At 35.9% G+C, this 72,089-nt stretch overlaps 2 long non-coding RNA genes across 2 annotated transcripts; both read left to right on the top strand.

The window, feature by feature from the left end:
* Positions 1-31,019: 31,019 nt before the first annotated feature.
* On the top strand, positions 31,020-31,884 carry LOC139851920 (uncharacterized). Its single transcript, XR_011760781.1, has 3 exons — positions 31,020-31,174; positions 31,465-31,532; positions 31,636-31,884. It is a non-coding gene; the product is annotated as an uncharacterized lncRNA (long non-coding RNA).
* A 240-nt stretch (positions 31,885-32,124) lies between these two features.
* Positions 32,125-34,204, top strand: LOC139851424 (uncharacterized). Its single transcript, XR_011760625.1, has 4 exons — positions 32,125-32,382; positions 32,525-32,560; positions 33,112-33,202; positions 34,028-34,204. It is a non-coding gene; the product is annotated as an uncharacterized lncRNA (long non-coding RNA).
* The last annotated feature ends 37,885 nt before the right edge of the window (positions 34,205-72,089 follow it).

Raw genomic sequence — 72,089 nt, 5'->3', positions numbered from 1 at the left:
ACTGAATTTTAGAACTCGATCTCTAGGTTCCATACACCCGATATCACCCACCTCTCCACAATAATGACCCGAGGTCATACCTACCAGACAAACCCTACGGCCTATTGTCTTATCAAAAGTCCCAAGCGATCACATGCTACCCGAAATTTTCACAAGGCCAAAACGATATAGCCTAACGAAACCCTTTATCTAACACTAAGGAGATGCTTGAGAACACCAAGTCTTACACCCTACCTCACATCGGCACAAACACCACAACAGGGGTATTCCGTTAGGAATGTTACCCTATAATTCCCGTCACACTAACACACTATCGTAAGCATCGTCATATGGGTCCCACTCTCATGAGTTTATTGACCCGAAGACTCCTCGATTCGCCAATTTCCAAGGCGACTTACAATTTGAATCCTAACACTATTCTCTAACCACACACACACACTCTCCCGAGTGTAACCCAATCTACAATCATTAGACTCGTCGCATTCCTTTATGGAATTCAAGCCCTCGACACACACACACACACACATAACTCGGTCATCCAAGTTACGATGAGTAACTACAACAAATAACAGATCTCAAATAATGCACCCACTAGTTAGGGTGACTACGTGCGCGCCAAACTCGTGAGTTGGCTTACTCACTTAACTAACCGAATCCACCGTAACACTTCTCGACTCGCAACGAACCCGATGTGACTACAAGCACATCACCCGAGACACTATCAACTAGGAACCAATAAAGATTCCTCATTTATCCCGAATCTACCCCAACCATGCCACGTTTCCTCCGTTCGGTACTCGTCATGTCATGCTTGACGTCAAGATACACTTTCGTAATAATGGTGATCGGTCATTATTACAAATGCGTACCTTACCATTTTCACATGTCCACGCAAAGTACTTTACCCGGACTGACGCAACATTCACACAAAAACAACACGCGATAACTCCTAGTACCCGAATGATCAAAGTCCTTACCGTGAACTCGATCATTCAAAAACCGCCAAACCTTTGAATCTCTCCAATAGATTCATCCCTAGGACACCACACCAAATAGGTACCTGTATATATATACACGTATATACAATATAATAATAAATGTACACAAGTATATCGCAACAACAAGTCAACCTACAACCTAGGTGACTATCACTAAACAACGTTCAAGTCTGCCTACTTACATTAGGCACTAGCTATCTAAGGCACTAATTTACACACGCAATAAGGCCCCACATAATCACACTTTGGACCAACACAAGTCCTAGTTAGTCACATACTCTAAGGCACTAACAAACCTTAATCCGACAAGTATCCCTACAAGTCCCGCAAATAACGCACAACGAACAATAAGTCTAAGACTAGGCACCTACTCGAAGGTCACCTAATTCCCTTAGACTATGCTCTGATACCACTTGTAACGACCCAAACCAACCCGCGAACAAACCACGTGAAAATACAAAATAAAAAAAAAATTACTGCACAGTGAACTGGCGCGGCGCGCCATGATGGCCGCGCGGCGCGCCATTCGGGTCTGTCCGGAAAGTCTCAAAATGCGAAAAAGATTGGCTAGTTCCCGACACTTTTAGACGAAACGCTTTTTACCATACATCCAAATATGTAAAACTAACCTGTTTCAAATATAAAATCAAGTTTTACATAATGGGGCCCACATTGGCCGTTTTACGACTTTCGTACAAAATACAAGTTTCAATCACAATTTACATTTAGACGAGTTAGGACTCTATAACCCAACCCGATACCAAGAGCATAATCCCGGGGACTACCAAATCCCCAATCCGCGTCCGCATATCCAAAAGCTACCCCATCGAGCCCAAGCGCTCCTACGCAACTAGTCTAACAACTAGCTAGTTTCATAACGCAATACCTGTAAAAAGGTAAACAACGAGAGGGGTAAGCTAAAAGCTTAGTGAATGCAATAATTATACGAATACATATATAATTATACCTACTTGCAAACACTTACACAAACCGCAAACACGCTAGCGAACATAATTAGCTTATCGTCACAATAACAAGCTATAAATCTCCAATACCACAAGCCAGCATAACAACCGCATATAAATATAACTCGAATAATATAATATGCTTACAACACAAATAACCATGGTCGACCAATAGTACAAGGGAACGGCGCTCGCGAAAATGCCATCGGTGTTCATAACATCCGTTAGGGCACTTAACACCTCGCACCACTAACCCCTAGGGTGGCACCTTAACACCTCGGCACTTCACCCCGAGTGGCATCTTAACACCTCGATGCTTCACTCATTATTTTACGGAGTGGTGTCTTAACACCTTGACACTACACTCCTAGGTGGCATCTTAACACCTCGATGCTACACCCGAGTGGCATCTTAACACCTCGATGCTACACTCTTCACGTGAAACGTGGTGTCTTAACACCTCGACACTACACCTTTCACGCTACAACAAATAGATACATTATATACATACGCATATAATTATTCCACTCACCTTGGAATGCCCGCATAAGTCATGTACAACATGATCTTCGTCCTCAAATCCGAGCAAGTAATCACCTATAATACACATAGGCACAATATACACATAAATTACACATTCTCTAAAAGAGAACTCGACACAAACATCCCTTAACCGAGGGATTACACCTTGCTCGCCAAAACCCGCCCATTTAAAACCTAATGGACACTAACACATCACCACTTCGGGTGGTAATTCAAACCAACACAACAAAGTACGATTTAACCCTAAATCATACTTTACACCCATTAGAACAAACCTTGGTCTTAAAACTAAATTACTACTTAGGTAGTAGTCATTTCAAACGCCAATTACACAAAAAACCCCAACACGTGCAATATTGACCCATAACAAGGTTGACCACGTTTGACTAAATCTTAAAATATCATTTTAACTCAAAATTACTTCTTGCGAGTAATTCATTCCAAAAACATCATTTAACACTTAACAAAATCGTGTAACATCCATTTAATCCAAATTAGTGTCATCCTTAATTTTGACCCAATTCAAATTACCCATTTTGACCAAAGTCATAAAACGCCCCAAAATCACTAACGACTAGTGATTATATTTCCAAGACAACCACTAACACTTAAATCAAGTATTTACCTACTTGACTTACCAAAACTTGACTTGAAACTTAATTTAACACCGAATCAAGCTTACTTGTCCCAAAATACCCATTCGACCCGTTTTGACCTAAATTAGGGTTTACACCCAAAAACCAAGTCAACACAAGTGTTCTAAGGTTTAACCAACACACGCAAGATCCAAACTTACAATTTAATCAATCGAAACCCTAAGTCACCCATTTAGGCTTACTTACATGAATTTTACCCAAAACCCCCAAATTTCACAATAAAATGGGTTTATAACTCTAACTAACACAAACCCTAACTCAAACAAGAAATCAAACACTACAATTCGGATTAGGGTTTACCTCAAGCACCAAAACGAGCTCTAGTAGCTAGAAACACCAAGGAGAACCAAAACCCGCTTCCAATTTGGGCAAAAATCACCATCTTCATCATTAACTCAAGCTTCCTCTCTCTAGAAACTCATCTCTCTCTCTCTAAGATTGGGAGTGTTTGAATGGATGTCAAAATGATCCAAAAGTGGATCTAAAACTGATATTAAAGCCACAAATCCGTCCATAAGTGAAAGGACCAAAGTACCCCTCATTTGACCCTTTAAAATGCAGAAAAAACGCATCAGGCACTTTCGGTTCGCCGCGCCATATGGTGGGGCGCCGCTCCACCCTATAGGTCAAATTTCTGAAACTTGTTTTGACCATAACTTTTTGACCGTAGCTCCGTTTTCGATGAATCAAATATCGTTGGAAACGTGATAAGATTTCCTTTCTAATGGTGAGGTTTTGAAACATCAACTCAAACTTTATTTGGGGTCGAAAAGGTACGTACACACCTTGTAACTCCAAACAACGTCCAGTTTTCTTTGACGTTCGAGCAAGCAACACGTACATGCTTCGTACACTTCATACACACATCATACACCATAAATACATTATGTGCAATAAATATTTGGGTCTTACACGTATAAAGCGCATACACAATAAAGTCTAAGTCTAGGCACCTATCTCAAGTCGCCTAAATCCCTTAGACCATGTTCTGATACCATTTGTAACTAGCCGACTTCGATATACCAAAAACATGCTTAAAAAAATTTCCGAAGCAATACATCTGGACGGCGTCCAGTTATCTGGATGGCGTCCAGAGGATCTGGACAGCGTCCGATTGAACTGCCAGGTTCTGATCTGGATGTCCAACTTACATGAGCGAAAAACCCGCTTCCCAACACTTTTAAACGAAACCCTTTTCACAACATGTCAATATAAGTTAAACTAAGAGATTTCCACAATAAAATCAAGTTTTACAACATCGGGCCCACATCGGTCGTTTTACGAGTTTCGTTCAAAAATACAAGTTTTGACCCTACTAGTTTAATTTCCAAACGACACTAGAGCATGGTGTTTGGGGTTAAACTACCCAAATCTTGGCCGAACTTCCAAAAAGCTAAACCCCCCGAGAGCCACTACTATTCCAAATGAATACCTTTGCCCTTGTCAATGCCGGAGCCTAAAAAGATAAACAACAAGAGGGTAAGCTAAAGCTTAGTGAATGCAATAATTATACATATACATATAAAACCTACTTACTTGCAATCACTTACACAATACCGCATACAAGCTAGCAATTCGACAACTATGCAAACATTATGCATAAACCAATATCCGCAATTCATAATAAGCTAGCGACACCAAAAGCATATAGTTAACAATTAAATATGCTAATACAAAATTCATACAACCATGGTTAACCAATCGTACAAGGGAACAGTACTCGCTAGAGACCATCAGAGTTCATAACATCCATTAGTGTACATACGACGCGTAATCACTAATCCTTCGAGTTATGTCTTGAACACCGTGACAATTTCACCCCCATGACAATGTGGTGTCTTGAACACCAAATTCCACATGTCAATCAAACCAATGAGTGGTGTCTTGAACACCGCAACAATTCCACTCCCATGACAATGTATTGTCTTAAACACCGAGACTATTCCACATGTCAATCAAGCCAATGAGTGGTGTCTTAAACACCGCAACAATTCCACTTATTACGTAGAATGTGGTGTCTTAAACATCGCGACAATTCCACTCGTTACGTAGAATGTGGTGTCTTGAACACCGCGACAATTCTACATTCCACGCTATACAAATAAATACATTATATACGTACACGCATATTTATTCCACTCGCCTTACACATCGGTGATGATTAAACACTTTTGTACACTTCAAAGCAAAGTACCTAATACATTAAGTACATATATCAATTATTCATTCAAGTTGGTCAACTAACTTATTCGCCATACAAGTGCCATTTGGCCCATAGTGCAAACGTGACCCATTTGCACCATTTATTCTAACAGTAGGTCGGGATTATGTCAAACCCTTACCTACAATTCGATTATGGTCTTAATACACCTTTTAACACAAAGTTATCTCATTTTCGTACCCATTAACCCACTTACGTCATCAAAGATTCATTTGACCCATTTCAAGGTTAACACACTCATTTGGGTCACTATCATACCCATATAACCCATTCACTTTAACCACTAAGTGTGCTAGAGATTTACTAACATTTAAGACCCATATACACAATTTAACATTTCAAAACCCTATGTTAGTCATCTTTGAGTCCTCATGATCCAAACTTACCCAAAAACCCCCAAAAGACTAACAGTTGGGTTTTATGTACATTACTAACCCAAACCCTAACCCTTAAACAATTAAAATAAGGAAATCAAGGTTAAGACTTACCACTACAATCATAGTGTAGCTAGGGACTAGATGAACAACTTTAGAACTCACACTAAGCCCCGATTCGACATTCTTCTTCCTTGATTTGAGCTCTCTCACTCTAGGGGGCTGTTTACTTTATTTCTGATTAAGTCATATATGGATAGAGATGACAATATAGATATGTAGTGACTATATCCAGTAATCATTAAATAAGTAGTGTTAGTTTACTTTTTGTGCTGAATAGAATGTTTGAATAATGAAAATGACTATTTTACCTCCAAATTATATAATCAAAATATTCAAATTTTACAACTAGTCGATCCATATGTCAATTCAAAGGTTCACTATATATCTAATTAGATCACTATGTCCGTAGTAACATTAAATGGAAACAAACAACATCCGTAGTAAAAAATCAAAGGAACCATCGACCAAATCAAAACCAATGAGTTTGATATATTGCACTCACAGTACTGACATGATAAAATCAATTCTTCATCCCAATTCAAATCTTAAAAGGTAAAATCAAATTTTAATATGTTCTTCATATCTTCATACTTATTTTCTAATATAATCTTTATCCCAATTCTTCTTTCTTAGGAAGCAAGGACCCATTTATTTTCATTGTTCACTCTGTTTAACAATAAACACTAAACCAAGAAATGAAAAACAAACAAAAACCAAAATCATTCATTATTAATTGTTACGGAGTAATAATTTCATATAAGGGATTGACAACCCTCCTTTTCTTATACAGATTATTCTTTTCACAATATATATCCAGTTATCTTTACATACTCTTCCAATTCTTATCCTTCCAATTTTTTTAAACAAGCTAATAACTACAAACAATACAAAGAAGATTCAGTTCGAAACACAAATCTAAAACAAAAGGCTATAGGAGATCCGATTCATGCAAATACGAAGAAGATTCGGTTAAACAAATTAGCGAATTCTGGGTTTTGAAACCCTAGGTTGTGTGATTTGAAACCCTGTTTTGTGATGCGAGACCTTAGTGAATTCAGGTTTCACAAAATGATATTTTGGAGAGCAGTGAATTTAGTTTTACAGATTATTTGGTTGTGTTGGTGGGGTTTCACAAGAAAAAGGTTGAGGGTATTGTGGAGATTAAGATGGCAAGATGGGGAAGACATAGGTTTGGCAGGTGAATCATACTGCTCTTGGCTCAGTTAAGTAAAATGAAAAAGTCCTAAGTAAACAGGTCAAATTGATGACCGAATAAGTCATCTAGACTATTAATCCCATTAATCCAAATGTAAACAGGCCCTAGATCTTTCTCTATCTCTAGAATTCAAGTGGAAAGGGATAAGGTTAGTGAAAGTGGTGTAAATGAGGCTCCCCCAACTGATCTAGTGCCTTAAATTCGTCCACAAAGTGAAAATACCCCTTTGTAATATCTAAAAACAAAACAGCTGGCTCGCCAGTTCATCTGGATGGCATCCAGTTATCTGGACGGCGTCCAGCCCTTCAAATTTGGACGGCGTCCCAACATTTGGACAGCGTCCCAGCCTTTTGAGAAAACAGGATCTTACATATATGAGGAATAGAGCCTCTAATAAAACTAATACGGAGTAAAACAAAAGAGAACACACAAAGAGGTGATTCCTTGTTAACGTTTGTTGTTGACTAGCTTCCTTTTTAGCTGTTGTATGTTGGTCTGCACTTTGTTGTTGATGAGCTGTTGCTTAAAACTTTCACCATTAGTCCCTTTCTATATTTGGATATGATGGAGAACACTTTCTTCTGATCCAAACTTTAACTACCTTAAAAGGAAGGATTTCATTTGTTTTATTTGTTTATGTTCTATCTACTATAGTATACATTATTCTTTTATTTTCTTAAATACAGAATTCAATTCAGTGCTGGAAATTCTATTCAAAGTAAATGGGAAAAGGGGTAGTATTCAATTCGCATCATTAGATCATTAACTAACATCATTAAATACATCATTAAATATGGGTGAGTTACTTTTCTGTATTGTTTGGGTGAGTTACTTTGCAATGTAAACTGAATGTACAATGAATACGCGCATTGAAAAAATCGCAAACCTTTCTTAGTTCATCTTGTTGTAACCAATTTATGCACTAATTGTCAACAGTGAAACACATAATTTGAAGCCAAAAGACATAAGTACAAGAACAGTCACATACATTCATCTAACTATCAAAATAGCAACTACTATGTAGTGACCCGAACTTTTCCATGTTTATATATATTAAATGAAATTGTTATTTACATGATTAAGTGTTTCCAATATGTTAAGCAATCAAACTTGTTAAGACTTGATTAATTTAAATAGGTTTCATATAGACAATTGACCACCCAAGTTGACCGGTGAGTCACGAACGTTAAAACTTGTAAAAACTGTATGATGACATATATATGATTATATATATAGTTAACATGATATTATGATAAGTAAGTATCTCATTAGGTATTTTAACAATGAGTTATATACATAAAATTGAGTTTATTGAATTAAGAAACTCGAAACGATATATACAACGATTATCATTATAACGACATCTTACTAAATACATATGAATCATATTTAGATATTGATACACTATGTTTAATCATGATAAATGATAAGTAAACATGTCATTAACTGTATTAACAATGAACTACATATGTAAAAACAAGACTACTAACTTAATGATTTCGAAACGAGACATATATGTAACGATTATCGTTGTAACAACATTTAACTGTATATATATCATACTAATATATATTAATATATCATAATATCATGATAATGTAATAATTTTACATCTCTTTAGATATAATAAATAATGGGTTAACAAAATTTAACAAGATCGTTAACCTAATGGTTTCAAAACAACATTTACATGTAACGACTAACGATGACTTAACGACTCAGTTAAAATGTATATATATGTAGTGTTTTAATATGTATTCGTAAACTTTTGAAAGACTTCAAGATACTTATCAAAATACTTCTACTTAACAAAAATGCTTACAATTACATCCTCGTTCAATTTCATCAACAATTCTACTCGTATGCAGCCGTATTCGTACTCATACAATACACAGCTTTTAGATGTATGTACTATTGGTATATACACTCCAATGATCAGCTCTTAGCAGCCCATGTGAGTCACCTAACACATGTGGGAACCATTATTTGGTAACTAGCATGAAATATCTCATAAAATTACAAAAATATTAGTAATCATTCATGACTTATTTACATGTAAACAAAATTACACATCCTTTATATCTAATCCATATACCAATGACCAAAAACACCAAAAAAACATGTTCATTCATCAATTTTCTTCATCTAATTGATCTCTCTTAAGTTCTATCTTCAAGTTCTAAGTGTTCTTCATAAATTCTATAAGTTCTAGTTTCATAAAATCAAGAATACTTCCAAGTTTGCTAGCTTACTTCCAATCTTGTAAAGTGATCATCCAACCTCAAGAAATCTTTCTTATTTACAGTAAGATATCTTTCTAATATAATGTAATACTCATATTCAAACTTTGATTCAATTTCTATAACTATAACAATCTTATTTCGAGTGGAAATCTTACTTGAACTTGTTTTCATGTCATGATTCTGCTTCAAGAACTTTCAATCCATCCAAGGATCCTTTGAAGCTAAATCTATTTTTCTCATTTCCAGTAGGTTTATCCACAAAACCTGAGGTAGTAATGATGTTCATAACATCATTCGATTCATATATATAAAACTTCCTTATTCGAAGGTTTAAACTTGAAATCACTAGAACATAGTTTAGTTAATTCTAAACTTGTTCGCAAACAAAAGTTAATCCTTCTAACTTGACTTTTAAAATCAACTAAACACATGTTCTATATCTATATGATATTCTAACTTAATGATTTAAAACCGGAAAACACGAAAAACACCGTAAAACCGGACATACGCCGTCGTAGTAATACCGCGGGCTGTTTTGGGTTTGATAATTAAAAACTATGATAAACTTTGATTTAAAAGTTGTTCTTCTGGAAAAATGATTTTTCTTATGAACATGAAACTATATCCAAAAATCATGGTTAAACTCAAAGTGGAAGTATGTTTTTCAAAATGGTCATCAAGACGTCGTTCTTTCGACTGAAATGACTACCTCTTACAAAAACGACTTGTAACTTATATTTTTGACTATAAACCTATACTTTTTCTGTATAGATTCATAAAATAGAGTTCAATATGAAACCATAGAAATTTGATTCACTCAAAACAGATTTAAAACGAAGAAGTTATGGGTAAAACAAGATTAGATATTTTTTGATTGTTGTAGCTACGGGAAATATTGTAACAATTCTATACAAATCATATCCTAGCTAACTTATATTGTATTATACATGTATTCTAATATATTATGTAATCTTGGCATACCATAGACACGTATGCAAATGTTTTTACATATCATAACGACCCATGTATATATATTATTTGGAACAACCATAGACACTCTATATGCAGTAATGTTGCAGTTAGCTATACAGGGTTGAGGTTGATTCCAAAAATATATATGCTTTGAGTTGTGATCTAGCCTGAGACGTGTACACACTGGGTCGTGGATTTATCCAAGATAATATATATCGATTTATTTCTGTACATCTAACTATGGACAACTAGTTGTAGGTTATTAACGAGGACAGCTGACTTAATAAGCTTAAAACATTAAAACGTATTAAAAAATGTTGTAAATATATTTTGAACATACTTTGATATATATGTACATATTTGTTATAGGTTCGTGAATCGACCAGTGGCCAAGTCTTACTTTCCGATGAAGTAAAAATCTGTGAAAGTGAGTTATAGTCCCACTTTTAAAATCTAATTTTTTGGGATGAGAATAAATGCAACTTTATAAATGTTTTATGAAATAGACAGAAGTAAATGAAACTACATTATATGGGTGAATGATCGAAGCCGAATATGCCCCTTTTAGCTTGGTAGCCTAAGAATTTGGGAACAGACCCCCAAATTGACGCGAATCCTAAAGATAGATCTATCGGGCCCAACAAGCCCCATTCTGGAATTTGGAATGCTTTAGTACTTCGAAATTATCATGTCCGATGGGTGTCCCGGAATGACGGGGATATTCTATATGCATCTTGTTAATGTCGGTTACCAGGTGTTCACCATATGAATGATTTTTATCTCTATGTATGGGATGTATTGAAATATGAAATCTTGTGGTCTATTATTATGATTTGATAATATATAGGTTAAACCTATAACTCACCAACATTTTTGTTGACGTTTTAAGCATGTTTATTCTCAGGTGATTATTAAGAGCTTCCGCTGTTGCATACTAAAATAAGGACAAGATTTGGAGTCCATGCTTGTATGATATTGTGTAAAAATTGCATTCAAGAAACTTATTTTTGATGTAATATATTCTTATTGTAAACCATTATGTAATGGTCGTGTGTAAACAGTATATTTTAGATTATCATTATTTGATAATCTACGTAATGCTTTTTAAACCTTTATCGATAAAATAAAGGTTATGCTTGTTTTAAAAAATAAATGCAGTCTTTGAAAAACGTCTCATATAGAGGTCAAAACCTCGCGACGAAATCAATTAATATGGAACGTTTATAATCAATATGAACGGGACATTTCAGTTGGTATCAGAGCATTGGTCTTAGAGAACCAAAAAATTACATTAGTGTGTCTTACCGAGTTTGTTAGGATGCATTAGTGAGTCTGGACTTCGACCGTGTTTTCTTTAAAAACGATTGCTTAACACTTTTTGTTGAAAACTATATATTATTAACATGTAAATATTATGTGATATATTAATCTCTTACCGTGTTTGATATTGTGTTATAGATGTCTACCACTAGTACAAATCCCATCGACTCACCTAATAATAATGAAGAGTTGAATATACTTTGGGAAGATTCACAAATTCCCGAAGAGGAACCGGAAGAGGAGGAACCAGAAGAAGAGGAACCGGAAGAAGAGGAACCAGAAGAGGAGGAATCAGAAGAGGAGGAACCGGAAGAAGAAGAGGTTTCGGAGGAAGAAATATTGATACCTACAGTAAATCGTTTAAATAAAAGAAAATCCTCAACCAACGGACTAAAGTTAAAAATGGTCAATGGTGTTTCCGCCGAGGAATCAAAATATTGGGAAGATTATCAATTTTTCGATGAATCGGATACCAATGAGGATTCCGATGATGTTATAGAAATTACCTTGACCCAATTTAATAAAGCGAAAGAAAATAATAAGGGAAAAGGTATAAAAATAGAGAAACCTGATTCCAACCCCGATGAACTTTATATGTATCGGCAACATCCGTATTTCCTAAAATGTAACAATGACCCGGGAACCTCTAAACCACCAGGTTTTTCTAAACCATTGTCAAAAACGACGGCTCGTATTAGAGGAACACCATATATTCTTAGAAAATTAGGAAAACTAACCAAGTTCGAAGAAGAAGAAACCAGTGACTCAGATTAGAGGGTTGTAATCATGTTGTGTGTTATATGTATTGTAGTGTGCTTGTACTTTTATGTTCTATGCAAAAATTGCTTGTTTTGTTTGTTAATTATCTTTTACGAATCTAATCCTTGTCTATTTTACAGTATAAAAACAAAATGGACGTTAAGGGTAGACAACTGAATATTTTAGAAGACCTACCAGAGGATATGATTGAGGAAATCTTGTCTAGAGTCGGTCGGAATTCATCAGCACATTTAGTTATGGCAAAATTAACTTGTCAAACATTTGAAAGACTTTCCAGAAATGCCTTAGTTTATAAAAAGCTTTCCTTTGGAAGGTGGGGTATATCACATTGGGGAGACTGTAAGTTACGCCGTGTTTTCTTTAAAGCGTTAAATACGGGGAATCCAAATGCAATTTTACGCTACGCATTAAGAACCTATTTTGACTCAACATATCCCAACATAGGATTTTGTGAGTTAGAAAGAGCTTCTAACATGCAACATAAAGAAGCATGTTATACTTACGGGTTAGTGATGTTCGCTTCTTACCAAAGTGAGAAAAAGAACATCGGATTACAGCTTTTAAATAAAACCTTCCCACAAGTGACGGATTCAGTAGTTGAGGTGAGAAACAAGGTTTTTAGATTATTACGGGGCTGTTGGACATTACGAAACCCTCGTTCTTTTGACGACATTACAACATGCTGCCTAGCCAATGGTCATAACGGTTACTTTCCACAAGACCAAGGATGGAAAGTCGTCTTAGTAAAACCTGAATGCATGACTTGTTTCTAGACTTATGAATTACGTGTCTTTATTTCCTTTGCTGAACAACTTGCGTATTAACTAGATTTATCTTCAAAACTGTCTTGTATCAAAGTGTACTATATTTCAAATTATATGTAATATAGCGATGTTGTAAGTTTGAAGAATATTTATATGTGATATATTATTATAATCAGTTTTTCATATGGAATTGTAGTAGTTGAATTGTATATTAACTACTAAGTATGAACTTAACGGGTAGGTAGTACCCGAATTTAAACTTATAAAACGCTAATATGAAGAAAAAGCTTTTACAAATGAGTTCATATTATGCTACGAAATACTATTGACTACTCTTAATATTCTGTATGATTAACTCGATTCAGTTGACTATTGACTACCATGAATATGAGCGAAGAGGAATTTCGTACCTTTCTTGCTGCAAACATAGCCGCAATACAGGCTGCGCTACATACCAACAATAACTCTGAATCTAGCAATGCAGCTAACGGTGCAAGAAATCGTGTAGGATGCTCCTACAAAGAATTCACTGCCTGCAAACCTTTGGAATTTGATGGAACCGAAGGACCAATTAGATTGAAACGGTGGACCGAGAAAGTCGAATCGGTGTTTACCATAAGTAAGTGTACTAAAGATGACAAAGTTAAGTACGCTACGCATACCTTCACAGGTACTGTGTTAACGTGGTAGAACACCTATCTTGAACAGGTAGGACAAAATGCTGCTTACGCACTACCGTGGTCGGCATTTAAGCAATTGATGAATGAGCAGTACCGTCCTAGAAACGAAGTCAATAAGCTCAAGGTAGAGCTTAGAGAGTTACGAACACAAGGGTTCGACATTACCACGTATGAACGACGATTCACAGAGTTGTGCCTATTGTGTCCGGGAGCGTTCGAAGATGAAGAAGAGAAGATCGATGCGTTTGTAAAAGGGTTACCGGTAAGGTTTCAAGAAGATGTGAGTTCACACGAGCCCGCTTCCATACAAAAGGCAAGTCGAATGGCTCATAAACTCATAAATTAGATTGAGGGAAGAATTAAGGAGCAGGTGGTCGAAGAATCCAACACGAAACAACTCAAGAGGAAGTAGGAGGAAAACGGTGACAAGAGACACCAGTACAACAACAATAACAATTACAACCACAATAGCAACAACTATCCCAACAACCGCAACAACAATCGCAACAATAACTACAACAAACATCCCAACAACTACAACAACCGTTTCAACAACAATAACAATCCCAACAACAACCTCAATAACAACAACGGCAACAAAAACCAAAAACAGCCATGTCATAGGTGTGAAGAAAATCATCAGGGGTTTTGCACGACATTTTGCAACAGGTGTAAAAGAAATGGTCATAGCACGACAAAGTGTGAGGTCTACGGACCAAAGTTTAACAGAACTAAAGGAACAAATAGTGGCGAAACAAGTAATGCCGCCTTTGTTTGTTATGGATGTGGAAAACTGGGCCACATTAGAAGTAATTGCCCGAATCAGGGGAATACTAATGGGCAGGGCCGCGGAAGAGTTTTCAATATTAATACGGCAGAAGCACAGAAAGACCCGGAGCTTGTTAAGGGTACATTTCTTATTGATAATAAATCTGCTTATGTTTTATTTAATTCGGGTGCGGATAGAAGCTATATGAGTAGAGATTTTTGTGCTAAGTTAAGTTGCCCATTGATTCCTTTGGATAGTAAATTTTTACTCGAATTAGTAAACGGTAAATTAATTTCAGCAGATAATATATGTCGGGATAGAGAAATTAAACTGGGTGATGAAACGTTTAAGATTGATTTATGATGTTGTAGCGTGGGGGTACGGAAATACTATTATTTTTTACTACGAAATACGTTACAAATTACACAAGTTTTAATTATTTATTTACAGATGGGATATACCTAAACCATGCTACAACACTATAGGCAGTGTACCTAATCGTAGAGTAGTATAGTTTTTAGTAAGTCCGGTTCGTTCCACGGGGAGATGGCTTATTTCACACTATATTTTAAATAACTATATTTGTACAAAATATATATAATAATATATAATAATATATAAAAAGGGGGTTTATCGTTTAATGACCAGTTTGTCGATTTTAAAACTTTAGTCGCAGTTAAAACCTAATGTAAAATATTAAAAATAAATACAACTTAATTTAAACCGTAAAGTAAATAACGATAATGAAATTGCGATAAATAAAAGTGCGAGAAAATTAAAAAGTACGATAATTAAAAGTGCAATTAAATACAATGACAATAAATAAAAGTGCGATAATTAAAAGTGCAATTAAATATGAAAATAAAAGAATTATGCTTATTTAAACTTCCGTAATCATGATGTTCGACATGTTAATTTTAGTTTATTCCCATGGGTTAATTGTCCTTTGTCCTGGATTATTTAATATGTCCGTCTGATTTTTGTCCATAACAGTCCATCAGTCATAAATATAAAGTGCGAGTATTCTCGTCAAATTATCCTTATACCCGAAGTCAAATATTCTAACTAATTGGGGATTCGGACTGTAACAAGGTCTTAATACTTTGTTTAATAATTACACCAGGATATCGACTGCGTGTAACCCAAGGTTTTAATACTTTGTTATCAATTATGCCAAGTGTCCTTGTACATAATTTCACCCCTGTTTTAATAATTCTAGTGACTATTAATCCATTCCCGTGTCCGGTTAAATGAACGATTATTCGTACATATAAATATCCCGCCCATCGTGTCCGATCGAGTGTATATGGTTATTTATAGGTACGTCTAATTGTAAATCTTTATATTAAAATTAACAAACTATCATTTAGTTAAACAAATATAAAGCCCATTAATAGCCCATAGTCTAATTTTCACAAGTGTCGTTCTTTTGTCTAAACCCCAATTATGGTACAAAGCCCAATTACCCAATTTTAATATTTTTAGCCCAACATCATGATTACTTCGGCTTAAATAAGCATAATAATAACTTAAGTACGAAACATTAATTTAAAAAGGAGAACATAGCTTACATTGATTATTTATCGCGTAGTGTTACACGGACAGAGCCCCGACTTTAAAACCCGTAAAATAACCTTTGCATAACCCAAAACAAATCTAATATAAAGCTAACCTATACTATATATATATATATATATATATATATATATATATATATATATATATATATATATATATTATTACAGAGGGAGTATTATTAATTTTTTGTGTGTAAAACTCGGCAGAAGCTCATTGCATTTATAAGACATTTCTGATTTTGGGTGCTCCACGAGTGTGGAGGTTTAAGCCTTCACAGCTCCGCGAGTGCGGAGTTCCCTGGGCCAGCTCACCAATTTTTGGCCATTTGCTTGTCGACGTTTTATTTAAATATATATAATATATAAATAATTTATATAATTATTTAAATATTATATTATATTCTTGTGCATAGTTGACTCATAATTTTTAGTCCGTTGCGTCGGGCGTTGATAGTTGGCTCAGGTCCCGGTTCCGGATTTTCGAATGTCCTTTCGTATAATTTAATATCTTGTACTTTGCGTTCCGCAACTTGTACTCTTGTCATTTTTAGACGTTTCTTATCAATAAATTGAACCACTTAGATTGTATCTTGTACATTTGAACTTTTTGGACGGTTTTGTCTTCGAATCTTCGTTTTTGCCTTTTGTCTTCGCACTTATTTAATATAAACGGATATTACTTGAAAATGGAACAATTGCAACTGAAAACTTTACATATCGGAAGGATATTGCTACTAAATATATGTTCATTTGGAGCACTATCAATTTAATACCAGTCGAGTTAGGGAGTTTTGATGTAATAATTGGCATAGACTGGTTGAAGAAGGTGAGAGCAGAGGTCGTTTGTTACAAAAATGCGATTCGCATTATGCGTGAAAAGGGAAAATCTTTAATGGTGTACGGAGAAAAGAACAATGCGAAATTAAATCTTATTAGTAGTTTGAAGGCGCAAAAACTAATAAGAAAAGGTTGTTACGTCATTCTAGCAAACATCAAGGAAGCTAAATCTGAAGAAAAGAACATCAGTGATGTTCCCGTCGCAAAAGAATTTCCCGATGTATTTCCAAAAGAATTACCGGGATTACCCCCACATCGATCCGTTGAATTTCAAATAGACCTTGTACCAGGAGCTGCACCAATAGCTCGTGCTCCATACAGACTTGCACCCAGCGAAATGAAGGAACTTCAGAGCCAATTACAAGAACTTTTAGAGCGTGATTTCATTCGACCAAGCACATCACCGTGGGGAGCTCCTGTTTTGTTTGTTAAGAAGAAGGATGGTACATTTAGGTTGTGTATCGACTACCGAGAGTTGAATAAACTTACCATCAAGAACCGCTACCCACTACCGAGAATCGAAGACTTATTTGATCAACTACAAGGCTCGTCGGTTTATTCAAAGATTGATTTACATTCTGGGTATCATCAAATGCGGGTGAAGGAGGATGATATTCCAAAGACTGCTTTTAGGATTTGTTACGGTCATTACGAGTTTATGGTTATGCCATTTGGGTTGACTAATGCACCAGTTGTGTTCATGGACCTCATGAACCGAGTGTGTGGACCATACCTTGACAAGTTTGTCATTGTTTTCATCGATGACATACTTATTTACTCAAAGAATGACCAAGAGCATGAAGAACATTTGAGAAAAGTGCTAGAGTTGTTGAGGAAAGAAAAACTGTACGCTAAGTTTTCAAAGTGTGCATTTTGGTTGGAAGAAGTTCAATTCCTCAGTCACATAGTGAACAAAGAAGGTATTCAAGTGGATCCGGCAAAGATTGAAACCGTTGAAAAGTGGGAAACCCCGAAAACTCCGAAGCATATACGCCAATTTTTAGGACTAGCTGGTTACTACAGAAGATTCATCCAAGATTTTTCCAAAATAGCAAAACCCTTGACTACATTAACGCATAAAGGGAAGAAATTTGAATGGAAAGTTGAACAAGAGAAAGCGTTTCAATTGTTAAAGAAAAATTTAACTACGACACCTATCTTGTCATTACCTGAAGGTAATGATGATTTAGTGATATATTGTGACGCCTCAAAGCAAGGTCTCGGTTGTGTATTAATGCAACGAACAAAAGTAATAGCTTATGCATCTAGACAATTGAAGATTCACGAGCGGAATTATACGACGCATGATTTGGAATTAGGCACGGTTGTTTTTGCATTAAAGACTTGGAGGCACTACTTATATGGGGTTAAAAGTATTATATATACCGACCACAAAAGTCTTCAACACATATTTAATCAGAAACAACTGAACATGAGGCAGCGCAGATGGATTGAATGGTTGAATGATTACGACTTTGAGATTCGTTATCACCCGGGAAAGGCAAATGTGGTAGCCGACGCCTTGAGCAGAAAGGACAGAGAACCCATTCGAGTAAAAGCTATGAATATAATGATTCACACTAACCTTACTACTCAAATAAAAGAGGCACAACAAGGAGTTTTAAAAGAGGGAAATTTAAAGGATGAAATACCCAAAGGATCGGAGAAGCATCTTAATATTAGGGAAGACGGAACCCGGTATAGGGCTGAAAGGATTTGGGTACCAAAATTTGGAGATATGAGAGAAATAGTACTTAGAGAAGCTCATAAAGCCAGATACTCAATACATCCTGGAACGGGGAAGATGTAAGGATCTCAAGAAACATTTTTGGTGGCCGGGTATGAAAGCCGATGTTGTTAAATATGTAGGAGAGTGTTTGACGTGTTCTAAGGTCAAAGCGGAGCATCAGAAACCATCAGGTCTACTTCAATAACCCGAAATCCCGGAATGGAAATGGGAAAACATTACCATGGATTTCATCACTAAATTGCCAAGGACTGCAAGTGGTTTTGATACTATTTGGGTAATAGTTGATCGTCTCACCAAATCAGCACACTTCCTGCCAATAAGAGAAGATGACAAGATGGAGAAGTTAGCACGATTGTATTTGAAGGAAGTCATCTCCAGACATGGAATACCAATCTCTATTATCTCTGATAGGGATGGCAGATTTATTTCAAGATTCTGGCAGACATTACAGCAAGCATTAGGAACTCGTCTAGACATGAGTACTGCCTATCATCCACAAATTGATGGGCATAGCAAAAGGATGATACAAACGCTTGAAGACATGCTACGAGAATGTGTTATTGATTTCGGAAACAGTTGGGATCGACACTAACCGTTAGCAGAATTTTCCTACAACAACAGCTACCATTCAAGCATTGAGATGGCGTCGTTTGAAGCACTTAATGGTAGAAAGTGCAGGTCTCCGATTTGTTGGAGTGAAGTGAGGGATAGACAGATTACGGGTCCGGAGATAATACAAGAAACTACCGAGAAGATCATCCAAATTCACGGTTGAAAACCGCCCAAAGTAGACAAAAGAGCTACGCTGACATTAAAAGAAAAGATATAGAATTTGAAATTGGATAGATGTTCATGCTTAAAGTTGCACCTTGGAAAGGCATTGTTCGATTTGGTAAACAAGGGAAATTAAACCCAAGGTATATTCGACCATTCAAGGTTATTGATCGCATCGGACCAGTAGCTTACCGACTTGAGTTACCTCAACAACTCGCAGCTGTACATAACACTTTCCACGTCTCGAATTGGAAGAAATGTTTTGCTAAAGAAGATCTCACTATTCCGTTAGACGAAATCCAAATCAACGAAAAACTTCAATTTATCGAAAAATCCGTCGAAATAATGGATCGTGAGGTTAAAAGACTTAAGCAAAAAAAGATACCAATTGTTAAGGTTCGATGGAATGCTCGTAGAGAACCTGAGTTCACCAGGGAATGAGAAGATCAGATGAAGAAGAAATACATGCACTTATTTCCAGCAGATGCGTCAACACTTCCAACAGCTTGAAATTTCGGGACGAAATTTATTTAACGGGTAGGTACTGTAGTGACCCGAACTTTTCCATGTTTATATATATATTAAATGAAATTGTTATTTACATGATTAAGTGTTTCCAACATGATAAGCAATCAAACTTGTTAAGACTTGATTAATTTAAATAGGTTTCATATAGACAATTGACCACCCAAATTGACCGGTGATTCACGAACGTTAAAACTTGTAAAAACTATATGATGACATATATATGATTATATATATAGCTAACATGATATTATGATAAGTAAGTATCTCATTAGGTATTTTAATAATGATTTATATACATAAAATTGAGTTTATTGGATTAAGAAACTCGAAACGATATATATAACGATTATCGTTATAACAACGTCTTACTAAATACATATGAATCATATTAAGATATTGATACACTATGTTTAATCATGATAAATGATAAGTAAACATATCATTAAGTGTATTAACAATGAACTACATATGTAAAAACAAGACTACTAACTTAATGCTTTCGAAACGAGACATATATGTAACGATTATCGTTGTAACAACATTTAATTGTATATATATCATACTAAGATATATTAAAATATCATAATATCATGATAATGTAATAATTTAACATCTCTTTAGATATAATAAACAATGGGTTAACAACATTTAACAAGATCGTTAACCTAAAGGTTTCAAAACAACATTTACATGTAACGACTAACGATGACTTAACGACTCAGTTAAAATGTATATACATGTAGTGTTTTAATATGTATTCATACACTTTTGAAAGACTTCAAGACACTTATCAAAATACTTCTACTTAACAAAAATGCTTACAATTACATCCTCGTTCAGTTTCATCAACAATTCTACTCGTATGCACCCGTATTCGTACTCGTACAATACACAGCTTTTAGATGTATGTACTATTAGTATATACACTCCAATGATCAGCTCTTAGAAGCCCATGTGAGTCACCTAACACATGTGGGAACCATTATTTGTAACTAGCATGAAATATCTCATAAAATTACAAAAATATTAGTAATCATTCATGACTTATTTACATGTAAACAAAATTACACATCCTTTATATCTAATCCATATACCAACGACCAAAAACACCTACAAAAACTTTCATTCTTCAATTTTCTTCATATAATTGATCTCTCTCAAGTTCTATCTTCAAGTTCTAAGTGTTCTTCATAAATTCTATAAGTTCTAGTTTCATAAAATCAAGAATACTTCCAAGTTTGCTAGCTTACTTCCAATCTTGTAAAGTGATCATCCAACCTTAAGAAATCTTTCTTATTTACAGTAAGATATCTTTCTAATATAATGTAATACTCATATTCAAACTTTGATTCAATTTCTATAACTATAACAATCTTATTTCGAGTGGAAATCGTACTTGAACTTGTTTTCGTGTCATGATTCTGCTTCAAGAACTTTCAATCCATCCAAGGATCCTTTGAAGCTAGATCTATTTTTTTCATTTCCAATAGGTTTATCCACAAAACATGAGGTAGTAATGATGTTCATAACATCATTCGATTCATGTATATAAAACTACCTTATTCGAAGGTTTAAACTTGAAATCACTAGAACATAGTTTAGTTAATTCTAAACTTGTTCACAAACAAAAGTTAATCCTTCTAACTTGACTTTTAAAATCAACTAAACATATGTTCTATATCTATATGATATGCTAACTTAATGATTTAAAACCGGAAAACACAAAAAACACCGTAAAACCGGACATACGCCGTCGTAGTAACACCGCGGGCTGTTTTGGGTTTGATAATTAAAAACTATGATAAACTTTGATTTAAAAGTTGTTCTTATGGGAAAATGATTTTTTCTTATGAACATGAAACTATATCCAAAAATCATTGTTAAACTCAAAGTGGAAGTATGTTTTTCAAAATGGTCATCAAGACGTCGTTCTTTCGACTGAAATGACTACCTCTTACAAAAACGACTTGTAACTTATATTTACGACTATAAAACTATAATTTTTCTATTTAGATTCATAAAATATAGTTCAATATGAAACCGTAGCAATTTGATTCACTCAAAACGGATTTAAAACGAAGAAGTTATGGGTAAAACAAGATTAGATATTTTTTGATTGTTGTAGCTACGGGAAATATTGTAACAATTCTATACAAATCATATCCTAGCTAACTTATATTGTATTATACAAGTATTCTAATATATTATGTAATCTTGGGATACCATAGACACGTATGCAAATGTTTTGACATATCATATCGACCCATGTATATATATTATTTGGAACAACCATAGACACTCTATATGTATTAATGTTGGAGTTAGCTATACAGGGTTGAGGTTGATTCCAAAAATATATATGCATTGAGTTGTGATCTAGACTGAGACGTGTATACACTGGGTCGTGGATTGATCCAAGATAATATATCGATTTATTTCTGTACATCTAACTATGGATAACTAGTTGTAGGTTATTAACGAGGACAGCTGACTTAATAAGCTTAAAACATTAAAACGTATTAAAAAATGTTGTAAATATATTTTGAACATAATTTGATATATATGTACATATTTTTTATAGGTTCGTGAATCGACCAGTGGCCAAGTCTTACTTCCCGACGAAGTAAAAATCTGTAAAAGTGAGTTATAGTCCCACTTTTAAAATCTAATATTTTGGGATGAGAATACATGCAACTTTATAAATGTTTTACGAAATAGACACAAGTAAATAAAACTACATTATATGGGTGAATGATCGAAGCCGAATATGCCCTTTTTAGCTTGGTAGCCTAAGAATTTGGGAACAGACCCCCAAATTGACGCGAATCCTAAAGATAGATCTATCGGGCCCAACAAGCCCCATTCTGGAATTTGAAATGCTTTAGTACTTTGAAATTATCATGTTCGATGGGTGTCCTAGAATAATGGGGATATTCTATATGCATCTTGTTAATGTCGGTTACCAGGTGTTCACCATATGAATGATTTTTATCTCTATGTATGGGATGTATTGAAATATGAAATCTTGTGGTCTATTATTATGATTTGATAATATATAGGTTAAACCTATAACTCACCAACATTTTTGTTGACGTTTTAAGCATGTTTATTCTCAGGTGATTATTAAGAGCTTCCGCTGTTGCATACTAAAATAAGGACAAGATTTGGAGTCCATGCTTGTATGATATTGTGTAAAAACTGCATTCAAGAAACTTATTTTTGATGCAATATATTCTTATTGTAAACCATTATCTAATGGTCGTGTGTAAAAAGTATATTTTAGATTATCATTACTTGATAATCTACGTAATACTTTTTAAACTATTATCGATAAAATAAAGGTTATGCTTGTTTTAAAAAATGAATGCAGTCTTTGAAAAACGTCTCATATAGAGGTCAAAACCTCGCGATGAAATCAATTAATATGGAACGTTTATAATCAATATGAACGGGACATTTCATACTACACATAAGACAACCACAATTGCTATCATAGCTAAAAACAACTTATCGTAAATTTCCAACTTTGTCCTGAAAATAGCTAATTCTTCTGTGAGTTTCGAATCTTCAACATCATGAATTCGAGGGTTTAATTTCTTAGTTTGCAAATATATTTTGTATAACAGATCTTTGTAATGTTGGTTTGGAAGCTCATCATCAAGAAACATAAAAAATTTACACTTTTTTGTTTATCATGCCTAAGAAATAATCAATTGTGGGAAAAAAAATTAAAACTTACAATTAGGGCAAATTGAGCACTTACATATATTGGACACCCGACGAATCTTCTTCCTGGGTTTGCTCGAGTCAATGCAATTCCATAAAATATTTGATAACCACAATCACAATATTTTCTTCCTTGCATTGGATTCGTGTTGTTTGAAGAGTACGAATAAGCAGCCAAGGTTTGAGACTTGAGTTAGGTAGGTTGGAAAAGTACGGAGTAGATAAAAAAGATAACAAACGATGTTTTTTGGGCCTAATAAATAAAAAAAGAATCCATTAAATATGGCCAAACTACAATTCCTAGCTGAAATCCCGATCTATTAACAATGCTTAATAAAAAATGAATCCATTAAATATGGCCCAACCACAATTCCCAGCTGAAAGTCCAATCTGTTATACATTTTTAATTTTTGAATAAAAAGAGACATAAGACGGATTTGAACCCAGGTCAATTAGTTAAAAAGACCACACACAAGCCAATACGCTATCAACGGTCTTGTATAATCAATGAAAGTTCACTTATATAATACTTGAATAATTTTTGTAACTTAATAAAGGTCATAATATGTTTCATATGATAATTAGGACCTCAAATACCCAAGTGTCCTATTTTTGTGACCTTATTATCTTGTTGGTTGTTCATTATGAGATACCAACAAGATAATGTCCTATTAAGTACATTTTTATGCAACTACAAATCTAAGGGTCCTAATAGTCATATGATAATTAGGTACTCAAATACTCAAGCATCCCACTTTTGTGACCTTATTATCTTGCTTGTTGATGATTATGAGATACCAATAAGATAATGTCCTATTAAGTACATTTTTATGCAACCATAAATCTAAGGGTCCTAATAGTCATATGATAATTAGGACCTCAAATACCAAGCGCCCTATTTTTGTGACCTTATTATCTTGTTGGTTGATCATTATGAGACACCAACAACATAATGTCCTATTAAGTACATTTTAATGCAACCACAAATTTAAGGGTCCTAATAGTAATATGATAATTAGGACCTCAAATACCAAACGTCCTATTATTGTGACCTTATTATCTTGTTAGTTGATCATCATGAGATACCAACAAGATAATGTCATATTAAGTACATTTTTATGTAACCACAAAATTAAGGGTCCTAATAGTCATATGATAATTAGGACCTCAAATACCCAAACATCCTATTTTTGTGACCTTATTATCTTCTTGGTTGATCAATATGAGACGCCAACAAGATAATATCCTCTTAATTACATTTTTATGCAACCACAAATTTAAGGGTCCTATATAGTCATATGATAATTAGGACCTCAAATACCCAAGTGTCCTATTTTTGTGACCCTATTATAAAAGTGACCCAACACATTACAGTATAATAAGACTCACAAATAAAGTGTCCTATGAACACCTATGATAATAGGACCACAAAATTATGCGTCCTGTCATATAGATTTTTTGACACCATGCGACTCACCTTCTAAGTGTCCTATAAAAATATAGAATAATAGGACTCCAACAAATTATGTGTCATATTAAACAGTTTTTTAGGACACAGATTTATAAGCGTAAGGCATAAAGTGACCCAAAAATCATGTGTCCCATTCTATAGCTTTTTAGGACCCCACTTTATAAGTGTATCATGTTTTACGACACCATTTCTTTTGCCTGAATCATATGTGACCCATAAATTGCCCCTTCCTATTTTTTGGTTGCTTAGGACCCTTTTGTACCGGGGTCCTAGACGAAGGGTCCTATAAAGTCAACTTTCTTGGAGTGAATATTAAGGGTCCTAATAGTCATATGATAATTAATAGTCATATGATAATTAGGACCTCAAATACCCAAGCGTCCTATTTTTGTGACCTTATTATCTTGTTGGTTGATTATTATGAGACACCAACAAGATAACGTTCTATTAAGTACATTTTTATGAAACCACAAATCTAAGGGTCCTAATAGTCATATGATAATTAGGACCTCAAATACCAAGTGTCCTATTTTTGTGACCTTATTATCTTGTTGGTTGATCATTATGAGACACCAACAAGATAATGTCCTATTAAGTACATTTTTATGCAACCACAAATTTAAGGGTCCTAATTGTCATATGATAATTAGGACCTCAAATATCAAGCGTCCTATTATTGTGACCTTATTATCTTGTTGGTTGATCATTATGAGACACCAAGAAGATAATGTCCTATTAAGTACATTTTTATGCAACCACAAATTTAAGGGTCCTAATAGTCATATGATAATTAGGACCTCAAATACCCAAGCGACCTATTTTTGTGACCTAATTATAAAAGTGACCCAATACGTTACAGTATTATAAGAATCACAAATAAAGTGTCCTATGAAAAATATCAAGTGTCCTTTGAACACCTCTGATAATAGGACGCAAAAATCATTTGTATGAAATGAACATATCAATTGTCCTATGAACACCTATGATAATAGGACCAAAAAATTATGTGTCCTATCATATAGACTTTTTGATATCATGCGACTCACCTTCTAAGTGTCCTCTAAAAATATAGAATAATAGGACCCCAACAAATTATATATCATATTAAACCGTTTTATAGGACACAAATTTATAAGCGTAAGGCATAAAGGGACCCAAAAATCATGTGTCTTATTCTATAGCTTTTTAGGGCCCCACTTTATAAGTGTATCACGTTTTAGGATACCACTTCTTTTGTCTGAATCATATGGGACCCCAAAAATTGCCCCGTCCTATTTTTTGGTTTCTTATGACCCTTTTTTTACCGGGGTCCTAGACGAAGGGTCCTAAAAAGACAGTTTTCTTGTAGTGGGATCATGGCGGTTGTCATGCTAACCGCAAAAGCACATCTGGAAGTGTTCAGATGTTTGGAAATGGGTTAGTCATATGGTCTTCTAAAAAGAAAAACTGTGTATCTCTATCAACAGCTGAGTCAGGGTATATTGCTGCTGCTCAATGTTGTTCACAAGTTTTATGGATGCAAACCCAATTGCTAGATTACAGATTTAGTGTAACTAAAACTCAGATTTATTTTGATTCCCAGAGTGCTATTGCTATAACAAGTAACATAGTTCAACAATCTAAAACTAAGCATATGGATATAATATACCATTTCTTCAAGGCATATGTAGGAAAATGAGACGTAGAATAATACTTTGTGCCTACTTAACTTCAATTTGAAGATTTGTTTACTAAGCCTTTAGATGAACCCTGTTTTAAGTTCTTGGTTGAAAGACTATGCATGATAGAGTATAATTCTTGATTCTTTCACTGCGTAAGACTTGTAGATTGGTATCAACTATTGAGGGGAAGCATATGGATTTAGGGAAAACTACCATTAAATCAGAGAGGGAATGTCAATTGATTCATATTTCTAGGGGGAGTAAATACCTATCTTTCTAGAGGAAGTATAGAAATTCTTTTACTAGGTACCCTTGGACTTGTGACTATGTTGAATATGAATTCTAACAAATCCTTTAGTTATCTGTTTAAACTAGTGAACTAATGTGACTACAAAGGTGGCTCCATAGTGTATCACCGTCTGTGGCTCATGTGTCTCTAGTGGCTATGTATACTCAGCAGGTTTCCTAGCTAATCGTCTGGATCGTCGAACAGGAGGTGCTGGCGGTGCTGTACCAATATCTTCCTCAACACTCTCCAATATCAATTGCCTTGGGCTTAATTGCCCTGTTGATTGCATGTTCTGATCAGCACTGCTTCCCAATGAGTAAACTCTAGGAGTCCTCCTATGAACTGGGATGCAAACTGAAGCTCCTGAACTTGGCATTTTGCATGAACACATTCAACAAACTCGTAAGTACTAGGCGCAAGTATGGCGCTTAGTTATTAGTACACAGAGATGATATTTTATAGACTGAAAATAAGTAAAATAAAAAGGATAAGTAAGGGGTGCCTCCCAAGAGCGCTTTGTTTATCAAGTCTTTACAGCTCGACTTTTCTTTGCTAGATCTTCAGAATGGATCAAAGGAGAAGAGGTGCTCCTCCTTATCGTGGTCTTCTAGATAAGCTTTTAGCCGGTGGCCATTAACTTTGAAGTTGCCAGTAGGTCCTTCTAGTTCCACGGATCCGTGTGGAAAAGTATGTATAACTTTGTATGGCCCACTCCATCTTGATCTAAATTTTCCATCGAACTTCTTGAATCGAGAATTAAAGAGGAGAACATTATCTCCAGGATCGAACTTTGTAGGAATCAATTTTTGCATCATGTGTCAGCTTTGTTCGTTCCATGTAGATGTATGACGTTTCGTACGCTTGGTCTCTTAATTCAGCAAAATCATTCATTTGCATCTTTCGATGCTTAGCGGTAACTGAGGGATCTAGGTTGCAGGTCTTCAGTGCCTAGAGAGCTTTATATTCGAGTTCCAGCGGAAGGTGATAGGCTTTTCCATAGATCATGCGGTAGGGTGTAGTCCCTAGAGGATTCTTGTAAGCAGTCCAGAATGCCCATAGAGCATCGTCTAGTTTCTCGGTCCATTATTTTCCATGATGGTCGATGGTGCGTTCTAGAATTCTCTTGTGTGCTCTGTTGGTGACCTCTGCTTGTCCGTTAGTCTGCGGATGATAGGCAGTGGACATTTTGTGGGTAACTTCATATTTTTGCATTACCTTCATAAATTGAGTATTGCAGAAGTGTGTACCTCTATCACTTATTATAGTGCGGGGAGCTCTAAATCAGCAGAAGAGTCTCTTCAGGAAGTTGGTGAAGACCTTGGCATCATTGGTTGGAAATGCTCGGGCTTCTACCCATCTGGAGACGTAATCCACTACTACGAGGACATATTCTTTCCCATTAGACTTTAGGAATAGCCCCATAAAGTCTAATCCCCATATATCGAATATCTCGCAAACTTGGATATTAGTCCGAGGCATCTCATTCTTTATAGAGATAATACCTTGCCTTTAGCATGCGTCGCAACACTTTACAAGCTCTTGCGCATCTTGGAATATAGACGGCCAATAAAATCCTGATTCGTAGACTTTTCTTTCGATTAAGTTTGCTCCATGATGACCTCCAGTTGGTCCGTGGTGACATTGGTGAAGAATCCCTGCTGCTTGTTTTTCATCTACGTACCTCCTGACTATTTGATCAGGGCAAATTCTAAACAGGTAAGGATCTTCCCAGTAGTAATACTTGGCATCTCTGAAGAACTTCCTTCTTTGGGATGTGCTCATTCCCTTTTGTACTACTCCGGCAACTAGGTAGTTGGCCATGTCGGCATAATAAGGAGTATCAGTGAATTGTGATCCTATGAGAGCTTGTCCTAAACTCATAAGCTGTTCTTCCAAAAATTTATCTCTGATATCTTGTTCAGCAAGTTGTTCCATCGTTGTTTTCTACAAACGACTAAGATGGTCTGTTGCGACGTACTCTGCTCCTTTCTTATCTTTAATTTCAATATCGAATTCCTGAAGGAGTAAGATCCATCGTAGGAGTGTGATGCCCCGTACAAAACCATCGTGTACGAATCATCAACAGCAGGATCATTACAAGGTCAAATATTATATGCAGTTTCAAAACAAGTTTGCATTCGTGAATAAAGGTGATGTCTTAACCAACATCAAATGTCCTACAACAAAAGTATGCTTCAATGAACAGAAGCAATTACTAATAGTACGTGACCCAATGGTCGTTACAAATCATTATTTCAAAAGGTAACATAGTTTGAATGCAAATAAAATATTTCATGCAGTGACAACTCTAACAAGCGCAGCGGGTGTCTACAAAGCATGACTAGTACAATAGCGGAAGCAACCAACCTTAAGCACCTGAGAAAAACATGCTTAAAAATGTCAACACAAAGGTTGGTGAGCTATAGTTTAAGTATTACAGTAATGTAAGGTAGGCCACGAGATTTCAGTGCTTCAACAGCGTTTCAAAACAGTATGAAAAGTATATGTATAACCGTGGGCACTTGGTAACTAACTTAATGTTTATCACCCCCTAAAAGTACACTTGAAGAGTGCGTATGTTTACGAAGTATTAAACACCCGTTAAATGCTAGCGCTACTAGCCCGAGTGGGGATGTCAAACCCTATGGATCCATATCTAAGATTCGCGTTCACCGGTTCAAAGACCAATGACTAAACGTTACCGAGCTAAGGGGAAAGTTTATGTCGTTGTATAACCCACACATATATAAAGTTTAAGTACTCGTGCCTAGTATGTAAAATGTAAAATGCGCATGTATTCTCAGTTCCCAAAATCTCTATCTCTATCTCTATATATATAAAAGTAAACATACAATTGAGTGATAAATCCCCTTAAAAATAAATCTTAGCCATCCAATCTTTTAACCACCTCTTATCCTAGCCATCCATTTCAAATTAAGCCCTTAATCACGTGATTTACCCTGGATTAGCATCTAAACAGACAAAAATAGCCCTCAACAAAAACATACGGTCGGGGTTTAGAATCGATTTTAGGGGTTCTATTAATCTCATTCTCATTCGTTCAACATCCCAAAATTCTCTCATCCATAGAAATCAATTCATTCGCTTCAATCATCTGAAAAACCCTAATCTACTCTCGAAATTCAGATCCATAACGTGGACCTAACGCTGCAGATGAAAGTCATGATTCAGAAAACGGTACCGTGGTATGATTATAGGTTAAAGATTCCAACACAATACAACGCAATCTTCAATTTGAGATATATGTATCAATCAGCAATGGCTACTTTCAATCAGTTAAGTTATTTGTTATCATCAAGTTTTTTTATCTGTGTTCTTATATTTCGATTAACACACAAAGTTCTATTTGACGTGATTGATTAATAAAGTTGTGATCTTATCAGTTTGTTGTTTTCAGATTCTGAGTGATTGACAACATATGGTTCATGAAGTGCTCAACAAGTGTTTGATGAAATGCCTCATTGAGTAAGTTTTAGTTTTCGTCAATATAAACTCTTACTTGAATAATTGGTTATTACTTCCATTAATTAGTTTTTTAGCTTAACAATATCTCATGGGAAAAATTATATATTGTTATTGAAATGATTTTGCAATTATATTCAGACCTTTGGTTATTTAGTTAAAATTTTGTTGGCACAGCAATGTTGTTAATTCCTAATTTGAATCTTCACCTCTTACAATTAAGGTTCGTTTTCACCTCTTAAACTCTAATTCTGCACCAATATCTTTTCAGGTTTTAGAATCTTTTCAGGTCTTATACTCGATATAAACTTTTTGTCCTAATGATATGATTTTATTATTTATCTACCTCATCATGTAAGTTCTCATTAGGTAGTGATTTTTACAAGCATCTGAGAATAATGGAATGGCTTTGATTTACACATAAGTTACCTTGGGTAACGAATGGTTCGGTGAGAGATTTGCTCAAAACATTGACAATGACAACAACCATGAGGAAGCAACAGACAAGGATGAGGTATATTTTTTCTATGTCATGGGCAATAGAGTAAAAATATACATTCTGCATATATTGTTGTATATTATATACTTTAGTTAAATCTAATGATTTGTCCCATTTAAATTAATCCATTTATAACTTAATTGGGCGATATCACTACATGTAGCTTTCATTGTTGAGAAGTAATCGAATCTCATAAAAAAATTGGTAGTGTAAATTGCATTTTAATTGTTTCATTGTGTTTATATGATTGTTACGTTTTATAAGTGGAAGTATTGACTCTAATATTAGATAACTGTGCCACATAGCCAGCATGTCACTATCAAGACACTTTTGGCATGGAGAGAAAAGTTTGAAGCAGAATCTTGAGAGCCAAGTAAGTTCTGTAAATAGCAGACGTTGTTATTTTAAGCATTTCACATTTGTCATTTTTCTTGATATTGTATAGCCTTTAATTTTTATTATCTTACAACTTTCAGGTTGTTATCAGAATTGCCACTGTATTGGCGATAATTTCTTGTATAATGCTTAAAAGTATGTTATATGCTTAATAATGGTATGGTTTTCTATCATACAATTAGTAAGGTATTAAAACTGTGCATCGTAGTAATATAATACTTACTATATCAATTTATATATAATTGTGCTTCTTTTTTTGCTTTAATACTTTTACTTTGAAAGGGAAATGGGTTGAATTGGCATAAACTAACGCTTTATATAAAAAAAACAGTCATAATTTTATAGAATATAAGGATCATAAGGTGCTTGATAAGTTGACTCTCTTATGTCACACAAGTTTGTATTATAAATATAGATGTGGGGTAGTAATAAAGTACTGATATGTGTGTCATGATGGGTGGTGGGTTAGATTTATAGGTGATGTAAATATAGATTAGTTCGGACATTTGGATGTTTGTTCGATCTATGTAATCTCAAACTACTTTAGCCTCATTAAGGATACACATGAGTACATCAATATATTTTTTATTCTTTTCTTCTTCTCCGGTCTTGATTTTAGGGTATGTAATCTTTTTCAGGATAGTGATAGGAACAATGAGTACTTTGCTTCTAATTGAAAGATGCAAGCATGGCATTTCATGCACCCTATAAACATATGTTGTTGGTCTTGCGAAAATGATACTGCTACTTGATTGAAGCTGCAAGTAAGTGTGCAACTAAGTGTAGTATGAGGCAAGACATTTTAGGAAGTTTCTTTAAAGAAATCGGTATATTTCCCAATTTACGTCATATTTTATTTATTCAGATAACATATTTTAACTACTATGCACATATCTATATTTAATTCACATAATTGTTTCTGCTACCTAAATGAATGTTGTATGCATTCTTATCATATGCTTGGAATAGAAGTGAAAAGTGGTACAACTAGAAATCTGATGTCAGGTATGTAGCTACTATCTGTATTGAGTAAACTTGCTCTATGTACACTAGGATATTACACATGTAGCACTTATGTTCGTTAAAACATGTCCTGATTGGATATTTGAAGGATAAACAACCTTTAATTATTTCATGGGCACTCTGTCATAAGACCTATGTGTCAAACCATAGGTTTCCTATCTAGATATGAATGAAGGTCCTCTAAGTTCACCTGTACATAATCTGTGTCAAAGGACAGATTTTTAAAACTCTAGATGTGAATGCAGTAAAAAGGCGTGGATGATTAGCTAACAGATTCTTCAGAACCAATATTTAAGGTTGAGAAATTGATAACGGGTGTGCTTTATGAGGTTTATTTGTATTCACGTATCTTTAGTGGTATTTTCTTTAGAATCAAAATTTTTGTGTTAATAATTGGATTTTGACAAACACCTATTGACTGAAGATGAAGTCTTAAGAAATAAACCGAAATGTTTCATGAGAACTATATTTACTTTTTTAAGTTATATCACTTCCTTTTATTTTTTACCTTATACTCTACTGTATTATTGCAGAGACCTATAAATTCGAACAACGAGGTTCGTCACATTCGTATACCACTTTCCTTTGTAAATTGAGATTTAAATTTCAACATTGTTAGTCTAGGTACTAATTACTCTCTATCTCATTATTTCTTCTTAAATATACTTTATTGCTTTGCTTAAGAAAATTGTTTTTATTGCACTTAACTTAGTATATATCATGTGTATAACTAATTTTCAAATTAAGATGTCAGCCTTGTGATCTAGGTGGAAAAAAAAAAGATGCTACATGGAAACTTTGTCTAGATTGTCGGGCACTAAATTGTTTTCTGGATAACCATCCTACTCCGTTAGTAGAAGATTGTTAGATGAGTTACATGGGTCATCGTTCTTCTCTAAAATCGGGCATTATCTATTTGTTGTTGTCATTTGTGATATATTGTTATCTTCTAATTCTAAATACATGCAATCTGGAAGTATGTACAAGCATGTTAAATTAAATATTGTTAGCAAGTTACATTTTTCATATGTTTGTTTGTCTGTAAACAACGCAGTCTGCTCTTACTCAACACTTGTATGTGAACAACGCGTTGTTTATCTTACGATGTTACATTTGAATAAATTATTTCATATTATGTCTACTTTAATATAAAAAATCTCTTTAAAAAATCCCGCGAACCCTAATCTACTAATACTTATAAAGTTATGTCACCGTATTTCGTATATATATAACAAAGTTAGATGATCAATTTACTTCTGAACACAACACCGATTGCCCTTGGATCGTTAGACTCTCAAAGTAAACTCCATGTCTTGGTATGAAGTTTTTAATTATTTTAGCCCTTGATGGGATGTATTCATGTATATGTATGTATCTGTGTGTATTATGTATCTATATGTGTATATACTTATTTGTATGTTTGGCTCATTGTACCCCCTTCTTGTGTAGTTGTATTTAAGCTCTAGGTGGGGATGAACATACATATAAAAGAATAATGAAATTGAAGGAGGGAATGAACGTAAGAAAAGAGGGTCTGACTTAGCAGGTGGAATGATGTGTTTGGTGCCATCTAAAAAAGCTAGCTGTCTGATGAAGATCTTCAACTACAATTGTGTTTATTCCCTCAGAAAGCCCCTCGAATCAGAGAATGAAGGTATTTTGTGGCTGGAATCAGAGAATGAAGATTGAAAAGGTTAGAGAGAAGAAAAAAAAATATTTTTTGTACTTTACAAATAAAAATCCACTTGGGTTGGGTGGGTGGTTTGGGTGTTTTATAATTTAGACCTTTTATGGTCAACTTTGCTTGGTGGTATGCAGTTATGAAACCTGAAATTGGCGGATGTACATATTGGGACATGATTTGGGTTTTGGAGTTATAAGGGGAGATTGAGCAGGTTTTTTGATTGTTTTATCATAATTTAATTGTCAAGACAATTTGGTCTTTTTAAAAGTCAACGCTGTTAGTCTTCACAAGTTAAACTTGAGTCAAATGTGTCAATTTTATGATAACAGTCACATAGGTTTGGAGATTTTGGTGAGAGTGCATGGTAATGGTGGTACTATCTTATTTAAAGGAGTGATAAGGTTGGATAAATGTTCACTTTTGTTCCTTTGAAGATTTTGGTCCTTTTTTTAGGTATGATAGGTATGTTTATGGTAAAACTGTTCTTTGGTTTTATCGTAAAAGAGGGCCCTTCATATTTAAAGTACAGTTGATGATCCATTTTCATAACCTAGACTGTCATATTTTCAATTTGAGCTTCTATCCATATCAGAGGCTACTCCAATCTTTGTACTCTTGTGCTTATGTGTCTGAGTCAGTCCATAGTTATTGGTTACTATTCTATTGGTTCTACTTGATTAAAATGTTTCTGTTGATGTGTTGCTGTGTTATGGAGCCTTTCCTGTTCATGAGATATTCTTATCAGAGGTGCAGAAACTGTTTTTGGGTTAGATTTATTATTTATACTGTTACTGGTGTTATATTGGGTGATAAATACCACTATAGTATTGATTATTAATTATGGTGTGTTGCGGTGTTATGGAGCCTTTACTGAATCTTTTTTTGTTCTTTTTAAGACATTATTGATTATTCAACATCTGGAAAACAACCTTATTATTGTAACAAGTAGAATGTTTTAATAGTTTAGAGGAGCTAACACGCCATGTGTTAGATCATATTTGAGCAGTTGAGTGGGTGTAATTACCAGCCCTTTCAGGTAACGTCGTCTTTAATTCATCTATCTGTATGCTATATTATTTCCCTTTCAGTTTTACTTGATACATGTACCTGGTACAATTCGATTCATCTTGAAATTATGCTCGACAAACTGATGGGTTTCAGTCATGCAGGGCACAGTAAATGGTTTCAAAAGAAAAGCGATTGCATAAGAAAAATGGGGAAGAATGACATGATAACTCAAAAGTTTCTTCCTCTGTATTCTTTCTCCAACTGCCTCATTCTTTTTTAGTCTTGGTCACCTTCTTTAGAAATTTGTTAATAGACAGTGGTTCATCATCATCATGCTCTTATGTAATGGGTAAAGTTGTTATTAAATTTTTTTTTTTTTGGTTTCTTTTTAATTTTTTTTAAAAAGCCATTGGTAATGGGCCGGAGTTAATGGGTTAGTGTAATGGTTAAAGTTATAAAGTTTTTTTTTTAAAGGCATTGGTAATGGGTCCGAATAAACGAGTCAGTGTAATGGCTAAAGCTGTTATAAATTTGTTTTTTTTAAAGGCGTTGGTAATGGGTCAGATTTAATGGATCAGTGTAATGGGTCAGTGTGTTATAAAGTTTATGAATTTTTTTTTAAAGGCATTGGTAATGGGTCATAATTAATGGGTCAGTGTAATGGGTAAAGTTGTCAACAAGCTTGCAATTCAGCAATGACATGGTACTTGAACAAATAAAAAACATAATCATTACTCCCTAAATTGAGTATTGTTATTGAATTTTATGTTGGATATCTCCCTGTCTTTACTCATTGTTTCTAACGCCACATGCCAGGATATAGGAGTATCGTTAGTACAAGTATTATAGACAATTTAATAAAAAAACACTATGTTAAAAGCAATCACTGATATGAATCACTATGAATCACTGATATGTATTCTTCATATCTCAGCTACACATTTTAATATTTATCTTTATCAACCAACAATGTAGGCGTTGGATGCTCTACTGATCCTGTATTTATTGCATCGCCATTCGGTGTTTCATGTGTTCAAGTGTTAAATTTGGACAAGTCCAACTGTAAATGCTGAAATGCTCTACTATTCAACATATAATTATTCTGACAAGTCAACACAGATTAATCCCTAAAAAAATCCGGCGAATTCGCGGGTCTTCAACTAACATGTCAAAGGAAATTATCACTACTGAAACAATACTCATGCTACAATACTTAATAAACGTGGTCTGATTGTGCAACATTATCACTACTAACACGCAATACTCGTGCTACAATAAACATGGTCTGATTGTGCAACCACACGAGGCAAACGCCTCAAACAAACTTTTCTATTTGTTTTTATGTTGCATTTCGATAACTACATTTGCTTCTAGATTTTTTTTTATAATAAATATGTTTTTGGTTTTCATTATCAATGCTTTTTATATGTCTACAATAACTGTGTAAATATTTTATACTATGTTCAACTTTTAAAGTTTTTTACAGACATATATGGTTGGTTGATAATTTTAAGTACATACATTGGATACAGAACAACTAACATAACTACTTACACTAAATACAATAATCATAAACATTATTTCTTAACAAACACTCACAGAGCCCCGCGAATTCGCGGGTCCTCCACTAGTAGTTAAAGTAAAAAGGGATACTATAACTCACAGTGTAAAGTAGTAGTAAAGTTGGTTCCGGAAAGTAAGCAAGTATGTAGGTCCGGAAAGTCCTCAACTTAAGTCAAAAGTTACTAAGTCAGTAATTCATTCCCAAAGGTTTAAATGTATGTAAATTAGGTCTTAAGTATCATCATCATCATTCATCATTAAACAAAAAGTATAAAGTAAGCTTCATTCTAGAAAAGAGTTTAAAACAAAGGCTGACTTCGATCAGTCGCCACGGCCTCTATACAAACTGAATTGAGGTGGGACCAGTGGCCATGGCTCCGTATATGAGTCCTTTAGCTGCTGTAAAAATTCCAGAACCAAACTCGTCTTCGTTTGACCGTGGCGACGGTTTAAGTGCGAGTAGGTCAGAATTTTCAGCACAACGTTAAAAGGACATAGTGACGTTCGGAGGGCCATAGATCCTAAAACGTAACTCGGATTAAGACGAGTCTTAAATGAAAAGCTATCTACTCGAATAGAGCTAACTGAAAATCAACTTTACAGTAGCCCAGGTATTTTGATCAGACCCTAAAAACAGTAGGTTTAGTGTTCCGGTGGGTTCTTGGTGCTCGATGCTCATCACGATTCTCATCCTTGATGCATATAGCTTCAAGTGTACAACTCGTTGATGTGTTTGCATCATCTTTACCAAGTTTTGGCCATCATAACACAAGTGTAAGTCTAAGATAAGTAGCACAACTCAATTAAGTGTTGCAAGTAGTTTGATAAACCAAAGTTACATCAAGATCTTAGATCCGACACATACATGAACTCTAAAAGTAATATTAAGCTACAAACTTGAAAGTAAACTAAATAATCAAGATCTTAAGTTGTAGAACATAGTTCTTAGTTAGATCTTGAAGATCCAAGACCCAAAAGTCTAGATCTAAGGTTACTAAGTTAAGTCCTAAGTCATAAGACATGAATCTTTACTTTAATGAAACCATAAGTTATGAAACTTAGATTCTCATCTTGTAAAGTGTATGTAAGCTCATAAGCCCTTGTTTACGACAAAATTAGAATACCATAAGCTATAGAAACTAAGATCCAACACAAGTATATGAAGTTATAACTAGAAAGTTATACTTCCATGTTCTTGAACTTATAAAGTTAACTTTTAGTTTCAAAAAATATGAGATCAAGATTAACTAGTAATACTTGACCAAATTAACAACATCACAACTTTAAAGTACATAAAATGAAGAAATAAATTAAATCTACAAGTTAAAGTTCATGGTTGTTCATACTTTAAAAGATTCAAGCCAAGGCTTTGATCTTTAAGAAAGTAAACTTTAAGTTTACAACATGAACTTCAAGTATGATTTTACAACTCATGAACTTTCTTTTTAAAAACATTAAGTGTAGAACCATAACTAGAAAGTTAGGTTCTTGTATGTTCTTGTATAAACAAGATGGTATGAAGAACAAACTAGAAAGTTTAGTTCTTAATCAACAACAAACAACTAGTAAGTAATCAATAATAAACAACAAGTAACTTAAACAAGCAAATGATGATGATGATGATGGGAGTATATGCTATGGTTTTTGCAAAGGAAAAAGAAGAGAGAAAGTCTTGAAAGAAACTCACAAATTGAGAGAAAAGTTGAGAGAAAATGCAAGTAACTTGTGTGTGTGAGAAATGGAGTGAACTAGTGACTAAGTAATAAAAAAAAAATAAACTTGATCCTCCCTCCAAGACCCTCTTGGCCGACGGTTCTCATCAAAAAGGGGGAAAGGGAAAAGCCCACTAGTTACATGCATGTATTTGTGAAGATGCCATCTAAAAATGGTAATAAAACAAGCTTTCATGGGAAAGGTGTGTAAGTGTATAAGTAACTAGTCTCCTTACAAGCAAATTACTCTAGTTAAGCCTTAAGTGTAATACTTACATGAAAGATGGGCTAATTAGTCCATTAAGATAGGTAGGGTGGGCTTATAAGTCCATTAACATTAATAAAAGCCCAAGTTCAAGTAATTAACAAATTAGTCCAATAAAGCCCAAGTAATTAACAAGTAACCTTAGTTAATTAAAAATGATTAATAAAACTTAATCATGAGTGCAAATAATATCCGGAATATTATTCGTGAAAAGTTCATGTGTCACAAAGACGAGTCGGGCATGTAAAGTCAAGTACGGTAGCAAGTAAATGTATAAAAATACATTCATTAAACACAAGCATTAATAATAAATATTATTAATTAAACGTTGGAAAATCCAGGGTCGTTACATTACCCACCTGTTAAAGAAAATTTCGTCCCGAAATTTTAAGTTGAGGTAGATGGAGGAGTTGAGAAAAGGTGAGGATACTTCTGCATCATTTGATCCTCTCGTTCCCAGGTAAACTCAGGTCCTCGTTTGGCATTCCATCGTACTCGGATGATCGGAATCTTGTTATGTTTCAAAGTTTTGACCTTACGGTCCATAATTTTGACAGGCTCTTCCACGAAGTGGAGTTTGTCATCAATTGTAAGTTCCTCCAAAGGTATGACATGTTCTAGTTCAGCAAGACACTTCTTCAAATTCGATACATGAAAGGTAGGATGAGCGGAGCTCAATTGAGTTGGAAGATCCAAACGGTAAGCAACGGGTCCAACACGCTCCAAGATTTCGAAAGGACCAATGTATCGCGGGTTTAACTTTCCACGTTTTCCAAAACAGATCACACCTTTCCACGATGCGACCTTCAACATTACACGGTCACCCACGTTGAATTCAAAGTCTTTACGTTTTAGGTCGGCATAACTATTTTGACGATCACGGGCCGTCTTGAGTCTCGCTTGAATCTGGACAACCTTCTCAGTGGTTTCATGGACTATCTCGGGTCCGGTGAGTTGCGTTTCGCCTACTTCGACCCAACAAATAGGAGATCGACATTTGCGACCATACAATACTTTAAAAGGTGTGGCATTAATGCTCGAGTGATAACTGTTGTTGTAAGAGAATTCGGCTAACGGCAAATGCCTTTCCCAAGCCTTTCCGAAATCAATGACACATGCACGCAACATGTCTTCTAAAGTTTGAATCGTGCATTTGCTTTGTCCGTCGGTCTGTGGGTGATATGCAGTGCTCAGGTCGAGACGAGTTCCCAAGGCTTCTTGCAAAGAATGCCAAAATCTGGAAGCAAAACGGGGATCGCGATCTGAAATGATCGATAAGGGTACACCATGACGAGATACAACCTCTTTGATGTATAGTTGAGCGAGTCTCTCCATCGTATCAGTTTCCTTCATGGCTAAGAAGTGTGCAGATTTGGTAAGATGGTCAACAATAACCCAGATGGTATCGTATCCATCCACCGTCTTTGGTAACTTCGTAATGAAATCCATTATTATCCTTTCCCACTTCCATTGCGGGATTTCCGATTGTTGAAGTAATCCAGAGGGCCTCTGATGCTCGGCCTTTACTTTCGAGCAAGTCAAACATTTCCCAACATAAGTTGCAACATCCTTCTTAAGATTCGGCCACCAGTACTGTTCCTTAAGATCGTGGTACATTTTGCCCACTCCGGGATGAATCGAATATCTCGACTTATGGGCTTCATCTAGTATAAGGTTCCGTAGATCTCCATAAAGAGGTACCCAAATCCTTCCGGCGAAATATCGAAGCCCAGTCTCCTTAACCTCGAATCGAGAGACAAGTATGTTCAAGTGTTCATGAGATAAATTTTCCTCCTTGAGAGCCTCATCTTGGGCTGCTCGGATCTGACTATTGAGGTTCGAATGAATGATGATGTTCAGGGCTCGGACATGAAGAGGTGTCATCCTCTCCTTGCGGCTCAAAGCGTCAGCTACAACATTGGCCTTGCCAGGGTGATAACGAAGTTCACAATCATAGTCGTTCAGTATCTCGATCAATCGACGTTGTCTCATATTCAGTTGCTTCTGATTGAAGATGTGTTGGAGGCTCTTATGATCGGTGAAAATAGTGCTCTTAGTTCCATACAAATAGTGTCTCCACAATTTGGGTGCAAAGACAACGGCTCCAAGTTCAAGATCGTGGGTAGTGTAATTTCGCTCGTGAATTTTCAGTTGACGAGAGGCATAAGCGATAACCTTTGTTTGTTGCATTAGTACACAACCAAAATCACTTTTCGAAGCATCGCAATAAATGACGAAATCGTCACTGCCTTCAGGAAGTGATAAGATAGATGCGGTGGTTAACTTCTTTTTCAAGGTTTGAAATGCAGATTCCTGTTCGGGTTCCCAAATGAACTTCTTCCCTTTGTGAGTCAGCGCGGTCAAAGGACGCGCAATCATAGAGAAACCTTCAATAAATCTTTGGTAGTAACCGGCGAGGCCTAAAAATTAGCGGATATGAGTTGGAGTAGTGGGGGTCTCCCACTTACTGATAGCTTTAATCTTGGCGGGATCAACTTTGATACCCTGGTCGCTCACAACATGATCCAGAAATTGGACTTCCTTCAACCAAAATTCACACTTGGAGAATTTCGCATAAAGTTGCTCTTGTCTCAAAAGTTCAAGCACTAATCGAAGATGTTGCTCATGCTCTTCTTCGCTCTTGGAGTAGATGAGGATATCATCTATGAAGACGATAACAAACTTATCCAGGTATGGCTTGCAGACATGATTCATGAGGTCCATGAACACGGCAGGTGCATTGGTTAAACCGAATGGCATTACGAGAAACTCATAATAACCATAACGAGTTCTGAATGCAGTCTTCATCACATCGCTCTCTTTTACCCTCAACTGGTGATAACCGGATCGCAAATCGATCTTAGAGTAAATGCTCGATCCTTGTAGTTGATCAAAAAGATCGTCAATTCGGGGAAGAGGATACCGATTCTTGATCGTCAATTTATTGAGTTCACGGTAGTCGATACACATGCGCAAGGATCCATCCTTCTTCTTTACAAACAAAACAGGTGCGCCCCAAGGCGAGAAACTTGGTTGGATGAATCCACGGTCTAGCAGTTCTTGTAATTGGCTCTGCAACTCTTGCATTTCGGAAGGTGCGAGTCAATAAGGTGCGCGAGCTACAGGTGCAGCTCCTGGCACTAAGTCGATCTGAAACTCTACTGCTCTTGGTGGCGGCAATCCAGGCAATTCCTCCAGAAAGACATCGGAAAACTCGTTCACAATTCGAACATCGTTCACACTCTTTGAACTGTTCCGTTCATATTGATTATAAATATTCCATATTAATTGATTTCTTTGCGAGGTTTTGACCTCTATATGAGACGTTTTTCAAAGACTACATTCATTTTTAAAACAACCATAACCTTTATTTTATCAATAAAGGTTTTAAAAACATTACGTAGATTATCAAATAATGATAATCTAAAATATACTGTTTACACACGACCATTACATAATGGTTTACAATAGAAATATATTACATCGACATATGTTTTTTGAATGCAGTTTTTACACAATATCATACAAACATGGACTCCAAATCTTGTCCTTATTTTAGTATGCAATAGCGGAAGCTCTTAGTATTCACCTGAGAATAAACATGCCTTAAACGTCAACAAAAATGTTGGTGAGTTATAGGTTTAACCTATATATATCAAATCGTAACAATAGACCACAAGATTTCAGATTTCAATACACATCCAATACATAGAGATAAAAATCATTCATATGGTGAACACCTGGTAACCGAAATTAACAAGATGCATATATAAGAATATCCCCATCATTCCGGGACACCCTTCGGATATGATATAAATTTCGAAGTACTAAAGCATCCGGTACTTTGGATGGGTTTGTTAGGCCCAATAGATCTATCTTTAGGATTCGCATCAATTAGGGTGTCTGTTCCCTAATTCTTAGATTACCAGACTTAATAAAAAGGGGCATATTCGATTTCGATAATTCAACCATAGAATGTAGTTTCACGTACTTGTATCTATTTTGTAAATCATTTATAAAATCTGCATGTATTCTCATCCCAAAAATATTAGATTTTAAAAGTGGGACTATAACTCACTTTCACAGATATTTCCTTCCTCGGAAATAAGACTTGGCCACGGATCGATTCACGAACCTATACAAATATGTACATATATATCAAAGTATGATCAAAATATAATTACAACCATTTTTATTATGTTTTAAAGATTTGAGTGTATTAAGTCAGCTGTCCTCGTTAGTAACCTACAACTAGTTGTCCACAGTTAGATGTACAGAAATAAATCGATATATATTATCTTGAATCAATCCACAACCCAGTGTATACACGTCTCAAGCTAGATCATAACTCAAAGTATATATGTTTTTGGAATCAACCTCAACCATGTATTGCTAACTCCAACATTACTGCATATAGAGTGTCTATGGTTGTTCCAAATAATATATATACATGGGTCGATATGATATGTCAAAACATTTGCATATGTGTCTGTGGTATCCTAAGATTGCATAATATATTAGAATACATGTATAATACAATATAAGTTAGCTAGGATATGATTTGTATAGATTTGTTAAACATTTCCCGTAGCTAAAAAGATCAAAAATATCCAATCTTGTTTTACCCATAACTTCTTCATTCTAAATCCGTTTTGAGTGAATCAAATTGCTATGGTTTCATATTGAACTCTATTTTATGAATCTAAACAGAAAAAGTATAGGTTTATAGTCGGAAATATAAGTTACAAGTCATTTTTGTAAAGGTAGTCATTTCAGTCGAAAGAACGACGTCTAGATGACCATTTTATAAAACATACTTCCACTTTGAGTTTAACCTTGATTTTTGGATATAGTTTCATGTTCATATGAAAAATCATTTTCCCAGAAGAACAAGTTTTAAATCAAAGTTTATCATAGTTTTTAATTATCCAAACCAAAACAGCCCCCGATTTCACTACGACGGCGTATATCCGATTTTATGGTGTTCATTGTGTTTCCAGGTTTTAAATCATTAAGTTAGCATATCATATAGATATAGAACATGTGTTTAGTTGATTTTAAAAGTCAAGTTAGAAGGATTAACTTTTGTTTGCGAACAAGCTTAGAATTAACTAAACTATGTTCTAGTGATTACAAGTTTAAACCTTCGAATAAGATAGCTTTACATGTATGAATCGAATGATGTTATGAACATCATTACTACCTCAAGTTTTCTGAATAAAACTACTGGAAATGAGAAAAATGGATCTAGCTTCAAAGGATCCTTGGATGGCTTGAAAGTTCTTGAAACAGAATCATGACACAAAAACAGTTCAAGTAAGATTTTCACTCGAAATAAGATTGTTATAGTTGTAGAAATTGAACAAAGTTTGAATATGAATATTACCTTGAATTAGAAATATAACCTACTGTAAATAACAAAGGTTCCTTGCTCTTAGATGATTACTTGGAATGGATTAGAAAGCTTGGAAGTAGACTTGTAAACTTGAAAGTATTCTTGATTTTTATGAAACTATACTTATGGAATTTATGAAGAACACTTAGAACTTGAAGATGGAACCTGAGAGAGATCAATTAGATGAAGTAAATTGAAGAATGAAAGTGTTTTTAGGTGTTTTTGGTCGTTGGTATATGGATTAGATATAAAGGATATGTAATTTTGTTTTCATGTAAATAAGTCATGAATGATTGCTCATATTTTTGTAATTTTATGAGATATTTCATGCTAGTTGCCAAATGATGGTTCCCACATGTGTTAGGTGACACACATGGGCTGCTAAGAGATGATCATTGGAGTATATATACCAATAGTACATACATCTAAAAGCTGTGTATTGTACTAGTACGAATACGGGTGCATACGAGTAGAATTGTTGATGAAACTGAATGAGGATGTAATTGTAAGAATTTTTGTTAAGTAGAAGTATTTTGATAAGTGTCTTGAAGTCTTTCAAAAGTGTATGAATATATATTAAAACAATACATGTATATACATTTTAACTGAGTCGTTAAGTCATCGTTAGTCGTTACATGTAAATGTTGTTTTGAAACCTTTAGGTTAACGATCTTGTTAAATGTTGTTAATCCATTGTTTATTATATCAAATGAGATGTTAAATTGTTACGTTATGATGATATTATGATATATAATATATCTTAGTATGATATATATGCAGTTAAATGTCGTTACAACAATAATCGTTACATATATGTCTTGTTTCGAAATCATTAAGTTAGTAGTCTTATTTTTACATATGTAGTTCATTGTTAATACACTTAATGATATATTTACTTATCATTTAACATAATTAACCAAGTGTATCAATATCTTAATATGATTTATATGTACCTAGTAAGACGTTGTTATAACGATAATCGTTATATATATCGTTTTCGAGTTTCTTAATTTAATAGTCTCATTTTTATGTATATAACTCGCTGTTAAAATACCTAATGAGATACTTACTTATAATAAAATCATGTTAACTATATATATAATCATATATATGTCATCATATAGTTTTTACAAGTTTTAACGTTCGTGAATCACCGGTCAACCTGGGTGGTCAATTGTCTATATGAAACTTATTTCATTTAATCAAGTCTTAACAAGTTTAATTGCTTAACACGTTGGAAACATTTAGTCATGTAAATATCAATCTCAATTAATATATATAAACATGGAAAAGTTCGGGTCACTACAGTACCTACCCGTTAAATAAATTTCGTCCCGAAATTTTAAGCTGTTGAAGGTGTTGACGAATCTTCTGGAAATAGATGCGGGTATTTCTTCTTCATCTGATCTTCACGCTCCCAGGTGAACTCGGGTCCTCTACGAGCATTCCATCGAACCTTAACAATCGGTATCTTATTTTACTTAAGTCTCTTAACCTCACGATCCATTATTTCAACAGGTTCTTCAATGAACTGAAGTTTTTCATTGATTTGGATTTTGTCCAACGGAATAGTGAGATCTTCTTTAGCAAAATATTTCTTCAAATTCGAGACGTGGAAAGTGTTATGTACAACCGCGAGTTGTTGAGGTAGCTCCAGTTGGTAAGCTACTGGTCCGACACGATCTATAATCTTGAATGGTCCAATGTACCTTGGATTTAGTTTCCCCCGTTTACCAAATCGAACAACGCCTTTCCAAGGTGAAACCTTAAGCATGACCATCTCTCCAATTTCAAACTCTATATCTTTTCTTTTACTGTCCGCGTAGCTCTTTTGTCGACTCTGGGCGGTTTTCAATCGTTGTTGAATTTGGATGATTTTCTCGGTAGTTTCTTGTATTATCTCCGGACCCGTAATCTGTCTATCCCCCACTTCATTCCAACAAATTGGAGACCTGTACTTTCTACCATAAAGTACCTCAAACGGCGCCATCTCAATACTAGAATGATAACTGTTGTTGTAGGAAAATTCTGCTAACGGTAGGTGTCGATCCCAACTGTTTCCGAAATCAATAACACATGCTCGTAGCATGTCTTCAAGCATTTGTATCATCCTTTCACTCTGCCCATCAGTTTGTGGATGATAGGCAGTACTCATGTCTAGACGAGTCCCCAATGCTTGTTGCAATGTCTGCCAGAACCTTGAAACAAATCTACCATCCCTATCAGAGATAATAGAGACGGGTATTCCATGTCTGGAGACAACCTCCTTCAAATACAATCACGCCAACTTCTCCATTTTGTCATCTTCTATCATTGGCAGGAAGTGTGCTGACTTGGTGAGACGATTAACTATTACCCAAATAGTATCATAACCACTTGCAGTCCTTGGCAATTTAGTAATGAAATCCATGGTAATGTTTTCCCATTTCTATTCCGGGATTTCAGGTTGTTGTAGTAGACCTGATGGTTTCTGATGTTCAGCTTTAACCTTAGAACACGTCAAACATTCTCCTACATATTTAGCAATATCGGATTTCATACCCGGCCACCAAAAGTGTTTCTTGAGATCTTTATACATCTTCCCCGCTCCGGGATGTATTGAATATCTAGTTTTATGTGCTTCTTTAAGTACCATTTCTCTCACATCTCCAAACCTTGGTACCCAAATTCTATCAGCCCTATATCGGGTTCCGTCTTCTCGAATATTAAGATGTTTCTCTGATCCTTTGGGTATCTCATTCTTCAACTTTCCTTCTTTTACAACCCCCCGTTGCGCCTCCTTTATTTGAGTAGTAAGGTTAGTACGAATAATTATATTCATAGCTTTTACCCGTATAGGTTCTCTGTCCTTTCTACTCAAAGCGTCGGCTACCACATTCACCTTCCCTGGGTGGTATCGAATCTCAAAATCATAATCATTCAACAGTTCAATCCACCTGCGTTGTCTCATATTCAGTTGCTTCTAATTAAATATATGTTGGAGACTTTTGTGGTCGGTATATATAATACTTTTGACTCCATATAAATAATGCCTCCAAGTCTTTAATGCAAAAACAACAGCACCCAATTCCAAATCGTGAGTTGTATAATTTTGCTCGTGAATCTTCAATTGTCTAGACGCATAAGCAATCACCTTCGTTCGTTGCATTAATACAAAACCGAGACCTTGCTTTGATGCGTCACAATAAATCACAAAATCATCATTCCCTTCAGGCAATGACAATATAGGTGTCGTAGTTAGCTTTTTCTTCAATAACTGAAACGTCTTCTCTTGTTCATCCTTCCATTCAAATTTCTTCCCTTTATGCGTTAATGCAATCAAGGGTTTTGCTATTTTGGAGAAATCTTGGATGAATCTTCTGTAGTAACCAGCCAATCCTAAAAATTGACGTATATGCTTCGAAGTTTTTGGGGTTTCCCACTTTTCAACGGTTTCAATCTTTACCGGGTCCACCTGGATACCTTCTTTGTTCTCTATGTGACCGAGGAATTGAACTTCTTCCAACCAAAATGCACACTTTGAAAACTTAGCGTACAGTTTTTCTTTCCTCAATACTTCTAGCACTTTTCTCAAATGTTCTTCGTGCTCTTGATCATTCTTTGAGTAAATAAGTATGTCATCGATGAAAACAATGACAAACTTGTCAAGATATGGTCCACACACTCGGTTCATAAGGTCCATGAACACAGCTGGTGTGTTAGTCAATCCAAACGGCATAACCATAAACTCGTAATGACCATAACACGTCCTAAAAGTAGTTTTTGGAATATCATCCTCCTTTACTCGTATTTGATGATATCCAGAACCTAAATCGATTTTCGAATAAATCGACGAGCCTTGTAGTTGATCAAATAAGTCGTCAATTATCGGCAGTGGATAACGGTTTTTGATGGTAAGTTTATTCAACTCTCTGTAGTCAATACACAACCTAAATGTACCATCCTTCTTCTTGGCAAACAAAACAGGAGCTCCCCATGGTGATGTGCTTGGTCGAATGAAACCACGTTCTAATAGTTCTTGCAGTTGGCTTTGCAGTTCTTTCATCTCGCTGGGTGCGAGTCTGTAAGGAGCACGAGCTATTGGTGCAGCTCCTGGTACAAGATCTATTTGAAATTCAACAGATCGATGTGGAGATAGTCCCAGTAATTCTTTCGGAAATATATCGGGAAATTCTTTTGCGACAGAAACATCATTGATGCTCTTTTCTTCAGTTTGTACTTTCTCAACGTGTGCTAGAACAGCATAGCAACCTTTTCTTATTAGTTTTTGTGCCTTCAAATTACTAATAAGATGTAGCTTCGTGTTTCCCTTTTCTCCATACACCATTAAAGGTTCTCCTTCTTCTCGTACAATGCGAATTGCATTTTTGTAACATACGATCTCTGCTTTCATCTCCTTCAGCCAGTCCATGCCAACTATTACATCAAAACTCCCTAACTCTACTGCTATCAAATCAATCTTAAATATTTCGCTACCCAGTTTAATTTCTCGATTCCGGCATATATAATCTGCTGAAATTAATTTACCGTTTGCTAATTCGAGTAAAAATTTACTATCCAACGGCGTTAATGGACAACTTAATTTAGCACAAAAATCTCTACTCATATAGCTTCTATCCGCACCAGAATCAAATAAAACGTAAGCAGATTTATTGTCAATAAGAAACGTACCCGTAACAAGCTCCGAGTCTTCCTGTGCCTCTGCCGCATTAATATTGAAAACTCTTCCGCGGCCTTGTCCATTCGTGTTCTCCTGGTTCGGGAAATTTCTAATAATGTGGCCCGATTTTTCACATTTATAACAAACTACATTGGCATAACTTGCTCCGACACTACTTGCTCAGCCATTACTCGTTCTGACACCATTTGTTCCTTTCATTCTGTTAACCCCTAGTCCATAGACCTCACACTTCACTGCGCTATGACCATTTCTTTTACACTTGTTGCAAAATTTGGTGCAGAACCCCGAGTGATACTTTTCACACCTTTGGCATAGCTGCTTCTGATTGTTGTTGTTGTTGCGGTTGTTATTGTTGTTGGGATGATTGTTGTAGTTGTTGTTGTTGTTGTGCCGTTTGTTGTAGTTGCGATTGTTGGGATAGTTGTTGTTGTTTTGGTGACTCCTGTCACCGTTTTCCTCCCACTTTCCTTTGACTAACTTCACGTTGGCCTCTTCGGCCGCCTGTTCTTTAATTCTTCCCTCAATCTGGTTCACTAGTTTGTGAGCCATTCTACATGCCTTTTGTATGGAGGCAGGCTCGTATGAACTTATATCTTCTTGGATTCTCTCCGATAACCCTTTCACAAACGCGTCGATCTTCTCTTCCTCATCTTCGAACGATCTCGGATACAATAGGCACAATTCTGTGAATCGTCTTTCGTACGAAGTAATATCGAATCCCTGTGTTCGTAACCCTCTAAGTTGTGACTTGAGCTTATTGACCTCGGTTCTGGGACAGTACTTCTCGTACATCAAGTGCTTGAATGCTGACTATGGTAGCGCGTAAGCAGCATCTTGTCCCACTTGCTCTAGATAGGTATTCCACCATGTTAACGTAATAACTGTGAAGGTATGCGTAGCGTACTTCACTTTGTCTCCTTCAGCACACTTACTTATAGCAAACACCGATTCAACTTTCTCGGTCCACCGTTTCAATCCGATTGGTCCTTCGGTCCCATCAAATTCTGAAGGTTTGCAGGCAGTGAATTCCTTGTAGGAGCATCCTACACGATTTCTTGCGCCGTTAGCTGTATTGCTAGATTCAGAGTTATTGTTGTTATGTAGCGCGGCCTGTACTGCGGCTATGTTTGAAGTAAGAAAGGCACGAAATTCCTCTTCGCTCATATTCAAGGTGTGTCGAGTAGTCGGTGCCATTTCCTTCAAAATAGTCAAATGAAACAAGTTAATCATACAGAATATTAAGAGTAGTCAATAGTATCTCGTAGCATAATATGAACTCATTTATAAAAGCTTTTTCTTCATATTAGCGTTTTATAAGTTTAAATTCGGGTACTACCTACCCATTAAGTTCATACTTAGTAGCTAATATACAATTCAACTACTACAATTCCATATGAAAAACTGATTATAATAATATATCACATACAAATATTCTTCAAACTTACAACTTCGCTATATTACATATAACATGAAATATAGTACACTATGATACAGGACAGTTTTGAAGATAAATCTAGTTAATACGCAAGTTGTTCAGCAAAGGAAATAAAGACACGTAATTCATAAGTCCAGAAACAAGTCATGCATTCTGGTTTTACTAAGACGACTTCCCATCCTTGGTCTTGTGGAAAATAACCGTTATGACCATTATCTAGGCAGCATGTTGTAATGTCGTCAAAAGGACGAGGGTTTCGTAATGTCTAACAGCCCCGTAATAATCTAAAAACCTTGTTTCTCACCCCAACTACTGAATCCGTCACTTGTGGGAAAGTTTTATTTAAAAGCTGCAATCCGATATTCTTTTTCTCACTTTGGTAAGAAGCGAACATCACTAACCCGTAAGCATAACATGCTTCTTTATGTTGCATGTTATAAGCTCTTTTTAATTCACGAAATCCTACGTTGGGATATGTTGAGTCAAAATAGGTTCTTAACCCGTAGCGTAAAATTGCATTTGGGTTCCCCGCATTTAACGTTTTAAAGAAAACACGGCGTAACTTAAAGTCTCCCCAATGTGATATACCCCACCTATCAAAGGAAAGCCTTTTATAAACTAAGGCATTTCTGGAAAGTCTTTCAAATGTTTGACAAGTTAATTTTGCCATAACTAAATGTGCTGATGAATTCTGACTGACTCTAGACAAGATTTCCTCAATCATATCCTCTGGTAGGTCTTCTAAAATATTCGGTTGTCTACCCTTAACGTCCATTTTGTTTTTATACTGTAAAATAGACAAGGATAAGATTCGTAAAAACAAACAATACAAGCAATTTTTACATAGAACATAAATGTACAAGCACACTACAATACATTTATTACACAACATGCTCACACCCCTCTAATCTAAATCACTAGTTTCTTCTTCTTCGGACTTGGTTCTTTTTCCTAATCTTCTAGGGATATATGATGTTCCTGTAATACGAGTCATCGTTTTCCACATTGGTTTAAAAAAACCTGGTGGTTTAGAGGTTCCCGGGTTATTGTCATGATATTGAAAATACGGGTGTTGACGGTACATATAAAGTTCATCGGGGTCGAAATCGGCTTTCTCTATTTTGATGCCTTTTCCCTTATTATTTTTTTTGCCTCATGAAATTGGTTCGGGGTAATTTCTATAATATCATCGGAATCCTCATCAGGATCCGATTCATCAGAAAATTGGTAATTTTCCCAATATTTTGCTTCCTTAGCGGAAACACCATTGACCATTATTAAATTTGGTCCATTAGTTGAGGATTTTCTTTTATTTGACCAGTTTTCTGTGGTTCCTACTATTCCCCCCTCCGGAACCTCTTCTTCTTCCGGTTCTTCTTCTTCTGGTTCCTCTTCTTCCGTTTCCTCTTCTTCCGGTTCTTCGAGAACTTGTGAATCTTGCCAATATATATTCGACTCTTCGTTATTATTAGGTGAGTCAATGGGATTTGTGCTAGAGGTAGACATCTATCACACAATATTAAACATGTTAAGAGATTAATATATCACATAATATTTACATGTTAATAATATATAGTTTCCAACAAAACTGTTAAGAAATCATTTTTAAAGAAAACACGGTCGAAGTCTAGACTCACTAATGTATCCTAACAAACTCGATAAGACACACTAATGCAAATTTTCTGGTTCTCTAAGACCAACGCTCGGATACCAACTGAAATGTCCCGTTCATATTGATTATAAACGTTCCATATTAATTGATTTCGTTGCGAGGTTTTGACCTCTATATGAGACATTTTTCAAAGACTACATTCATTTTTAAAACAACCATAACCTTTATTTTATCAATAAAGGTTTTAAAAACATTACGTAGATTATCAAATAATGATAATCTAAAATATACTGTTTACACACGACCATTACATAATGGTTTACAATAGAAATATATTACATCGACATATGTTTTTTGAATGCAGTTTTTACACAATATCATACAAACATGGACTCCAAATCTTGTCCTTATTTTAGTATGCAACAGCGGAAGCTCTTAGTATTCACCTGAGAATAAACATGCTTTAAACGTCAACAAAAATGTTGGTGAGTTATAGGTTTAACCTATATATATCAAATCGTAACAATAGACCACAAGATTTCATATTTCAATACACATCCCATACATAGAGATAAAAATCATTCATATGGTGAACACCTGGTAACCGAAATTAACAAGATGCATATATAAGAATATCCCCATCACTCCGGGACACCCTTCGGATATGATATAAATTTCGAAGTACTAAAGCATCTGGTACTTTGGATGGGGTTTGTTAGGCCCAATAGATCTATCTTTAGGATTCGCGTCAATTAGGGTGTCTGTTCCCTAATTCTTAGATTACCAGACTTAATAAAAAGGGGCATATTCGATTTCGATAATTCAACCATAGAATGTAGTTTCACGTACTTGTGTCTATTTTGTAAATCATTTATAAAATCTGCATGTATTCTCATCCCAAAAATATTAGATTTTAAAAGTGGGACTATAACTCACTTTCACAGATATTTCCTTCCTCGCAAATAAGACTTGGCCACGGATCGATTCACGAACCTATACAAATATGTACATATATATCAAAGTATGATCAAAATATAATTACAACCATTTTTATTATGTTTTAAAGATTTGAGTGTATTAAGTCAGTTGTCCTCGTTAGTAACCTACAACTAGTTGTCCACAGTTAGATGTACAGAAATAAATCGATATATATTATCTTGAATCAATCCACGACCCAGTGTATACACGTCTCAGGCTAGATCACAACTCAAAGTATATATATTTTTGGAATCAACCTCAACCCTGTATAGCTAACTCCAACATTACTGCATATAGAGTGTCTATGGTTGTTCCAAATAATATATATACATGGGTCGATATGATATGTTAAAACATTTGCATACGTGTCTATGGTATCCCAAGATTACATAATATATTAGAATACATGTATAATACAATATAAGTTAGCTAGGATATGATTTGTATAGATTTGTTAAATATTTCCCGTAGCTAAAAAGATCAAAAATATCCAATCTTGTTTTACCCATAACTTCTTCATTTTAAATCAGTTTTGAGTGATTCAAATTGATATTGTTTCATATTGAACTCTATTTTATGAATCTAAATAGAAAAATTATAGGTTTATAGTCAGAAATATAAGTTACAAATCATTTTTGTAAAGGTAGTCATTTCAGTCGAAAGAACGACGTCTAGATGACCATTTTAGAAAACATACTTCCACTTTGAGTTTAACCTTGATTTTTGGATATAGTTTCATGTTCATATGAAAAATCATTTTCCTAGAAGAACAACTTTTAAATCAAAGTTTATCATAGTTTTTAATTATCCAAACCAAAACAGCCCCCGATTTCACTACGACGGCGTATATCCGATTTTATGGTGTTCATCGTGTTTCCAGGTTTTAAATCATTAAGTTAGCATATCATATAGATATAGAACATGTGTTTAGTTGATTTTAAAAGTCAAGTTAGAAGGATTAACTTTTGTTTGCGAACAAGCTTAGAATTAACTAAACTATGTTCTAGTGATTACAAGTTTAAACCTTCGAATAAGATAGCTTTATATGTATGAATCGAATGATGTTATGAACATCATTACTATATCAAGTTTTCTGGATAAAACTACTGGAAATGAAAAAAATGGATCTAGCTTCAAAGGATCCTTGGATGGCTTGAAAGTTCTTGAAACAGAATAATGACACGAAAACAGTTCAAGTAAGATTTTCACTCGAAATAAGATTGTTATAGTTGTAGAAATTGAATCAAAGTTTGAATATGAATATTACCTTGAATTAGAAAGATAACCTACTGTAAATAACAAAGGTTCCTTGATCTTAGATGATTACTTAGAATGGATTAGAAAGCTTGGAAGTAGACTTGCAAACTTGGAAGTATTCTTGATTTTTATGAAACTATACTTATGGAATTTATGAAGAATACTTAGAACTTGAAGATGGAACTTGAGAGAGATCAATTAGATGAATAAAATTGAAGAATGAAAGTGTTTGTAGGTGTTTTTGGTCGTTGCTATATGGATTAGATATAAAGGATATGTAATTTTGTTTTCATGTAAATAAGTCATGAATGATTACTCATATTTTTGTAATTTTATGAGATATTTCATGCTAGTTGCCAAATTATGGTTCCCACATGTGTTAGGTGACTCACATGGGCTGCTAAGAGCTAATCATTGAAGTGTATATACCAATAGTACATACATCTAAAAGCTGTGTATTGTACGAGTACGAATTCGGGTGCATATGAGTAGAATTGTTGATGAAACTGAATGAGGATGTAATTGTAAGAATTTTTGTTAAGTAGAAGTTTTTTGATAAGTGTCTTGAAGTCTTTCAAAAGTTTATGAATACATATTAAAACACTACATGTATATACATTTTAACTGAGTCCTTAAGTCATCGTTAGTCGTTACATGTAAATGTTGTTTTGAAACCTTTAGGTTAACGATCTTGTTAAATGTTGTTAACCCATTGTTTATTATATCAAATGAGATGTTAAATTGTTACATTATCATGATATTATGATATATAATATATCTTAGTATGATATATATACAGTTAAATGTCGTTACAACAATAATCGTTACATATATGTTTCGTTTCGAAATCATTAAGTTAGTAGTCTTATTTTTACATATGTAGTTCATTGTTAATACACTTAATGATATATTTACTTATCATTTAACATAATTAACCAAGTGTATCAATATCTTAATATGATTCATATGTACCTAGTAAGACGTTGTTATAACGATAATCGTTATATATATCGTTTTCGAGTTTCTTAATTTAATAGTCTCATTTTTATGTATATAACGCGTTGTTAAAATACCTAATGAGATACTTACTTATAATAAAATCATGTTAACTATATATATAATCATATATATGTCATCATATAGTTTTTACAAGTTTTAACGTTCGTGAATCACCGGTCAACCTGGGTGGTCAATTGTCTATATGAAACTTATTTCATTTAATCAAGTCTTAACAAGTTTGATTGCTTAACACATTGGAAACATTTAGTCATGTAAATATCAATCTCAATTAATATATATAAACATGGAAAAGTTCGGGTCACTACACTCTTCACCTCGGTTTCTAATGTTTTCACATGTGCTAGCACAGCAAGACGTCCTTTCTTCATGATCTTTTGCACTTTCACGCAACTAATGAGGTTCAGCTTCGAGGTACATCTCTCTCCGTAAATGATCAGTGGCTCGCCGTCTCCGTGTGGTATACGAAGAGCTTTATCTCCACAGATAATGTCGGCCCTTATCTTGGTCAACCATTCCATACCGACAATAACATCAAAGCTTCCCAACTTAATGGGTATCAGGTCAATCTCGAAATCCACACCAGCTATGTTGATAATGGCTCCTCGACTAATATGGTCAACTTTCTTAAGTTTTCCATTGGCTACCTCTACAAGCATACTCTCCTTTAAAGGAACTAACGACCAATTTATCTTATTCCAAAAGTGTCTACATACATAACTTCTATCGGCACCAGTATCAAATAGGACAGAAGCTAATAAATTGTTGATAGTGAATATATCTGTCACCAAGTCGGGGTTCTCACGAGCATCCCTTGCATTTACATTGAAGGCTCGTCTACGCGGTGGTCCGCCGTCCTTTCGCTTGTTGGTACACTCATTTCTGAAGTCGCTCGTCTATCCGCATTCATAACACTTTCTTGGTTCATTGGGGTTCGGCTTCCCAGTCATGGTGGTGATCTTGCAGTCTCTGCCAATATGCCTGGTCTTTTTGCACTTTTCACAAACAACGTTACAATACCCGGTATGGTGCTTGTAGCACCTCTTGCACTGTGGTAGGGTACCCTTGTAGTTGGGGTTTGAGCCAGTGTTCGGGTTGGGGTTCCCACCGTTGTTGTTTCCTTTGAAACCCTCATGTCGCTTCGCTGGGTTTTGATCATAGGCTCTACCCTTGTTGTTATCCCACTTACGCTTATCACTACTACCCGCTTCGGATTTTGCCTTTTCCGGTTCATCGATGATGATTTGGTTCATTAAGGTATGCGCCATGCGCATTGCTTCCGGGACATTGGGTGGCTTAGACGAGGTGACATTTCCCTTAATGGACTTAGGAAGTCCCCACAAATACCTTTCCATACGTTTAAACTCCAGGGTAACCATGGTAGGACACATCAGGGCTAATTCTAGATGCCTACGGTTGTAACCATCGAGATTGTTTCCCACAACCTTCAACTGCATAAACTCAATCTCCATTTTCTGGATCTCGGTCCTAGGGCAATATTCTTCAATCATGGCCCCCTTAAACTCTTCCCACGGAGTGGCAAACGCCTCATCAATACCCTTTGCTTGAGCCAACGTGTTCCACCATGTTAGTACGCCGTCAGACAGCGTACATGAAGCAAACTTGGTTTTGTTCACCTCTGAGTATTTACTAACTCGAAACACAGATTCTAATTTCTCAAACCACCTAGTGAGACCAACTGGCCCCTCCATTCCACTAAAGTTGTGGGGTTTGCAGCTTTGAAACTCTTTGTATGTGCACCCATTATGAATGGGCTGGATAACAGGTGGCGGTGGAGCTTGAGGGTTCATTTCCGCTAAATCTGCGGCGACTCGTTCATTGATCATCTCCTCGATTTGGGCTGCGGTAGGTGTTGATCGTCCGTTGGCCATGGTGTTCTAAACAAAAATTTTGACTCAAGTCAAAATCCAGTATTCAATAAATAATAATACAGTATATGGTAACCAACATGGAATCAACACATCACATGTTTATTAAGTAATGCAACCAATTACAAATACCACCGAATCATCATAAAGTAACGTAAATAGAACACCGTGCAAGAATTAAATAACGCAAAGTTTCATTCATTAATAATAAGTTGCATACATCTGCATAGGTTCGTACAATACATAAGTGAAACATAAAACTACAAATGAGATTACATAATGAAATCTACTACAAATGTCCTATGGTGATGGTGGGTGTAGGATGTCCAATACATGGGACATCTGGTCCTCGAGCTCAGTTACACGAGCATGGAGGATCTCCATCTCCCTCATCAGTTCCTCGACAGAGGGAGATGGTGGGGCAGGCGGTGCAGTCGGTACGGATGGTGCTGCTAGAGCTGGTGGTGCAGACGGTCCAGCTCCAGAAGTAGAGGCTGCGAAGCGGTAAGGCTTACGGATGAAGGGATCAGCAGGATACGGTACAAGCCGCTTACGGGAGGTAACCCTACGATGCCGACCATGAGCGTCAACGAATGGTCAACCTCCATTAATCCCTGGAATGATGGTACCATCGAAACGGTACTGCTTCTTCGGCGAGGTGGAGGGTGGTTGTACAGGTGCGTCATCAGGGTCCTCATCTGAATCCTCATCACTAGAGTCGTCAGAGGATGAGTCATCGGATGAAGAATTGGCGGATGATGGGTCGTCTAAATCGGCTGGGGGTGGCTGCACGGGTGGCTCTCCTCGGGCGGCCATCATCTGTCGGTATCTGGCAGGTCCGATCGGCATGAGACGTACAACAAGAAGGCGTCGGCACCAATGGTTATGCTCATTACGGACTGGACCTTCCCCAAGTTCCGCGGGAATCACAGCACCACCGAGATGGTGTTGTGGCTCCGGAGGTCCTGGGGCAAGTGGAACTGGAATCTCCGGTGGATCCTCGGCTCCGTCTGAGGTAATCACTGGGCCAGGTGCATGGCTACTAGCTCCGGAGGACGAAGCGCCTGAGTCACTGGAGGGTGTCGACGACGGCATCTGAGAATCGGCAACAATGGTCGGTGAGGTGGCTGATGAGTCTGTGTCACTGTCCAAAATGATGACAGGTGGAACATACGACATCAGAACAAGGAAAAATAACTTTTTCCATGTCAGTTAATCATAAAGCAAGCACGTATTAGGCAAAGTAACTACGACAGTCTAAATCATGTATATCAGTGAATAGCATGGCAATAATAACAAATCGTACAGAAGTAGCATATGATTAAAAGCAGATAATAGCATGCATTAGTGAAATCATGTAGTAGCATACGGCATATAGCAGTAAAAGTAAGCAGCAGCATGCAGCAAGTTTCGAAGAAACAGGTAAACTAGCAAGTTGTAGATTAGTCCTATTAGTGAATCCTACTCGGGTCGGTCCAGACTCACTAATGCATCCTAATTCCCTACAACCAATGATCTGATACTAAATGTGATGCCCCGTACAAAACCATCGTGTACGAATCATCAACAACATGATCATTACAAGGTCAAACACTATATGCGTTTTCAAAACAAGTTTGCATTCATGATAAAAGCTGACGTCATAGCCAACGTCAATTGTTTTACAACCAAAAGTATGCTTCTATGAACGGAAGCAAGTAATAATTGTACGTGACCCTTAGGTCATTACAAATCATAGTTTCAAAAGTAATAATGTTAATGAATGCAAGATAAACGTTCATGCGGTGACATCTCTAAAGCAGCGGGTGTCTACAACAAGACTAGTGCGACAGCGGAAGCAACCTTAAGCACCTGAGAAAAACATGCTTAAAAATGTCAACACAAAGGTTGGTGAGCTATAGTTTAAGTATAACAGTAATGTAAGGTAGGCCACGAGATTTCAGTGCTACAAAGAGCGTTTCAGAACAGTATGATAAAGTATATGTTTAACCATGGGCACTTGGTAACTAACTTAATGTTTATAACCCCCTGAAAGTACATTTGGCGAGTGCGTATGTTTACGAAGTATTAAACACCCGTTAAATGCTAGCACTACTAGCCCGAGTGGGGTTGTCAAACCCTATGGATCCATATCTAAGATTCGCGTTCACCGGTTCAAAGACCAATGACTAAACGTTATCGAGCTAAGGGGAAAGTTTATGCCGTTGTATAACCCACACATATATAAAGTTTAAGTACTCGTGCCTAGTATGTAAAACGTAAAATGCGCATGTATTCTCAGTTCCCAAAATAGTTAAAGTAAAAAGGGATGCTATAACTCACAGTGTAAAGTAGTAGTAAAGTTGGTTCGGGAAAGTAAGCAAGTATGTAGGTCCGGAAAGTCCTCAACCTAAGTCAAAAGTTACTAAATCAATAATTCGTTCCCAAAGGTTTAAATGTATGTAAATTAGGTCTTAAGTATCATCATCATTCATCATTAAACAAAAAGTATAAAGTAAGCTTCATTCTAGAAAAGAGTTTAAAACAAAGGCTGACTTCGATCAGTCGCCACGGCCTCTATACAAACTGAATTGAAGTGGGACCAGTGACCATGGCTCCGTATATGAGTCCTTTAGCTGTTGTAAAAATTCCAGCACAAAACTCGTCTTCGTTTGACCGTGGCGACGGTTTAAGTGCGAGTAGGTCAGAATTTTTCAGCACAACGTTAAATGGACATAGTGACGTTCGGATGGCCATAGATCCTAAACCGCAACTCGGATTAAGACGAGTATTAAATGGAAAGTTATCTACTCGAACAGAGCTAACTGAAAATCAACTTTACAGTAGCCCAGGTATTCTGCTCAGACCAAAAAAACAGTAGGTTTAGTGTTCCGGTGGGTTCTTGGTGCTCGATGCTCATCACGGTTCTCATCCTTGATGCATATAGCTTCAAGTGTACAACTCGTTGATGTGTTTGCATCATCTTTACCAAGTTTTGGCCATCATAACACAAGTGTAAGTCTAAGATAAGTAGCACAACTCAATTAAGTGTTGCAAGTAGTTTGATGAACCAAAGTTACATCAAGATCTTAGATCCGACACATACATGAACCCTAAAAGTAATATTAAGCTACAAACTTGAAAGTAAACTAAATAATCAAGATATTAAGTTGTAGAAAATAGTTCTTAGTTAGATCTTGAAGATCCAAGACCCAAAAGTCTAGATCTAAGGTTACTAAGTTAAATCCTAAGTCATAAGACATGAATCTTTACTTTAATGAAACCATAAGTTATGAAACTTAGATTCTCATCTTGTAAAGTGTATGTAAGCTCATAAGCCCTTGTTTACAACAAAATTAGAAGACCATAAGCTATAGAAACTTAGATCCAACACAAGTATATGAAGTTATAACTAGAAAGTTATACTTCCATGTTCTTGAACTTATAAAGTTAACTTTTAGTTTCTAGAAATATGAGATCAAGATTAACTAGTAATACTTGGCCAAATTAACAACATCACAACTTTAAAGTACATAAAATGAAGAAATAAATTAAATCTACAAGTTACAAGTTCATGGTTGTTCATACTTTAAAGGATTCAAGCCAAGGCTTTGATCTTTAAGAAAGTAAACTTTAAGTTTACAACATGAACTTCAAGTATGATTTTACAACTCATGAGCTTTCTTTTTAAAAACATTAAGTGTAGAACCATAACTAGAAAGTTAGGTTCTTGTATGTTCTTGTATGAACAAGATGGTATGAAGAACAAACTAGAAAGTTTGGTTCTTAATCAACAACAAACAACTAGTAAGTAATCAACAATAAACAACAAGTAACTTAAACAGGCAAATGATGATGATGATGGGAGTATATGCTATGGTTTTTGCAAAGGAAAAAGAAGAGAGAAAGTCTTGAAAGAAACTCACAAATTGAGAGAAAAGTTGAGAGAAAATGCAAGTAACTTGTGTGTGTGAGAAATGGAGTGAACTAGTGACTAAGTAATACAAAAAAAAATAAACTTGATCCTCCCTCCAAGACCCTCTTGGTCGACGGTTCTCATCAAAAAGGGGGAAAGGGAAAAGCCCACTAGTTACATGCATTTATTTGTGAAGATGCCATCTAAAAATGGTAATAAAGCAAGCTTGCATGGGAAAGGTGTGTAAGTGTATAAGTAACTAGTCTCCTTACAAGCAAATTACTCTAGTTAAGCCTTAAGTGTAATACTTACATGAAAGATGGGTTAATTAGTCCATTAAGATAGGTAGGGTGGGCTTCTAAGTCCATTAACATTAATAAAAGCCCAAGTTCAAGTAATTAACAAAATAGTCCAATAAAGCCCAAGTAATTAACTAGTAACCTTAGTTAATTAAAAATGATTAATAAAACTTAATCATGAGTGCAAATAATATCCGGAATATTATTCGTGAAAAGTTCATGTGTCACAAAGACGAGTTGGGCATGTAAAGTCAAGTACGGTAGCAAGTAAATGTATAAAAATACATTCATTAAACACAAGCATTAATCATAAATATTGTTAATTAAACGTTGGAAAATCCAGGGTCGCTACAAGGAGTCTTGGTTTAGCGTCTTGCTTAGTGAATAGATATTTATGGGTTGAATGATCTGTATAAACCGTAGTTTTAGACAGGATGAGATAGGAACAGAATTTGTTGAAGGCGGATACTACAACAAGCAGCTCCTTTTCTGTGGTAGTTTAATTCTCTTGAACTCCGGTTAAGGTTTTACTGGCGTAATAGATTGGTTGAAAGTGCTTATCTGTCCGTTGTCCGAGTACAGCTCCAACTACGAAGTCACTTGCATCACACATGATTTCGAATGGTAAACTCCAATCAGGAGCTATCATGATGGGTGCATGTGTTAGCTGCTCCTTCAGATAGTTGAATGCTTTAATACATTCTTCATCGAAGACAAACAGGACTTCCTTTCCGAGGAGATGAATGAGAGACCGTGTGACCTTTGAAAAATCATTAATGAAGCGTCAATAGAAACCGGCGTGTCCAAGGAAACTCCTTACCGCTTTTACTGTGGTAGGTTCTGGAAGTTTTTTTATGGTCTCAATCTTAGCCTTATCAACTTCTATTCCTGCTTTTGAAATCTTATGTCCTAAAACTATCCCTTCTTTAACCATGAAGTGACATTTTTCCCAATTCAGAACGAAATTTGAATCGTCACACCGGGTGAGCATCTTGTCAAGGTTAGAAAGGCACAAATCAAAGGTACTACCAAAGACTGAGAAGTCTTCCATGAAAACTTTCATACAACGTTCAATCATGTCGTGGAATATTGCTACCATGCATCGCTGGAATATAGCTGGTGCATTGCATAACCCAAAGGGCATGCATCGATAGGCAAATGTTCCATAAGGACAGGTGAAGGTTGTCTTTTCTTAGTCCTTTGGATCGAGGGGAATTTGAAAGTAATCGGAAAAACCGTCGAGGAAACAATAGTATTCGTTTCCTGATAGACGTTCCAATATTTGATCAATGAAAGGTAATGAAAAATGATCTTTTCGGGTTGCGTCGTTTAGTTTACGATAATCTATGCAGACCCTCTAACCGGTGACCTCCCGTGTTGGAATAAGCTCATTATTCTCATTTTGAATTACGATCGTCCCTCCCTTTTTGGGTACCACTTGAACAGGACTAACCCATGGTGAATCGGAAATGGGATAGATCAGACCGGTATCTAGAAGTTTGATTATTTCTTTTTTGACGACTTCTTGAATCATAGGGTTGACACTTCTTTGCCTCTGAACTGATGGTTTAAAATCATCTTCCATGAAGATCTTGTGGGTGCAATAGTTGGGGTTGATTCCTTTTATGTCGGAGATCTTCCAAGCAATTGCCTTTTTATGTGATTTTAAAACTTGAATCAATTTCGTCTTCTCTTGTGGCGTGAGGTCTTTCAAGATGATTACGGGGAGTTGTGATTCTCCTTCTAAGAACGCATGCTCCAAATTATCGGGTAACTTCTTTAATTCCAATTTCGAAGGTTCCTCGATAGATGGCTTCATTCTAGCTATCTCCTTTCAGTCTAACGAGTCATATCTCTCCTGAAATTCTGATTCTTCAGTAGCGGTCACTGATGCTATCTGTTCTTCATTTTTGGAAATTGTCCTTTTTAATGCTTCCGCTTCAGAAACGTCTTCCTTAGTTTCGAAGGTTGGTTCAGGAATTTGCACAAAGTCCTCTTTTAACTGGGGTTCCTGATATACCGGAATGAAATCTGTTTCTTCATTCGGTCTTCTCCTTAATAGAGGTAGGGGAATGGCTTGTCCTAGCGGTGCTATTCGAATAGTTTTGCCAAGAAAATTACTTTCAGAGAGGGGAGATTTGTGTTGACTAGGGTTTACGGCTGAATGGATGTAGAGATTTCTTTCAGGAGGTGTAAAGAACAGATCCTTTGAAATTTGATCTTGACTACATATAGCCATGGTTTCTTCCAGGTATTCGTTGACAAGTTCTTGAAAAGAATCAGAGAGATTCACATCTTCTTTGCGAGGATGGTTCATGAGACGGTCAACATTGAATGTGATTTCTTCTCCTCCAACTCTTAATTTCAGTGATTTCTTGTGCACATCAATTACGGCATTGGCAGTATGTAAGAATGGTCTGCCAAGAATGAGTGGGACCTTCGTGTCTTCCTCAATATCCATAATGATGAAATCAATGGGAAATGCGAACTTATCCACTCTGACTAGGACATCTTCAGCTATTCCTCAAGGAATCTTAACTGATCTATCCGCGAGTTGGATAGTCATTCTGGTAGGTCTTAAGTCATTTAATCTTAGCTTTTTGAATAATGAATAGGGAATTAGGTTTACACTGGCTCCTAAGTCTGCTAATGCATTGCTAATTTGGACATCTTGCAGGTAGCAAGGTACCGTAAATCTTCATGTATCTCCTATCTTAGGGGGAATACCATGTTGTATCACTAATAAGCATTCTTCACTTAAGGGCAAGCTAACTATCTCTATTAATCTCTCTTTGTTTGAAAGCAGTTCTTTAAAAAATTTAGCGCAGTTTGGCGTTTGTACTAAAGCATCTGCTAGTCGTACATTCAAATGCAAATTCTTGACAATATCCCAATTCTTAGAGAATTGCGCTTCTTGTTTTTCCTTTCTAAGCCTACCTGAGAAAGGTATGCTGGTGCGGAATAATTCCTGGTGCCTTAGGAGAGATAGGTTCCGGTGGATTGACAACTGGGTCAATTGACACATGTTCCTTATCGAAAAAATATTGTATGGGTATATTAACAGTTGTTTCTTTCCCTCCTCTAGTGATTACTAGGGCATCAAACTCACTACACTCTATATCAACTATAGTTGTTAAACGTTTAAGCGTAAGCTGAAAATTAGTTATTAATTCTTCAAAAGTCTTTATCAAAGTGTCGAACTTATTTTGACATTCTATGACTTGAAGGTTTATCATGTATTGCTTTTTCATAAATTCAACTAAAATTTCCTTAGAGTGGAGAGTAGGTTTGTGTAATGGGAAGATTATATTATGATCCGAGCTATTTTGTTGTTTATATGCCCATCTAGGGTAAGGATACCTTAGATTGGTTCTAGTAGCATCAGAGTTTTTAGAAATTGGTAAACTTTGAAGAGTGAGGGTGAGATCTTGTAACCTGGTTTCCAGCATTTTTACCGTTTGCGCGAAGATGTCATCCTTCTCAGCAGCTTCATTGCTCCAATCTTCCTGTTGTGCAGCTATTGTATCCAAGAGATTCCATGCTTCATCTGCTGTTCGGGACATGAAATTGCCTTGCGAGGCCATGTCTAGGAGAGACTTATCATCTTTGGTCAAACCATTGTAAAGCGTACAGATTATGTCTGCCCGACTTAACGAATGATTCGGACATCTTTAAAGCATCATCTTTACTCTATTTCATGCTAGACACAATGACTCGTTTTCTTTTTGAGAAAAGTTTGTGATGTCATTTCTTAAACAAGTTTGTAGGGAGGGTGGATAAAATTTGTTTAGAAATTTGGTGGCTAGTTCCTCCCATGAATGTATTAAATTTGGGTTAAGTTCGTCAAACCATGCTAAAACGTGTGTAGACAACGAATATTGAAAAAGATGAAGTCTCAAAATATTTTTCTCGTTTTCTTCCTTCTTAAAAGAGTCAACCAGACTGATAAATTTATTTAAGTGAAAGTTCAGATCGTCAGTCGGTAATCCTTGAAATTTACAGATCATGCTGATTAGTCTAATCATGTGTGAACTGATTTCAGGAATTCTTTTGGTTCCTAAGGTGATTGGTCCTCCTCTTCCCTCTAAGCTGGACTTATGTATAAAAGCAAGGATATTTTGTTGTTCCATTTTTTTAGATTTTCTGTTTAGAAACACTTAAAAGTAACTTTTGGAAAATATTAATTTGCTAAAAGGATCGATAATTTAACAAAAACAATTATTCTTAAAATTCGGTCGCTAACCTAATCAGATATTTCAACTAATAGGATTTCTTACAGAATACTTGTATCTAGGTGGCCAGGCCGACTACGGAGAGGCAGGATCCTTTTGGTCCAATATAATTGGAGACTGTTCGGAAAATCCAACAACCAAGTCCGTGTATAACTGTCTTTCTTAGACACCACCAAACAATACTTTTGTCTGTTTAAAAACCTTTCTCAATCAAAATATTCGATTCTCCCGGTAGCGGCGCCAAAAAAACTCTCTGATGTGACTACAAAGGTACGGTTGAAACGGAAGGTTTTATTCGTACGGTGTTGTTAGGTCGCAGGACGTCAGATTCAGTTGATCAGGGTAGTACACAGTGGTTTTGTTTATTTATATTATGCAGGGCCTAAATTTACTTTTACTTTCTAAGGTGTAGAAGGTGTAAGTTAACCTAGTGTCGTATTTTTGAATAGATTAACGAATTGAAAATTAAGTGGATAATTGTCATTTATTTAAATTACCTAAATAAGAATAGTAGTTAGTTTAAGCTAAAAGTCCTAAGTGCAGAAAAGTAAATAAGTGGAAGGATATCCGGAGAATGCAGATCAAGGAAATGTTGACCAAGATATCAGTGTTGGGTTAGGTAAAGGTAATTATGCTTATGTTAAGACTATGCTTGAAATGATGTAGATCTGGTTAGATGAGCTAATTACAAGACCTACTTGCCTCTGAACTCTCAGAATTCTCTTTGAGCAGTGAGAAGTATGTCACTTGGTTGTATAATTGAAAGGTAGCTATGTGAAGACCCGTCCTAATCCATCCGGACGAAGTCCATATTGATTTTAAACGATTCACAACAGTTGATTACATCGCGAGGTATTTGACCTCTATATGATACACTTTACAAACATTGCATTCAATTTTAAAAGACAACCTTTCTTTACAATGACAAATGACGGCATGCATACCATTTCAGAATATAACCAACTATAATTGACTTAATAATAATCTTGATGAATTCGACGACTAGAATGCAACGTCTTTTGAAATATGCCATGAATGACTCCAAGTAATGTTTCTAAAATGAGCATATGCACAGCGGAAGATTTCTTTCGTACCTGAGAATAAACATGCTTTAAAGTGTCAACCAAAAGGTTGGTGAGTTCATTAGTTTAACATAAATAATCATTTCATAATTTTAATAGACCACAAGATTTCATATTTCCATTTCTCATAAACATACGTCCCATGCATAGAGACAAAAATATCATTCATATAGATTGAACACCTGGTAACCGACATTCACAATATACATTCAAGAATATCCCCATCATTCCGGGATCCTCCTTCGGACATGATATAAATTTCGAAGTACTAAAGCATCCGATACTTTAGATGGGGCTTGTTGGGCCCGATAGATCTATCTTTAGAGTTCGCGTCAATTAGGGTGTCTGTTCCCTGATTCTTAGATTACCAGACTTAATAAAATGGGGCATATTCGATTTCGATAATTCAACCATATAATGTAGTTTTGATTACTTGTGTCTATTTCGTAAAAACATTTATAAAAATTGCGCATGTATTCTCAGCCCAAAAATATAAAGGTTAAAAAGGTAAATGAAACTCACACATATAAATATTGTAAAACAGTTAATAAAGCATTTGCATGTATTCTCAGCCTAAAAATGTAATGAGTAAAAAGGGAGCAAATAAAACTCACCATACTGTATTTTGTAGTAAAAATACATATTACGATATTGAACAATGCAGGGTTGGCCTCGAATTCACGAACCTATAACATTTGTATATATATTAATACACATAATCGTAATCGAACAAGTTTATTTATTATATCTTAAGTTATATATTATATATTTAATTTGTATGTATAAATTCATAATGGTTAATATTTATATAGTTATATTAATATATCCATATTTGTATATATAATTGTTTAATGTTATATTTAAAAATCGATGGTTTGTTATTTGTATATATATTTATATAAATAATATTAATAGGTTCGATAGATATAGTTTTGTGAAATTTTAATATAATTATAGTATATGTAACTAATATATTTTATGTACAAAATATTTATCTGTTAAAAAGATAATTTTTGAGGGTAATGATTTGCTAGTAATAATAATATTAAGTTTAATAATAATAATAATAATAATGCTAATAATAATACCTATGTTAATGTTAATAATAATACTGTAAGACCCAAATATTTATTGTACATAATGTATTTATGGTGTACGATGCGTGTATGAAGTGTACGTGTTGCTTGCTCGAACGTCGAAGGAAACTGGACGTTGTCTGAAGTGACAAGGTGTGTACGTATCTTTTCAACCCCAAATAAAGTTTGTGTTGATGTTTCAAAGCCTTGCCATTGGAAATTAAATCTTATTACGTTTCCAACGATATTTTATTCATCGAAAACGGAGCTACGGTCAAAAAGTTATGGCCAAAACAAGAAACTGAAAACTGACCTGAAGTTTGGAGCGGCGCTCCACCTTTCGGCACGGCGCGCCGAACCCGTCTGATGCAATTTTCAGCCTTTTTAAAAGGTCTAAATGAGGGGTACTTTGGTCTTTTCACTTGGGGTCGGTTTGGGGTCATCAAAACTGATCCATTGATCAGTTTGGATCACATCTCACTCATCAAACACTCTCATCCTCAAACCCTAGAGAGAGATTGAGTTCTAGTGAGAGAGAACTCCATTTGGAGAAGAAGGAGGTTGTTTCGGGTCAAACCTCAAGCATTAAAGTTGTTCTACTCGTCAACGGCATCATTTTGGCGGTATTGGTAAGTTCTAACTCCGAATTTCATTGTTGATTTTGCTATTCAAAGTTAGAGTTTGAACTTGATTTGTTGATAAACCCATTTAGACTCATGAAGTGGATTTAGTGATGCTAGTAATCGGGTTTATTGTTAGCGTTGGTGGATTTTGGGTTGGTGAACAAATTGGTTATGTTTAGAACTTGAATTTGGGTTTAATCACTAGGTTTAGTGATTATGGAAGTATTGGAACCCATTTAGGGTTATTTGGTTGACTAATTTTGACTATGGGTCAAAATTAGGGTTTGGTGACGGTTATGACCCAATTGTCGATTTAGTAAGGTTTATAAACTTAAAATGGATTAAGTTGAAGTATAAAACCGAGTTAAATATGTTTTGGTGTCAAAACTCGCTAATGGCGCGATGTTGACTCCTTTGGGTCAAAATTAGGGTTTAAGTGTCTTTATGGGCAAGATAGGTGTTTAACACCTATGATTGGGTTTAATTGGCGTATTAGGACCATTCTCACTTGTGTTAGTGATTATTGGTTAATTTTGGGCGCGGTTTGTACTTGGAAGTGCATTTGGGTCAAAATTGCACTAGTTGTCGATTTGGGTTGATTTGTAAATCTACCCTAATTGTGTTGTTGTAATTGTTGTTAATGGAATAGGTACGTTCCATTGGCGTGTTGCAGATTATTCGGTTGCATTCATCGAGGCGTTTAAGGTGAGTGTAAATTTATTATGCACATGTGTATGTGTAAGATGGGTGCGTGCGTGTAGGGTGACCCTTGTTCGGGTTTACTCTATGTTCGTGTAGAAGAATGGACCTAGTGCTTCGGGTCCATGTGATACGCTTATGCGTTGTGGGTCTTTACCCTTGGTATTGTGAATTGACTAGCGTTTTGGATAACCCTTTTTGGAGATGGGTTGCTAGCATTTGTTGTTGAGGAAATGAATCTCGGTTAGTGCGGATTCATGATGACTCGGGTTGTTTCGGTCATCTTGGTAATGAGGTGGTGAATTTCGGGTTGTGCGAATTCACTAAGGCTCGGGTAGTTCGGCCAACCTCGGTTGTAGAAGTGGTGAAGGAAGTGAATCTCGGGTAGTGCGAATTCACTAAGGCTAGAGTAGTTCGGCCAACCTTCATGTGGTTTGGGTTAAGGGGTTAACCTTATCGTTATTGTTTGATTATATTTGTTATATACGCGTATATACTTATTGTTGTGTTGTAGCTAATTGTGTGATGTTAGCTTGGCGATTACGTAGCGTGTAGCTACTTTGTGTAATGTGCTCTTTGTAGTTTGTTTACCATGCAGAGACGGTATGTGCTATTTTGATGCTTGGTGATGCGTAGCCATTTTATGCATATGTATGTGTACAGTATCTTTACATTCACTAAGCGTTAGCTTACCCTCTCGTTGTTTACATTTTTAAAGATTTGCATGGATGCGGTGGCTCGGGTAAGCGTGGGACTAGTGGTCTTGCGTAGTTGCTTTAGAGGGCTTGCTTTTGGATTGATTAGGATTGGGTAGCGTATCCCCAATCACCATGCTCGGCTTTATTTTGTATTAAAAGTCATATGGTCGAAGTTCGTACTTTGTACTTAAAGGGTTAATTTGGGCATATGTGGGCCCGGTGTCGTAAGACCCTTTTTATTAATGGAACGTGTTAATTTTAACTATTGTAATATGTTGTGAAAACCGTTTAGTCTAAATGTGTCGGGAAGTGATCAAACATTTTCGCATTTGGGACTTTTTGGGACAGCAGCCTGTCCAGGCTATTCTGCGCACCGCACAGAAAGGTGGCGGGCCGCGCCATGTACTGTACCAGCAAAAAAAAAATTATTACGCGTTATTGGTTGGTTAACAGGTTGGGTTGTTACAAGTGGTATCAGAGCATGGTCTAAGGGATTTAGGTGACTTGAGATAGGTGCCTAGACTTAGACTTTTGTGTGTGCTTAATTGTTGCGGGACTTGTAGGATTACGGGTCGAAATGGGTTATAGTTAGTGCCTTGTTTATGATGGACTAACGTTTATATTAAAATGTGGATATTATTAATATGTGATTGCGTTGTGTTTTGTTTATGTTTGCGTTTACATATATCATCGAGCGAGACGGTCGTTGTACTAACGAACTGATACGGCGTGTATGCGTAATAAGGACTTGCAAACCTTATTACGGGTGCAAATCGTGTCTAGCAAGTGATGTACGACGAGTGTTTATCAAGATGGGGCGGTGTTGTGTGTGTGCTTTATACGTTCGTGATCTAATCGCTTTGCATTCCTTAGAATGGCGACGGGAAACGGGATCGAGACGAACAATGTGGAATTTAACGCTAGAGTTGCGGCCGCTGTTGCGGAGCAAGTGGGTGCGTTACGAGAAGAAATGGATAGGAAGTATTCCGAATTTCGGGGTAGTAGTGAAATGGACCGTTGTCTTAAGAGCTTCATGAGGACTAAACCCCCGATGTATGATGGGAAACCGGATCCTTTGATAAGCACAACTTGGATTTCGGATGTCGAAGGGTGTTTTCGTACTATTGAATGCCCTCCCGAGAAGAGTACAAGACTCGCTACTAGTTTGTTGCGGGGTAGGGCAATGGATTGGTTGGATGGTAAGATTGATCTTGTCGGTGGCGAAACGTTTATGACCTTATCGTGGGACGAATTTAAGGAGGAATTCTTCGAGGAGTTCCGGACTTCAGCCGATTTGTGGGAGTTGCGTAATGAGTTGCAAAATTTGCGACAAGGATCTATGGATTTGAATACTCTCAAGACGACCTTTATGGCGAAGGCTCGTTTTTGCCCGAAGTATTTGGGGAATGATCGTTTGTTGATGGGGGATTTCTATCGGACCTTGAATGATGACTTGAAGAATAAGATTAGCCGGGGTCAAGCGAAATCGTTTGCGGAGTTATTCGCCTTGGCTAGAGGTTTCGAGTCTTATTCGCGATCGAAGGTTGGTGAACCTTCAAGTGAGAGAAGGGTTGTTTCTTATGGTGCTCCAAGTAAGAAAACTAAGGGCGCTAGTGCGAGTATGGTTAACGTGGAGAAAGGTTCGACGAGTTCCCATGCGCCTAGATGTTTCAATTGTGGTGTTAGGGGCCACAAGTTATGGGAATGCACAATGCCGAGAAGTAATGACGGAATGTGCTACTATTGTCATAAAGAGGGACATTGCAAGCCGAATTGTCCCGAGTTGGCGGCGGCGAATGCCGCAAGGAGACGTTGAGGTACGTTTCGTTTTAATAGATACGTCCTTTGATTATTTATTTTATGCTGATGAGTTTGAGTTGTTAAATGCCTTGTGTTGTGCATATTGTTGTTATGAGTGACGTTCCTAATGGAAGTACCCTATGGTGATGTTTTGATTGTCGGGCGAAGGGCGTAAGACTTGGTGCAACCAAGCATTCCTTAGTATTGGGAATTGTTTCTACCAAGCCATGTGTGTGGGCTTCGGTGTTCGGATGTTAGAGCGTGTCGCTCTCGTGTTAAAGTTGATGAACCATGAGGTTCGTCGGGTGGTATGAAACCCGAGAGATCGAGTGTTGGATCTCGATGTGTGTTGGTAAAGGAGTCTATGTGACGCGACATTAGGTGCCTCTTTTATACCTACTAGCGTGGTGTTCGACTCCGATTATGTTGCGGTTACTTTGTACTTAGGGTACCGAAGTGAAACCCTTAGGTACATGAGTGACTAGGTGAAGTTTGACAAACTAAAGCAAGTGCATGATTGCGAGAGTATAGTTTGGGTAATTTGTGGTACACTCTTCGTTCGAAGTATTTAAGGAATTGGTTAAAATCCTTCGTGTGCTCAAGGTTGGAGC

The sequence above is a fragment of the Rutidosis leptorrhynchoides genome, chromosome 6, assembly GCF_046630445.1.
Source record: "Rutidosis leptorrhynchoides isolate AG116_Rl617_1_P2 chromosome 6, CSIRO_AGI_Rlap_v1, whole genome shotgun sequence".
Lineage (NCBI taxonomy): Eukaryota > Viridiplantae > Streptophyta > Magnoliopsida > Asterales > Asteraceae > Rutidosis > Rutidosis leptorrhynchoides.
This window is presented reverse-complemented; position numbering and strand designations above follow the sequence as displayed.